The following is a 58,134-nucleotide window of genomic DNA, read 5'->3' as shown; positions in this document are numbered from 1 at the left end:
TATAAAATTTTGAGTTAATCTATTCATCCAACCCTCCAACCCAAATGTAATCTATATCAAGTAAGCAGTACTAGAGCGTTGCTTATTGATGAACTAATATGGATCTAATTAAAGTGGAAGCCCTCCACAGTGATTGCACTGGAGAGGCTGTTTCTGTGATATGGATACTCACTCCTCTCTGTGGAAGGTTGAGGCGGATGTTTACTTCCATCTGGAACTACTTCCGTTAGTCCTTTCCCTATGAGTGAATAAAATTTCATATGGAGTCTTTAGATGTTTTATCTTTATAGAATGGTTTTCTATGTGGTGTTTCTTACTAGGCTCCATTCTTGTTGGAGTGTAATGGCTTGTGCTCCTTTTTTTTGATCGAATGGTTGCCAAATAAGTTTCTCATTCCTCTCCTTTTTTTTAACCAGTGACCTGTACTCGGAGCTGCAAGCAACACAGGACCTGGTTGACAACTTCCTATTACTTTAAAGATCCACTAGTTCCAATATTTTTTTTAAAAAAAAAAATTGTAATTGATCCAAAGGATCACCAAATTTTATATGGACTACTTTTGCCATTATAAGTAGGATTGGATAGGATCCAGAAGTGAGATCCACTATAAATATGACCATATATTTCAGTTTATAATCAATAAAATAAAATTAAAATTCTACTTTCATCATTTTTTTTTATTTTTTTTAAATTTCTTTTGAAAGATTCGAGTTGAACAGATTAAGACAAATCTTTTTCTTTCTCGATCAGATTGATGATATGCTAGACTTAGTTAAGTAGGCCACAGCCACGATATTTCAAGGCCAAGATATTTTAGCTGACAAACTGACGTAGAGGGAGTGCAAAGATAGTGACATTTTAACACGGTCATTAGTTTTAGCTGTTTGTTATATTACACATGTCTAATGTGATCCAAAAGCTTCACGACTGCAGTCATGCACGCTCCCCATGGTTATTGATGTTTTTTTTAAGGATTCCCTTCTATGGTACTTTTCATGCTCATGTTTTAGAGCCACAGATCGGGCTTAGGGTTGGAAACCGAGGTCCAAAGAATTTCCGGGCCGGGCTTGGACAAGGACTCTTATAGAAGATACATAATGGCCCGTTTTGAGCCCAGCCTGGTCCAAAATGCACTTGAGTCAGGTTGGGCTCGGTTTTATATACTTTCCGGAGGAAGTTACTGTCTTATTAGACAAAGTACAACAGATATAATAAACGAACGGATAAACGATAAGGCAGAAAAGCCACCGGATTCATTTCATAGATGAGGTGAATTAAGGCAGCTAGGCAGCTTCCAGTCCTCTATATATCACAACCTAATGGAAGTAATTTTTGACCGCACTGGGCAGTATTATTTTCAACAATCAAAGTATACATATAAAAAGAGCAGTAGGTCTTATATATGTAACATATTAATCCATTCACTAATAAAATGAAATTTTGAACTTCCTCCTAAGAAAAATTTGGTTAAGTTTATAATTTGCAAGGCCACGAAAAAGTTGGAGAAAAGGGCCTAATTGTTTGTATATATGGAATTTCATGCATGTATTCCAAGGAGCACGCAGCCATAGCCATCTCCTGCACCTATATTCAATTTATGCGACACATATTTATAGAAAAGCAAACAATACAATTGATTGGGTTGTAGCTTTTGTAGCCAATTATTCTGAAACTATTTTATGGATCTATTCTTCTACAACACCATTCCAATTTTCGCATATTTTGTATGCTGATTCTCATAAATGTATTTATTTAATATTTCTATAATACATTGGATACTATATATATATATATATATATAAAAGGTATGGGTGGGTTTCCTTTTTTTTTTTTTAAGGTGTGGTTAGGTAGTTTTGGCCTTCTAGTAACACATGATTTTCCTTTTTTACTGCCCTCAAAAAGCGAGGTGAACCAGTTTGGTCGTCTTGCTAAAAGTCTGTGGTAAGCGAGGTGAAATTCCATTACTTCAAAAAAATAAAAAGAAAATCTCCTAGCTGTGAAGAAATGAGATCACTTATTTGGAAAAAATAAGGAAGAAAATCTCCTAGCCATGAAGAAAACGAGATCGCTTGTTGGAATGCTTGTGCTTGAGAGAGGTTCAATTCTGATTCAGATGATGACAATGCTGCTAGATTTGAAAAAATATTGTGCTATATTGTTGCAAGATGTAACTTCATAATTCCACCATTCATACCGGAGCAAAACCGCTAAAAAAGATGTGATTACAGGTATTCTATTTGCAATTGCAGATGCTACTATCGCCGAGGTGTTCTTGATATACCGATGCTAGACATGTTTAAGTTGATTGTCAACCTAAAACCAAAATAATTTCAAAATCTCTATGAAAGAAAACATACTGATAAAGGAATAACATATCAACAAGAAGTTATATAGCTTATGAAACTAATACCCAAACAATGAGAGCATGAAGATCTTGATCAACAATTTGAAGGGAAGGGATGGAGCAGTTCTCCTAAGCAAAAGAGATCAGAATTTAAAAATCCAAGGATAAATCATTTGGAATGAAAAATTTAAATATGGACATCTATGTAGCTTTTGAAGAAGATAGCTATTGGAGTTTAAAAAACAGATGCTATTGCTTGTCGATTGAAAACAAAGGCAAATGCATTCATGCCTCCATCAAATGGTACCTTACAGAGAATAGCCATGCCAGTAAATAAGAATTGAATAAGAACAACTACAATATGAGGCTTCTTCCCTGCCATGTCAGGCAAATTGGCATGGCTATCCATTCTTGTGGGCTTACACAAATATATAGAGGAATTGGGAAAAGTCTAGAGTTAGACAAGAGGATTGTAGGTGAGATAAATTTGTGGTCTCACTGTGGTCTTCTTTATCACTTCATTCTTTTTCTCATAATCATTTTCACCTATCCAGAGAATGGTGTTCTTATATATTCTGAATTAATGTTCTGTGGCACCAATTAAAAGCAGCAGATTTTGAGTGTGGAAAGGTGATGGTTACCCTAGAAGCATGCTCATGAGACATCACATAGTGGGATACTATTTCATGCATGTTACCTGTCTATCAATCATTTGATGCTTCTTTGTTGTACTGGGATGAGCACATGACAATAACCCTTGATGTAGAGAAAATATTCATTGCACCAAGAGTGGCTGCATGAATGAAGTGGGGATGCCTCCAATTTTCTTTTTTGGTGGAGTTTATAGGGACAAGGTAAGTCACCTCATAGGTGGGAGATACCTATGAATCAAAAGTAGGAATTGGAGAATCATGGAGCTCCTCTAACACCTCTATTTTTTTATTTTTCTTGGCTGTGCTAATGAAAGAGAAGGTCGAAAGTGATACCATCCAAACAGGAGGTCACATACTGTGTTTGACAGGGATAGAATACTTGAAGCACTATCAAACTTTGACATAGTTCCAATCCATAGCCCTGATTCCATTCCCATGTTCTTCTTCATCCATAGCCTAATTCTATTTTCCTAGTTGTCCATTTAATTAGCTTTGCTGCAACAGAAGACAAGCATACATCAAGAAATTTAGAAGAAAAAAAAGAAAAAAAGAAGAAGGATTAAGAAAAGAAAGAAGCACATCCATATATATTTAATGCATTTATTATGCAAAATTGATTCCTTCTGTCATCATTTTTATCATTTATTTGGCAAGCAGCTAATGCTAGTAATACCACATGTAGGCCCCTTTGTCAATGGGGACAAGTCAAGTAATCCAGTGTCAGGCCACGCATTTAAGCTAGAAAACCATGGGCATATACCATCGGCAAAGTAAGTGGCCTTGGCCAAAATGTCTACTTTCTTTATGCAAAGAACTTGTTAGCTTTCCTTCAGTTCCCTTTTTTATAGGCAACACCATCATGGCCATCTCTTACCCTGGTCCCTTTTTTATTTTGTGAGATGCCTATGAAGTCACTTCACTTGCATGGAAAGGACCGTTTTCAATCACAACGAGAATAGCTTTTGAGAGGAGAAAGAAGTGATGCAGAAGAAATGATAGCATTTCTAAGAGAATCTAGTTTTAACCTGGAAGATGCTTCTAATCTTGCTACTTACATGCCAGATCTTGTATATGACCAAATTTGTAAAGGATCCTGCCAATAGTTGCTGCTCGAGGGATTTATTTATTAAGTACATACTAATTGTTGAAGGTACATTGCATGTTTAGGAAATCATTGCCTAGCTAAATGTGTCGTGAGCAACGCTTTTTTTTATTCTTCTGCAAGGCCCTTTTTATGGCCATGCTTGAGCAAGACAATGATATGCATATAATTGATAAAATATATAACAGTCTAAAATGAACCATGGACCCTCCAAATTGCAGATCCACACCATTAATTAATCATGATCTATACATAAGCTTAAAAATCAAAGTTTAATGGTTTTTTTGGTCTCTAATAAATATATCATGTGAGTGCAAAAGTGTGTCCCTTCAATGGTATGAGATCATGTTTTGTTATGATATCAAAGTATCAAAATCTTTATTTTTAACTATACATTTTTACCATATATAGATATGATCAATAAAACATTATCAATTTAAATGCCCTATCATATATAAGTGCAATAGATATCTTTTAGTTTGATCATATGAAACACTCTCTAAAAGATGCAATCTTTTTATAACTTCTAGATATTTTTACAAGCATGGATCATAATCAATAAGGTGGATCTTTGGTTTAAATACCCCATCATTGATTATGAAACCATTAAATATTTCACTAGATATTTAATGTAAAGTTTGTAATTTAACTCACACATACATACATACATATATGCATACATGTACATATACATGTATACTATAATACATACATAAATCTAATTTTTTAACAAAAAACATATATTTATATACACTCACCTTTCCCTCCTCACCCATCATAACTTCTCCCCTCTCTCTCCTCGCCCATCATAATTTCCCCCTCCCTCCTCACTTCTAGGTTGTCGATCACTCCGTTGCCATGTCCCCTCTGTCACCTCCCTCATCACCAATGATCTAGGAGGATTAGCAGACTTGACATGGACCACTTTGGTCACTACAAGTAGGATTGGATAGGATTCAGGAGTAAAATCTACCACATCAAAAAGCTAAACTTCTAATAGCCGTAAATTGGTGATACGATCGATATTAAATTGAGAAAAACTTTCTTTTGAAATTTAGTATTTTTTCGAAATCTACGACTTAATGTTAACCCCTTAATTAAAGGGTTAAATCAAACTGAAATTATATTGTTTTAGCCTCGAAACAAGCCGGTCAAATCGAAAGTTTTCTTTTAGGAAAAGAATTTAATTGAGCGTATCTTCCAATTCGTGAGGAATTAGATAAAACAATAGAAAATAAAGTTGATGTAAAAGTCGAGATCTACCCCCTGTAGGGCTTTAGTTTTTTTTTTTTTTGATTGATTATTTCTACTTATCATGTTTATTTTTGGAAACTTAGTCCTATTCGAATTATGAAAAGAATCCGATCCGAATTGTGAAAGGAAGGACCTCGCTATTATTATAAATACGCGTTGTGCACCTTAGTTTAGGAGGCGTGAAACATCAATTAAAGAAAATGAGACATAAACACTACTTTCATAATTTTTTCACCTTTTTTAAATTTTTTTTTGAGAGATTCGAGTTAAATAGGTCAAGAAAATTCTTCCTTCTCTCCGATCGGACCAAGTTAGCATCAGAGCTTTGATCCTTTATATCTGTGGAGGTTTTAGTTTATAATTTAGACGCACGAGCAATACAAGCACATAAAAGAAGGATTGTCCATGCTTCAAATACATCAAAGAACAAAAACAAATATGGTAGCTAGTTCTACTATGACGGGTGATTAGATGAAGAGATGCCTCACACAACTAGAAAAAAAGATTGCATAATTTACCGAGATCATCTTTCGATTGGCAATACTCTCAACACAAGCACTAGCAACTTCTATTGTAAAGCTATCTTCCACCAGCAAACCATGCCCGGGTGGCATTGCAATTGGTTCTTACCCGACCAAAAGTCAGTTATGTTGATGAAGCAGTCCTCGACGGTCATCATGGCGGAGGGCATGCTGGCCGAGACACCGCCACCTTTCCCGGCCAGATGTTAGTGATGCCGTCTTGCTTCAAAGGCTGTCTGTATTGTGCCCATTCAAAGGAATTGCTGATGTCCTAGGGTAGCTTCGGCCCTTTGGGGCCCCTTTCTAACCACCTCTATCTCAGCTACCCCTATGGTCATGTTTCATGACTTTGCTTCAACAAAGCTTCCAGTGTTTCCGTGAACGTCCACGGTGTCGCCATGCATGCATCAACTTTGTAGTAACTTTTGGCCTGTTTCTTTTCATCTTACATGGACCGTTGGTGTGTTATGTATTAGCCTCCCGGCGACTGTGTTTGTTGAACATAATGCCAAGCCCGTATCAAATACTGAGTTGGAAGCTGATGTTGGTGCCCGTACATAAATCATTTTGTACTGAAAATTTTATCATTTTATTTTCTTTGATATAGTTGGATTTTTCTGAACTTGGATTATTATGTTTGTTAGATGGTTATATTATTATTTTTGAATTATTGAGTTTGTTAAATAGTTGCGTTATTATTTGGATGTATTTATTAAATGAGTTGGTATGAATTATATTATTAAAATTTTGAAATAAATAAAAAAATTAAACGGTTTTTGATTTTTTGGTTTTGGTTTTGATCTTTTGCAATTGTTTCGGTGGCGGTTATGAGTTTTTTATTCTAGAAACCATTCAATTTCTGCTTCAATTTTAGAGAGTTGTGGTGGATTTAGGTTTGGTTCCATTTTTTTCGCTAACTACACCGTATCCACACTGTTGATATCCCTAAATAGTTATTCAATAAAAACTAAATGGAACAACAAAAGGTTTCAAATTAATGTTAATGCTAACAAAGAAGGTAGCTTTTTTATGAGAAATGGTCGCTCGACCTATTAGAGTCGTATGCGTTATTTGTATAATCATAAATAAACGTACAAAGGATTCCTTCCTGTCCTCATCATTCTTCATAGTGCATGAATCCAAAAGCCTATGGACTCGGGATCGCACGGTTTACACTTTAGAATATTGTGTGATGTTGTATGGCTGCCATAAGGAGATAGGCAGCTATCAATGATGACACACTGTGTATGGCATGTTATGCCACTTTATTTAATAGTCGTTCATCTCCTGATGGCAGCCATCAAATGCTACATAGCAATCTACTAAGTGAACCACGTGTTGCGGAGGATCCATGCTCAAGCCCATGCAACTCTACCTGACATAATATCTAGATCAACTATAGTAATGGGCCGTATCTATTTTATGGTTAACCATGCAATGCTATATATATAAACCATTTATTTGATAAAGACTATTGATTTGAAAAGTATAGCCACCTACGGAAATCCAATCCTGCTTACATCTTTAGTTTTACTAAATAGTACTGGAATGAGCCTAAGCTTAGAGGCAATAACAAAAAAATTGGGATGGTTCTCCATTAATCTTTCGATTAGTAATAAACTCTGCCGAAGAAAGGTTTCACTAATTGCCAAGAGGTCCCTCACTTTGTAAGGGTCGACTAGAGGACCCTGATAAGTCATGGCTTCCCCAAGTAGGAGGGATTAAAATGTGAGTTTCAATGACAAATTAATGAGCAAAAGAAGCGCAATTATGCTATGAGGGCTGGCCGGAAACTAGGTGCCCCATTTAGCTCTTTCAGTAGTCAAAATTTTAGTTTTGACAAAAAAAAAAAAAAAAAGGTATTCCTTCTCTAACTTATTGCTCCTCATTCTATGTATTTTGAAAGCCGCGTATGAAATGATCTAAACATGAAATTTTTGTTTCGACATAAGAGAAAGGGAGTAGAACAATTTTTTAAAAACTACAACCAATGTTATCATATTGGAAAATATGCATCCTACTTCATCCAAATTTCCCAAGCTAGGGCAGAAGCCAGGCAGCCCAAATCGGGCCATTTGTTTTTACAAACTATAACAACTAATCATTTATATGCATGGAATAAAAGAAAATCCATTGACATCAGACATTGGCCAAATTGTAGAAGCTATATTGTTGTCTCTCACATGCAGCCACAAAGCATATGAATGTTGCTCCAAATTAGCTCCCCCAAGTAAATAGAAAAGAGGGGAGGTCCGGTACGTAGAGGTTCGGTTGTATCTGGTGTTACTTCTATATAGAGATTGTACTTGTGTTTCGAACTCGTGACCTACAAGTCATAATAGAGCAATTTTAATATTCCTCCAAGAATTATTTTTTTTAATTAGCTCCTTTAAGTCCTATGACCAATTGTAGGCTGAAACTTGTATGTGGCCGAGCCCCTTGAATAGGAACTGATAGGCACTCATCACTTAATCCTAGGAATCTTTGCCCTCCTACCTGACTTTTAAGTTTTGACCATCTCTCTCTCTCTCTCTCACACACACACACACACACACGCAAACACAGACAAATGGGCCTCAAATCCATTTCATGGTAAGCAGTCAGCAAAAGCACACGGATTTACAGTGACACAAGTCCTCCAATTCCTTGAAGACATAGATGTTTCAGGGAAGTTTGGAAATAGATTTTGAAAGATTCTTGATTTCTCACCACGAAATTCCCAGAGCCCACAAATTTGATGGGAACTTATTTTTCTTTTTTGGTAAAATATCTTAATTTTGTTAACTTCATGATGAATCATGATGACAAGAAACTAAATGCCACTTATCATATATTCTTTCCCATATTTGGAGTGGGTATTGGTTGGACCAAGACCACCGCACAACTGGTCGACCAGTCCAACCGAGAAACAACACATATAACGACGAATAAAAAGAAAAAGATCGCAATACATGCGCATTTGTGCGCGTTGCTTTCTGGTTGGACCGGTCCGCCAACTTAGCAGCGAAAATTACACCCATATTTGAATCCCACTGGCAGCACTCTCACTAAAACGACTTGATGAACTGGAGCCTAAAACATGGCCCAATTCTCTTGGCTAGGTTATATGTACAAACTTGCATGCATCGCTATCATGCATGCCTTCAATCGCGAGGATAACGTTTGAGAGGTATGGTTAAAGATAAGATCCAAATCCACATCACCAAGTCCTATTTTTTTCAGCTTTCTATCTGGTAACGAGTATCACGTAAGCGCCCCATGGTGATCACCGAAATACTATGGATGAGACTAAATACTATTTGTACGTGGTTCAGGTGACTCAAGCCAAAACACATCATTAATATTGGTCATTCTAATCGAAGATAAGCCTTTGAAAGCAATTGTTCTTTTATTAAACAAGGAAGGTGATGGCATGAAACCAAAATGGGAGCAGTTTTTCTGTCCTTGTACATCACCAAAACTGCCACATTCATGGCCTCTTAAGTCATGGCCTTTGTCTTCTCTCTAGTTGTACATATTGTCACCTTGTCTTCATGATACGTTCTAGTTTACAGCTAATAATGTCGAGTTACAAAATGCCTTGGGGCTTTACATCACTTTGTTTAATATTGTCATGATCTCATGGATGTTAAAGTGTTTATAGTAGTTAAAATTTGCCATGGATGCTTAGCAAAAGCTGGTACCCTTCTCGGTCTATACTAAGATGATAGCGTGCCCTGTGTGATTGGACTTACTTGTTTCTGTTCATGTCCTTTGATTAACCAAATTGGTATCGATGGGCTTAGCTAGCCCTGGTTTCAAAAAGATTAGTGACAAGTTCATGTGAAAAAGCTTAAGCAAATACACAAGTGACAAGTTTCTTGCTATGCTCAATTTTATATGGACGAAGTGGTTGCAAAGATCATGCCTTTTAATTCATTAGATCTCAACTTGTAAAAGAATATTTTTATTAAATATTGTACACACAACAAAATATAATTGATTAATTCCAGTGGTTGGGTGATTCTTGCTTATATAATCTTTGATGGACATTTGCTTTCATCATCGACGGGTTGGTTTTGCTTTCTTTGTTTCTTCCAAGCTAATCATGTAGTTAGGTTGGTTAGGAAACCTGCCTGGATTTATCATCATGCACTTTAATTTGGTTTAATTAAATTAATCTAGGAGCTTGTAGCTAGCTTATTGGTCCCTGGATTACCTAATATGCTACATTGATTTTGGAGTCGCATCCACCATAGGAGCTTTATCACCTGTGGAAACATATATGAGTCATGAGTCATGGGTGTGATCTCCACCTAAAGGTTTTCACTATTATTTATACTAGTGGTGAGATGCATTCCCTCTTTCATTTATTGTTGCACTAATCTTGTTTTCTTATTAAAAAGAGAAAACTGAATCACCAAGGCCCATTTACAATAGGGTTCAGTTTGTATCTTTTGCGCGAAAGGGTAACTTACCCTCTTTCGCAACATCGTGCAATGGCCACTTCGATATCTATGCAAGCGGATGGAAGAAAAAGGTTGGAATGCTTCAAAAGGGCTGTGCGATGCACAATCCAACCAACAGTTGACATTGCAAAACAATATCAATCATTCTTTCACGTAAAAGATATAGCCCAAACCCTTTACGGTAGATAGATAGGAGTATTTACATATAAAGGGTCAGTACTCCAAATCCTTATAAGACTTTGCGTAACAATAGAGATAAAAATACAGTAACACTACATATAACTCAAAAGTTGCATTTACTATATGATACAATGTAATCTACTAGTGAACATTGGCGGGACAAACCATAACGAATAGGACCCAAAGCCTTGATTAAATTAAAAGAATCATATCCTACAACCTCGTGGTTTTGGAGTCCAACAAGCATCTTCCATTAGAATTGTATGGGAGCAATGCATATGCACAAAGGATGGAATAGAAAGAGACCTTCAATTTTAATTAATGACACAACAAAGCTGTATGTCTTCCTTGGCTTTCCTTGTCTATACTGAATGCATAGGGCCACTGTATGTAAACAATGTATTAATGTGGAATTAATCACATTCATAAATCATAGAAGAACCATGCAAAGAACCATGCATAGCCTACTTTCTCTCGTTCCTCTTCTGCTATAAAGGCTTTTTTTTCCCTCTACCTCTCCCTTGTCTTGATATAAAAATGATGGGCTAGCTATCATGGTTGTCTCCGAATGAACACCTAAAATTCTCCTCCTAGTGGAGGGATCATAGCCTCTAATATCATTGCAACACATGGATAGTGAGTTCTTTATGAGTCAAATCAAAGAGTTTCGAGAACTATATTGATCATTGTGCGAAGAGGCACCATGTGTATGTTTTTTTTTATTTTTTGATGAAAGGGAGATCATGAATCATCCAAAATTTATTAAAAGTGAAGAAAGAGCCTTGTGCAAGGAGTATGAAATATTTATAAAAAGTGAAATAGAATTGAAAGGCAGAAGAAGCTCATCTGCTGCGCCTCGACTTGTGATTACAAAACTGGAGCCATTGAAAGAGGAAGAGGAGATTTCTCCTTTTTCTATTTACTAGCAAATTTCGCATGAGAGAAACTCAAGAATTTTCCTAAAGAAAGTATTTTTAGTCAAAATGGTATTATGTAAGACTGCAGATTTTTAATTTATAAGGCAACTTATATTCTTCGAAGATTATTTACAGCCATAAAAAAGTATACTCATTTTTATCCTCTCTTTGGTGTATTCCATCCATTTAAAATTTCAGATGTTGTACTTTTTTTTTCTTCTTTCTTTTTCTCTCCATTATCATCATTGTAAATCCTCATAAATTTTTATATCTTTTTATCTATTTTTTAAATTTGGGGAAGCTGTTTGCTCTCTCTCTCTGTTACTTTTTGAAAAAAAAAATCACACACACACACACACACACACACACACACACACACACACACAAAAGTAATCTTACTTATCTGACAAATAGAAGGAGCACTCCATAGACCACCGTACCACTTGTTTGAGAACTGCGGTACGGCACAAGCAAAGGTACTGTCATCTATCACTTGTTCCCTTGATTGAAATCTTATCACTAAAGTAAGGGTGCATAACTTAATGATACCAAGAGAATTTCCATGGAGTTTTAGCAGTAAGAACAAGAAGGCATCAATTCAAGGATTGGTCCACCCCAAAGACTCGTTTCATGTGCAGGAAGAAGACAAAGAGAAAAACATAGTTAATAAAAAAATAGAGATATATCTCATGCTGGGTTAGAGTTTTTAAAGAATGTATCAACTTCTCCAAAAATATATATATATATATATATAAATAAAAAAATTTTTTTTGTGAACCAAACGAATCCTAAGTTTATATAGTTGTCATCTTTTCTCCTTTATATTATTAAAAATAAATGCTCTACAGGAACTTGTTTTTGGGGAACTAATTTGAGGGAAAGGCAATAGGGACATAATGACTTGTAGAATGTAAGCCATTTGGGAGAGAGCCCATCAAATGGGTTGTTTGGAACTTAGCACGTGTGAGACGGCACCAATATAATTGAGTTAGCAATGGCAAGTCCATGATAATACTTTGCTGAGTAGAAAATACAGAAAGGTGAAAAAAAAATGATACAAAGCCTCCAAATTCTGAAACTTTATCACCTCAAGCATAAGGTACTAACCTGACCTATATTGCACATTGAGATACATAAAATATTTAGAACTTGTTTGGTTTATAGGAAGAGGAGGAGGAAAAATATGGTCAATAAAAAAATAAAAAAATACTTCATATTTCGTTAGAGTTTTCAAAGAAGAGAGATTGGAAGATAGATTTCCCATAGAAATAATATTTCTATATTTCCTGGGAAAAACAACTATGTAGAACATGAGAAAGTCCAATTGCCATCGGTTAGGACTTAGGATAACTTTTTGTCCAATAAGCTTTTAGATAGAATGAGATAAGGTCTTTTTCTTTATTAAAGATATAATAGGTATTTTATATAACTTTTTTTGGAAAAAGATGCTCAACTCAACATAAGTTACTCTAGAATGTGCCAATTTTTCATGGCCAATCAAACATGCAAAAATCACTTTTCTAAGTATCATACACCTAGGCATTGTTGAAAGTACTACTTATCCTAAAGCTTAAGCTGTTAGGATGAGAATAGATTTATTTATATATTTTATATTTTCTTACACTCCTCCTCACATGTGGGCCAGACTTTTCTTTAATAGGTGAGCCCAACATGTAAAATTTTTGATAATGGAATTAAAGAGTGCGAAGATAGAGTTCAAACTCGGAACCTCTGCTTTGATATTATGTTGAAACACCACTTATCCCAAAAGCTTAAGCTGCTAGGATGAGGTAGATTGTTTATATATTTTATATTTTCTTAGGCATCAACATCCATATCCATATGCACATGCGATGGTGCATCCTAATCATCTCTCAATGTATGCACATCCAACATTGCATCCTCTCCTTTTTTAAAAAAAATGTGAAGTTTCAAGCTAGTTGGTATATGGCTATGATTGTCATCTATGTATAACTTATTAATGCGTCAATTCAATTTGAAGTGCAATTAGATTTATCAGTACTCTAATCTAGTCCATTCTTATAGCCTTTGGTTACTTGAACTAGTTTTTCACTCTCATCGTGCAAAACAGATCTTGCACTGCATGTATGTATATCTTATTTTTTAATATAATAGATGAGCATGTTGTTTAAGAAACACTAAAAAATAGAAAACCAATTTATTAAACTAATGACAATACTACATGTTTAAAACTAGTGACAACAATACATGTTTAACTGCAACATTAAATACTAATGATGCTTTGGTCTTTATGCACATATTTTTTGTCTCTATCCTTCAAAGAAATCTATCTAAAAAAATGATGTCCCATAATGCAACAAGTTTCATGAAATAGACTTTCTAATTTGATAGTATTTTACTCTCAAACCTTTTTCTCATGAAAAAATAAATAAGTAAAGCTTATGATACTTTGAGTTAGTAGGTCGAATAAGTGTCTAATATTTTTTCGATTATTACTAAATATTTGCATATTTTATGTTGCAAGTTGTCTACATAAACTAAACCCAACCATCTCTAACTTTTGTGGGGCAAGTCTACTCTTTTCAGCTTCATGCACCTAGTGATTTTTTTAATCAAATGACTACCCTCATGCGACATCATTTTGCGAACTCATTTCCAATTTCAATGATTTTTCTAAAGAAAAAGTGCAACCCTAGCCTACAATTTCATACGAAACAGAAGCAATGTAACATATAAAGCCTTGTCGTCCATCTCTCATCATGTAACATTGTTTGTAGGGGGAAAACCTCCAAAATACCTATGTCCAAGTTAAGAAAACAATATAACCATCCTCTGCATATCTTCTAAGAAAAATATTTAACATCCATCAGTCATTTCATTAGGGTAAATGAAATGGAGCTCAAGATCACTAATCCCAGGCCATCTTCTACATATTATGTCCATTAGTTTGACATTAGATATACCATGGAAAACATGCAAGATGCATCACTAATACTTTGTTTATACTTAATAAAAACTGATCCAACGATCGAACAAAATATAAAACAATCGATCTTCGAATTCATATCCACATAGGATATAAACATATAGTTCGGCCAAAATTGAAGTCATATAAATCCAACTTAACGAACTAGACCCAAACAAAAGTAGCCCATACCATAAATAAACTTTAGATAAGCAACAAGCATAACTCAAAGTTTGGACCCATCATGATTAATTACACCACCCTATGATGTACGTAATTTCATACGGAACAGCAGTCTATATATGGCTGCGTTTCCCGTGTGTCCGTCTTAGATTATTGTGGTACACGTGGCGGGCCCTGATCCGGCAAGTAGATCAGGCCTAACCGACCCCCTAAGAGCATGAAGGAGACAGGATCTTTATATAAACCTCGGACGTCCCCATCCGCCGCGAGTACCACTTGATCGCTGTACCACCATCCGTTCTAAAAGACTAAAATAACTCGTTGGGAACACCGAAGAGAAAAGTTTTAAAGGAGATATTATTGTCTACATTTCTCTAGAAGTTCACCATCCTTGAACACAAGTACTCCTGAACCTATTTTACTCATACAAGATCTTTCATCTATTGCCACTTTGTCATTAATCATTAACGTAAAAGAAAGTATGAAAAATCATTTTTTGCTATCTGATTTGTAATTATTTTAGTATAAATATTTTTTTCAAATACCATACATATCTTATTTCTCTCCCATTCGATGGAGAAACAATTAGAGTATATATACTTAATTATTTACAAAGAAATATACAAAATGAGACACTGATAATCCGCACCCTAATTTTGATTGGTCATAAATTTTGTGTTATAATGTTGACTTATAATAATAGAGATTATGCACAAACCAACTTGCATTGATGTTTGGTGCATTTCCTCTTAATTGTAAAAGATGCCTTCTCTTGGCAGTCCACTCTTCTAAGAACATTTATGTTAGCATCTTATCTTTTGACAATATATTCGTAGCAAATTTTATCATTTCAATATATTATTTATCAGAGAATATGCGTGAAATATTTTTTTATGGAGGAGATTTTTTTAGACTCTAAGATTTGCTACAGCCCTAGATATATATATATATATATAAGTAAAAGTTTTATGCTCAACTTGGTGCTCAAGAATATAGAGTACATAACAAACTAATAATAAAAAAAAGTATGGATCATTTTTATTGATTAACAGTGTGACTCTTTACACATACTTTCATTTTTGGTTGGCATAATATGTAGTAGAGAAAAATGAATCATCAAGATTTAGCTAATATTGAACTTGATAAATATAATCATATTTTAATAAGTTGGCAAATTGCACCACTACTTATCAAGTGATACTAAGACACAAAATGAACAATCCTATCTTCTCTGCACTTGGTGAAGGGTAACTTGAAGTTACAACGTGACAACAATGTAAACAAATAAAAAGATATGTTATGATGACCCAAATGTGGAGATAAACCTGCACTCATTTAATATGGAGTTAAACCTGCACTCATTTAATATGGAGTTAAACCTGCACTCATTTAATGCGAGCATTGCTCATTTAATATAGGTTAAAAAGTGCATGCGGGGGGATGTCAAACTCATCCTTCAGCTTGTGACACGGTCCTGAGATCAAACACAGAGATTGTCTAAGTTACCAAGTGGCAATCTACTTAAGTAGCTGTCAAGAAAATTAAGTGCCATAATGATAGAGATGACCACTGCAATTAGCACAAATTCTTCTAAAAAGTGCACAGACAAATTAAGAGATTATACTTAATTATTTTTAAAAAAATCATCCAAACTGAGACACCAGTAATCCACTCAATATTGGTCATAAATTCCATATTATAATATTGACTTATAATGATGGAGATTACCCACTAAATTCACATGGATGCTTGGTGTCTTTCCTTTTAGCATCTTTTCTTTTGACGATGTGTTCTTGACTCTTATTCTTTCAATCCCTATGAGATGGCTAGAAAATGAAGTAAAAGTTTTATGTTCAACTTTGGTGCTCGAGAATATGCAGTACATATAAAAGAAAGTTGGGATAATTTTTATTCATTAACCATGGAACTTCGTAAATGTGCTTTTATTGAACTCGATAAATATAGTCATATTTTCCTCAGCTGGCAAAATTCTTGTTAGTATCAAGGGATCCTAAGACACGAAATGAATAATCCTATCTTCTCTACATTTATTGAAGGGTAATCTGAAGCTGCCAATCCACAGTAATGTGCCAACATAAACAAATGAAAAGATATGTTATGGTGACCCAAATATGAAGATAAATCTGCATTTATTTAATGTAAGTTGGCTTAGTAAGACACAAACGATCATATGGCCATGTAGATGGAGATGTCAAGCTCATTACCCCAAGATCAAACACAATTATTATCTAAAGTTACTAAGTGGCAATCTATTTAAGCAGCTGCCAAGTAAACCGAAGTGCAGATTGTATTGAGTGAAGGTGAAGATTAGATCTACTAAGTTGTCATCATTTTCCGATTACAACCTCTTAGGAGAGGTTTGATTTGCTATAGAGTGTTACTATCCTCTATCTCATTAGATTATTGTATCTTTTATACACTTTTAATAAAAAAATATATAATTTAAGAAAGTGTCCTTTCTTTTTCTATTTCTCTCTCTCCTTTCAATTAATTTGTCCGAATTGGAAATTAGGAACATGTTTTGGCACTGGGTTATGAAGTGCACAATTCTTCCTATATTGATTTCAACAATAATGTGAGCATTACTTGGTTGGTAAGGATTGATTGGGTACACCATTCGCTTGTAGGCATTAGAAAAGAAATAATATTACTAAAATATATATATATATATAAAAAAAATTAAGATTAGGAATAAATTATATTTACATCCAATAATTTAAAAAATCTAAATTTACTTTACTGAAGATTATTTTTTTCAATACTTTAGCTCATATCTTAACAGAACTTTAGTCAAACCATTAATCTTAAATGAGACGTAAATACTATATATAAAAAAAAGTTGAAAATAACTAGAATAACCTAAAGTGATATAAAGGAGGTAACAGAATGTATGCATCATCCTTTCTATCCAAAGGTAATTTTGAAATTTTATATAAGATAAATAGTTTTACTAACTCCATTAATTTAATCCAATAAAAATGTAGGTTTTACAAATTATTATATATAAATATAATATTTTTGTAATTTACTTGATATATTAAAGTACAAACGAATCATCTATATCTTTGCTTGTTTGCCAAAGTATATTTCTACAAATCTATTTACAATATTATCATAATAACAATATCTTTTATAAGTCTTGCAACTTTAGTGCATAAATAATTTTAATGAGTGTGGATGAAAGGGAAAAGAAGGTTCCTTGGAAATGATCTGCAGGCACCCAAATGCTACATCGGAGCCTTCACTTGCATGGGAAATATAGAAATTTTATATGTTGTACGTGTAAAGAAAGCGGGAGAAAATAAAAATTCCATACAAAAGAAAAGAAAAGAAAAGGAAGAAAGAATGAAAGGGAAACGCAAAGGAAAAGAGTCAGCGAATAAAATCGGCGAAAAGCCAGCGACTTTTTCCCGAACTCCAACGCACAAAAAAGAAAGCCTCCGTTCCATCGTACCTCCAAATCCCCCCACCCCAACCGATACTCCCAATAAGACAAACTATTAAGCAGGGAAAGATTTGTAATTTTGATTGATCATACGTTAACCTAAAACATCCAACAGAAACATCTTAAACGGACCTCTTACGAAGAAAGAAGAGACCATGAAAATAGCCCAACTTGTGCACCTCCTTCATAGTTGCATGAGAGGGTATTATTTATATAGTGATTGAGTGGATTTGGAGTCAAAAATATACGATTAGAAAGAGGCTATTGCTTCACAACATTCATAAACTACTGAAGAAATATGGCTTCCATCATGTCATCATGGACTGCATTATCTTTTTTACTGCTCACTACTTTGAAAGATTTATCGGGGCGTGCCACACGCCGGCCATTGCTTGAGTCATTGTATAATTTTTTTATTTTCTCATTTTACTGGCCGCCACCACCATTATAATAATAATAATAATAATAATAATAATAATAATAATAATAATAATAATAATAATATGCTCTCGTCTCGGGCGTCGGCTCTTTGAAGCTTAGAGGCCGCGTGCAGCGAAAACGGATCCGCTAAGAAGCGCCGTTAGTCATGCAACCCCGTTAACCAAACGGAAGTCAACTTTCCCATTGGACGGAAAACTTTAAAGAAGCGCCCATCTCTTTCCCCAATCGGTCGCCCACCTTTTTATTCTTCTGCTCCCCCGCTCCACCATCAGTGAACTGGATTCAACGAAGCTTTGAGATCCGTAGAGAAGGAGAGAGAGGAGAGAGTACCGGCGAGAAGAAAGGGATCGAGGGAAGCGAGGGGGACTTGGAAAGGCGATACCTTTCGTGCGATCACAGCGGAGGTTGGGGCATAAAGATTCGATTTTTAGGGTATTTTTGGGGTTTTCCCTCTCGATTTGGAATTGTTGAGGTAGATCATTGATTTCGCTCTTTTTTTTTAAGTTGATGAGTACCATGGCTTTGAGTTGTCTGTTTGGGTGCCTTTTAGGGTAAATTTTGTGAATTTTGTGAATAGAATGGCTGTAGATCTTTTGTCGTGTATTATTTTGATGTTAGTGATGGTTCGCTTGGATGTTTTTAGGCTTTGAAGTCTGCAAGGTTTTATCTTGGAGCTATTTTCGGTTGTTTTCCGAACATTTGCTCGTATGTCTTTATAGATCTCTTACCGAGAGCTTATTTTGAGGAGTTGCTATGAATTTTCTTCAATATTTGTAGACAGTTACTAGAATTTCTTGTGAAAGATCAAAATTTTGTCCAATTAAATAGGCCGTAAGTGAAATTTCTATTTTTAATCTTACTTTTCCATTTTTCTTCGAAGTATGTGATCTTAGAGAGAAAAATGCCTAATTTCGCTACTGTTTCCATTTTTTACACTTCTACTGCTCTGGGCGGGAAGATAAAAAAATAAACCTCTCTTGAATTTGATTTTCGACAGCTTCTCTTGATCCCGAGGTCAGTTGTGACATCTTTTGGCTTCCAATTTTGTTATTATTTTGTGGATGGTGCTGAGATTTTGTTCCTTGGTTTCTTTTGCTCAATTACCGAAACATCCAGGGTGCTTTTAGTCATTTTCTCCCTTTTTTCCTGTGAAGTTTGATTTCCCCCCAATTCTTCATCTGGCCCAGATTGGTTTCTTCAACAGAGAGAACTAAGCTCGATGTAACTCTGTCATGACCGATTGTAATTTATTCATATTGATTTATAATGCCTTTGATCTTAGACAAGCGATGTTCAGATCAGCAAATTTAGTTTCAAGGAGTTTTATGTCTTCTTCCTTGGCATCCAGTTTGGCTATCTATTTATGCAGTCATATGCAAACGGGAAAATACTGGAAGACTAATTATTTTGATTGGAGCCATGCTATAACCAATTCCCTCTATGAGCTTTGGGTTGTCTTTGCTTGTTATATCCAATTTTGTTGCTTTTTGATTAAATTGTGAACGACCTTATATGCTAGTATGATCATATCATCTATTTTAACCAGGATTTTGTAATTTTTGCTCAACATTTTTTCCACCTTTTAAGATTATTAAATTTACTGCTGTTCCTTCCTTTTTTTTCATTATTATTTTTCCTTTTGCAGCCATCTATATCTGGTGTGTTTCTGATTTGAAGGTTTTCCAGTTAAAACAGAACATTAAAATTTGAAGCAAGGTATGAAGTTGTCTTCTAGGTCTTCTGTTATCAGAGTTATTTTTTTGTTTCCTTCCTTGTTGAAGAATTTGAGAGACGGTCTTTCCATCTCATGTGTAGGTTGATGTTCTTATAATACCGAAAAAAAAAAAAAACATCTGTGGTCCTGAGACGAGTGAAGCTGCTGTTTGTATGCCTGCTGACAGGCTCTAGTGATACTGGCTTGCTGCTTTGTGGTTTCAGTTTGCCTAGATGTCGTTCCGCAGTATAATTCGTGATGTAAGAGATAGTTTTGGGAGTTTGTCAAGACGTAGTTTTGAGGTGAGGCTTTCAGGCTTTTCAGGTCATCACAGGGGAAAGTCGCAGGGTTCTGTGTATGAGCTAGAAGACCAGCCTCCAGTGATCCAGCAGAGTCGCTGGGCTTGCCTTCCTCCTGAACTACTTTGTGATGTAATTAAAAGGTTGGAAGCAAGTGAAAGTACATGGCCATCACGCAAGCACGTTGTTTCCTGCGCAGCTGTTTGCCGATCATGGAGGGGGATGTGTAAAGAGATCGTCAGGAGTCCAGAGTTTAGTGGAAAGCTCACTTTCCCAGTATCCTTGAAACAGGTAATGTTTCATTTCTGTTGTCATGTGATGCTAATAATCTGATACCCATATAGTTTTTGATGTTGTATTGAAATTATAGGACTGCACTAACAGGAAAATGGTTGTGATATTTGTCATATGTAACTTTTTTTAAGTTATTAACTTCTGTTATATTTGTATAGCCTGGGCCTCGAGATGGAACCATTCAATGCTTCATTAAGAGGGATAAATCAAAATTAACTTATCATCTCTACCTGTGCCTCAGCCCTGGTAAGTATGTGCTTCCTTTTAATTGTTTTTGTGTACCCGATAATGTTTCGATAAACCTCTTTTTTTCTTTTTTAATGTTGATCAAATCTCAACAATCTTTCAGTGATTCCATGTGCTAGAATGATGTTAAATTCTTATTGATGTTGCAAGCTTGTTCAATTTGTGATCGAACAAACAAGAATGCTATCTATATTTGATGATGTTCATGCATTATAATGTCAATATTTGATATAAGAAGTTCATGTAACACCAAGTTCCATCTGTCCTCTATGGGACATTGATGAGGAAAAATAGATACTCTCTTTTTGCATAAAGGAAAAAAAATGATATTCTCATGTTTCTTTACCATGACTTTTCTCAAGTGTTTGACAGTATTAGTGAAAACCTGCTATTTTAACCAAATATTTTGTATATAGAATAGCTTGATTCATAGCAGGAAAGTACATCCTGTCTTGCTTAGGCACCAATAGTGTCATAATTTTTCATTTTTTTATTAGAGGCATGCTTCCGTTGATCAGTTTTTTTCTGTTTGTCTTCCCTGCTTCTATTGGTACCTCCCAAGATATAGCCATCTTCAGTCATATCAACAATTCCTTGCCATCTGTAGAGCTCATTTACCTAAATAACTTTTGATGCTGATCTGCAGAAGCATGTATCTTGTCAGTCATTTGTGTATACATTTAAGCTTTAATGATTCGTTTCTTGAAGGCTTAATATTTGTTTCTAGGCACCAACAATTTATGTCTATTTTAAAGATTAAATGTATTTGTGATTTTATTTCACTATGTAGCTGTGCTTGTTGAGAATGGGAAGTTCCTCCTATCTGCAAAAAGGAACCGCCGAACAACCTGCACAGAGTACATTATATCGATGGATGCTGACAACATATCAAGATCGAGCAACACTTATATCGGAAAGTTGAGGTATTTGAACTTAGTTGGCTGAAAACCTGTTGGCATTCCTATCTTTAAATCACGTCACAAAACCTTGGTTTGAATGCTGCCATTTTACATTACAGGTCAAATTTCCTTGGCACAAAGTTCATAATCTATGACACCCAACCACCATACAATGGGGCTGCCCTCTGTCCACCACCTGGACGAACAAGCCGCAGATTCTACTCCAAGAAAGTCTCTCCGAAGGTCCCATCTGGCAGTTACAACATAGCTCAGGTGACATATGAGCTGAATGTTCTTGGCACCAGAGGCCCAAGGAGGATGCACTGCATCATGTACTCCATTCCTGCTTCTGCCCTCGAGCCGGGTGGCACAGTCCCTGGCCAACCTGATCACCTCCTTCCTCGCTCTCTAGACGACTCATTCCGCAGCATGTCCTTCTCCAAGTCCTCTATCATGGACCGCTCCATGGATTTTAACAGCTCTCGCTTCTCCGACATCACTGGAGGGATCCAGGAGGGAGATGAAGAGGAGGAGAACAAGGAGGTGAGGCCTCTTGTGCTCCGCAACAAGCCTCCTAGATGGCATGAACAGCTGCAGTGCTGGTGCCTCAATTTCCGGGGCCGGGTTACCGTCGCCTCCGTCAAGAACTTCCAGCTCATCGCTGCAACACAGCCTGCTGCAGGAGCTCCCACGTCATCCCAGCCAGCGCCATCGGAGCACGACAAGATCATACTGCAGTTTGGCAAGGTGGCGAAGGATATGTTCACCATGGACTACCGATATCCACTCTCGGCCTTCCAGGCATTCGCCATCTGCTTGAGCAGCTTCGACACCAAGTTAGCTTGTGAATAGAACAGTGAAAGCAGTGGAGAGAAGGAAGTTTTTATCACCAAAAGAAAAAGGAATAGCTTACAAAAGTGGGCATCCACAATGTGTTTGCTGTTTGTTGCTGATTTTTCTTGGTTGTTGGTGTATTAGGCACTAGCCTGCAACTGGGTTTTGAAGCATTTATCTATCATCTGCTCACTGAAGTCCTCTGTTATTGCGACAGCCTCTGGATAAAGTGATCAGGTGGTAGTTCCAATGGATGCAGTGGTGCTTTGTGTGTTTCTTCTTTCATGTTTTCCTTCAGCCTATTTATATGAAGATTTTATCTAGTAGTCAAAGTAAATAAAGAAAAAAATCTCAAACTTATGAGCAGAGGAATATCTTGAGAAGGTTTAATATTTTGATTTTTAATCAAAATTTTATATGGTAAATTATTCAATTATAATGATATAGAATTTGTACTTTAACAGTTGATATTAAGAATATTGATAAATGTCTATATATGTTTATCAATTTTTATTATTTTTTTGAGTTTTTTTTTTGCATGCATATTTTTTTAAATATATGAAACTGTATGAATATTTTTGTAAAATTACTATTTGCATGTAATTTTTTTATATATACTTGTATCATAGCGTCTTTAAAAAATAAATGGCTTAAAACTAAAATGACTGAAATATTTTTATTAATAAATATGTCAAAAAAAAGTTATAAGGTATACACACATATAGCAACTTTAGAAGGGTGTTTATGCAATTTTTCATATTTAAAAGAGTATATATTCAAAAAAATTTATTTAAAAAAATCAAAATTTGTTTAGAACTTGCTAAGTTTTTTATAATTCAGTTGGATCGACAAGCCAAAAAAAGATTGAGCTAGTCAATTTTTTTTTTTTAAGGTTATGACTCAGTCAAATTGGAATATTAAGTGTTCGATATAATTATCATTATTGAATCTATGGCATCTATATATTCTTTATCATTTTTAAAATATTAAATCATATTAAATTTAAATTAATTGTAGATATTTAGATTAGTAAAATATTTTTTAGTGATTTATAAATGTTGAGTTGTTTGTTTTTAAGGCGAGAATTTCGTAAAAGCAACATGATTCATTCTATAAGAGTTGATATTAACATGATACAATGTGTCATGATAATGTTAATTTTTTCTGCCTCTTTTTTTTAAATTAAGAACAATTGAATTATTTTTACTGAATTTTATTTTTTTAATAATTTTTTTTAAATATATATCCTCTTAAATAAAAGTAATTACATGAATATTCTTGCAAAGTTGTTATTTGCATGTGTATCCTTATAAAGTTTTCTTTTTGCACATCTACCTATAAGGATATTTCGGTCAATTTAAATTTAAATTATTTATTTTTTAAAGGTATTGGGTGATATTGGTACATATATAAAAAAGAAAGAAAAGAAAGATATGCACGCAAAATAAGTATTTTATGAATGTATACATGCAAATAGTAATTTTATAAAAATATTCATAAAATTTTATATATTTTGGAAGATATACATGCTCTCCTTTTTTTTTTTTTTTTTTTACAATGGAATGTTTGCAACAAAGATATCTATTATGATAAAATATGTTCTTAGTTGGGTTTTCATCCTCCTTTCAAAACTTCAAAAACTTTTTTGGGGGGAAAAATGGAGAGATCTGTTCTTCTGTTCTTCTTTGTTGTCTGCCAAATAGATGGAGCCATAAAATTTGGCTGGAGAAAGTGCTGTTTCTGGTTGTTCATTCAGATCTCGCTGGCACGATTTGGATGTATCCTGGCCAAGAAGTACAAAGGAGGACAGACTGTTGTTCAATGGGTTTCCTCAGTGGAAGAGGACAAGGGAATTACAAATACAGCTAAGAGAACTGCAAATACAGCTGGGAGAATAAAGCAAAAGGAAAACCCTGGTTCCATGATCAGAAAGAAGACAAAGGTTTACCTCAACAGCTGGTATTCCCCCACCCCACAGTGGCAGCCCTTCAGCCGTTTAACAAGCGTCATAGAGATTCTCCGATATTCGAAGTGAGCACGCGATTAATCAAAAAAGTATGGACCTGCGCTTGGAATAGTAGGTTTCTTGTAGTAAATGAATCAGAATATATAGGTGGCAACCATCTCAAAATAGATAATTTGTCAAACTAATAGGCAAGGATGGCTTTGGAATATAATTAATCTTTTGATACCCTCGATAATATAATTGATTTTAAATTTCTGCAAATACCCATTAATTTGAAAAATATAAAATGTAGACTATTATTATTGAAATCGATCATATATAAGATGATTTACTTATATAATATCAATATGATGGCTAATATTTTTGATCTCTTTTTTACCCTTTTATTGCAAACTTTTCGATGAGTAAATAAATGTGAGTTGTATTTCAGAAGAAAAAAATGTGTGTGAATATTGTTGATCTCAAACCTGCAATATAATTGATCTTTTGATACCCTGGATGTTAAAAATATTGATTTATTTGTTTGAATTTCGCAGACATCTTAAAAGACTGTGTAATTGTAACATATGCTTGCATAGCCTTTCACATACTCTTCTTGTTTAAACTCTGCTATGCTTGTTATGATAAAGGTCCAAATCTAATCAATTGAATATGATCGACTTATAGTTAGATACAAGAAGATTAGTACTGAAGTGCTCCTAATTAATATAAGCTATGGGTCAAGTCTACTCTGATATTATATATGGTAATTCAAAACCTCGCCCAAAAAGGTTAGCTAAAGAGAAATGTTGTATGGGTTCCTTGATCATACGTAACTACTCCAGATCTTTCTAATGCATAATCAATGTAGGACTAAAACACCTCTGCGTAGGCTCTCATAATAATCCTTCATCTTGGTTGAGATATATATAATAATCTTTCATCTTGGTTGAGATATGTATAGTTTTTTAGTGTTTTTTTTTTTTGTTATAAGGTTAGGAGAGATTAATCTTTCACCTGCCACTCTTATCTATCTTATCCTGCGTAGATTAGAACCTAGGCTCTTAGCAAACCGAGTCCAAGCTTGTAGAATTGTGGCTTTATTAATCAAAGAGGTACGAGAGTCCATACCATTTTGAATCAGACCCTACCTCTATGAACTCCAAGAATAAACTTGCTAATTTTACTTTTCAACACATACCTCATGATAAATAATTTAAAATCCATAATCACATGAAATATTGAAAATAGATCTACCCATGATTTAATATGTAATTAGCATAATCAAGTAGGATATATGATCCAAAAGAATGCATAGTCCATTATATGGATCTAAATCTCGAGATCCGGATCATTTAGGATCATTTTGATCTGCACCGTAAGTTCCAAACCGCAAACCTTAAGATATTAATAATAACAATGAATATTACAAATAATTTATACATATAACATGCTTTTTTATTTTAAATATATAACTAAACTAGAATTAATTATCATACTGTCTAAAGGGCGGCCCTTCATACAATGCTAAGGTTGCTCCTCTGTAACTTAGGTGCTATAGGTTCGAAATATAAAAACAATCTCTCAATATATGAGGATAAGGCTGCACGTATCTATCCGGTTGTTCATTGCCAGTATAGTTGCTCGTTCAAATCTCTCAAACATGTTACCTGGTGTTTGAAAAGTTTGTAAACGGTGGCCCCTGTTATGTTCAATGTCGCCATGGTTTGTTGGCTGCCCATCACTTCACTCCAAGTGGCAGTGGTCATTTAGGCATTCCAATGAGTTAAAAGACGACGTGGAGCCCTCTTTTGGTGCTACCTGTGTCCTTGTGAAATTGTTGTTTCAAGGGGCATAACTGGTTATCCGACATCTGTCCATGGAGTGGCAATCAGACAGCAAATCCATGAGGGATAAGTAACAATTCGTAAGGTAATATTGTCTCCAAATTGTTAGGGTTAATGATGGGTTTTTCTGAACTGATTCTCCATATTATTTTCGGGTAATGGGAATGCTAGTGAAGTATCATTGTTTGATGAAATTTCGTTATGTATCCTTAATTTGTTATAAATTTTGAAATGATAGAGAGGTCTCGTTCTTTCAGAAAGTAAGATATCTCGAAACTAAGCTGGAACGATTAAAATGTTCTCCCAAACTCTACCCCTAGAGTGGTTAACTGCATAAGCTATTGGCTTCTCGATATACATGATCAAAGTAGAGGCTATAAGAGGGCGTAGCTTCCTCACCCATCTAACCACTTTAGTGGGGTCACCCTCAAAAATAATGTGATCATCTCGTAAGATGATCAATTCAGCTATTGGAATGGTCGTGTCGTGTAAATGGCAATCACCCGCAGCCATGAAATTTGAATTAGGATTTTTAATTGTGACTCTCGCTCTAACACACTACCATCAAAATTGATCTTGAGGTAAATGGGGGACAGAGGCTCCTAAATGATGTAGATTGTCTGAGAAAGCGCAGAGTCTACCCTAGAGGAGTCCCAAATATCTCTAGGTTTCAAGTTCACTATTACCCCACGTCAATCTATCATGTGGGTCATATTTTGGGACAACTATTGAGAGTACTCTTCTAACCAAACATTCACCAGAAGTCCAATATACCAAGGGTTTGTTCCACCTCCCTCCATTGGTAGGTTGCTGACTCTCAGATTCACCACCATCTCATAATTAATTATAAATAGCAAATCAGTGAGATGGAGGAATAAAGGAGATCTAAGTGTCATCCATCACATCTATGGATCGTGACATCTATAGATTTACCACCACCAACTAGACAACTACCATTCTTTGAAACCATCGAAGCATGGGCACACATCACTTTCCACGTATACACATTTCGAGAAATGGCCGACAACTTATCCAAGCTCATGAATTACAAACTAATTTGCGATCCGTTGTTATTGGTGGTCGTATTACTAATAACTATTGTTTTAGCTTCTTTTTCATTTGTTTTCGCATGTACAGATACATAAAATACAAATAACTTGAAATCTTTAATGTTAATTTATTTTTTTTAATGTTGATTGTGTGACTTCTCAAGTTTAAATAAAATGTCTGCATTTCTCATCGTAATGCAATTCTTTGATCCCTACCAAATTGTCCCCCAAAACTGAAATGACTATGACGACAAGAACGCAGTGACAACTATGGCAAATCCAGGAAGACTAGCTTCAAAATCTATTTTAAGCAAATCCAAGAGTTAATAGATGTAGTCAAGCTACAATAAGTATAGAGGTTGGTATCTGTTCGTCAAACAGAACTCTTAATTACCTTTCTTTCCTCAGAGTGAAGATGGGTTAATTGCAAAATAGTGACTAAGTATCAGAATTTATTCTTATAACTTCTCTCTCTCTCTCTCTCTCTCTCTCTCTCTCTCTCTCTCTCAAAATAGTGACTAAGTATCAGAATTTATTCTTATAACTTCTCTCTCTCTCTCTCTCTCTCTCTCTCTCTCTCTCTCTCTCTCTCTCTCTCTCTCTCCTCCCACATAATAATATGACAAATAAGCATGGTGAAGATAGGATTGAAGAAATAGAATTAGCATCTAAATGATCATGGTCATAGATGAAGAACTCTGTAAATGGTCTGCAAGCTCCATTCAAAAATTTATTTTGGTGGGTGTACTTATACTAGAGCAGTGTGAGCAGCCGTTGTATCAAAAAATAAAAGTCGGTGGGCTAGCTCCATTTATGTAGGATTATTTGGGTTATTCGTTCGTTTTAACTCAGAAAATTAATTATGAAAAAGATGCTGATGACCATTTATTTTTTGTTAAAAATAACTTTATTTTTATAATGATTCTTCTTAAGAACTCTATTTATTTAAAAGGTACTTTTATTAATGACAATTCCGCTTCCTTTCGCTCGACCCTTCCCTACTGCCGTCGTCGAACGCAGTGACCTTCCTTCCATCCCAGCAGACCATCCATCTTACGTGGAGGCTGCGAGGGATAACGGTGAGGTTGGTGTCAAAACTTTTTATTCTTCAGGCGAAGCATGACTTTTTGGACATTTTTAATTCATCCATAGAACATTGAGTTACTGATACTCGTCAAGGCTGTGTTTGGCTGCGGAATAACTTTGAAGGGAGGGAGAAAAAGTTATGTAGATAGTGAAGAATGATTGAGCTTATTGAACCAATAAACAAGAGAGAATGCAGTGGCCACTTTTAGATTGGGGCAATCAGGAGTCAAGCCTTAGAAGAATCCGATGAGTGCCATGCCATAGGAAGGTAGTGGAATAACAGAGGCAATTTAGGTTCCATGGAAGAGTCAGCATGGTGTAGATGATGGATTCTTGGTGGTGGAGAAAGGATCAAGGAAACCAAAGGCTATGGGGCTCTGGCTTGAGGAACCATGGTTGCAGTGATTGTAGTGGATATTGGTCAGAAATTGGTCATGGTGACCAATATGCAGAGCAGTAGTTTGGGCGTCAACGAAGAAGTGGGCAATTTGAATTGAGGACAATTGTAATGGACTTAGCCGTAGGCTCATCGTATAGAGGATGCTGGCATGAGTGTCGCGTGGTGTTGCAGTGGGTTTGGCATGGGCCACAATTTATAGTGCTCTTTGATACTTTGAAACCCTCGAGGTGGAGTTTGAGTGGATGCCCGATTGGGGTATTGAAGGAAGCAATGGTTAGCTAAGGTGCGGCATAGCCATGGCATAATATCGGAGGGCTCAAGAAGTATGATATTTGACATTGAAGCGGATTGCCAGGATATATGGATACTTGAGGATTCCTCTTAATTGAGGAGGGGCAGAAGCTTTAGTCATGTTTCCGACTCCCCTAGTATTTTAGGGCTCGAATGGTCTTGTGTGGAGGTGTTCAAGGCAATGTTGATCGGACCAGCTGGCCATATTGCATAAAGAGGAATTTTTTCGGCTACCCTATGCGTTCTTGATCCCTATGATGGAGACAAGAGACAATAGGGGACTAGTCGGACAAAGAATTGGCCTACCCTAATAAGCAAGTCTAGTGAGCATTGCAGGGTGATATCTTGTGGGGATCCATAGGAGCTGGTCGCCCGTGGAGTATAAGTGTGGCTTACAGAATATTGGTCGGACCATATGCTTTGGAGCTAGGTCAAGGATCAAGGACGACTAAGAGGGTCATGAAAAGAAAAGGACAACTGATTTTAAGGATCAATCGGTCGAATATATTTACTTAATGGGTAGACTTAGATGCCAATGACATGACAGTGCATGATGTTTGAGCAAGTTGTGGATATAGAATATTGAGCCATATGATCATGGATTTTTGGGATCGCAGTAGTATGCAATGATGTGCGAAAAGGCCATGAACAATGTCGGACAGATGTGGCCACGGATGAAAAGGTACGTCGAGGATGCAAGACACAGATCGTGGCGCAAGAACTTGCGGAGAAGATTGGATAGCGAGTTCCGGTAGGGCTCGGACGTGCACGTTCAACTATAGCTCTTAGGGGCTACGAGGCATATCGGTTTGGTGGCTTTGCCGAGCGAGACTAGAAATGGATTTGTCTGAGCCCCATGCATAGCAATGGAGGTGTATGGTTGTGCCGTGATTTGATCTGTGTATTTTTGAAAGGTAATACGGTAGCTTGCGGATTCATGTTCACTTTTTTTCCAAGTCGAAGACCAACGATTTATTTATAAAATTAATTGAGCCATCTTATGCGGTGGTAGAAATCCATCCCACTCGAATGCCTCCGAAACGGGGGGTTCTATATACACCCCCCCTATTGCTAAGGACACCCCCCAAAAACCAAAAAAAAAATACCCAAACTAACCTTTAGTGTAATTACCATATTGCCCTTGAAATTTTCTCAGTACACCCCCCTTCCTCCTCCTCCGTTTCGTTTTGAAAAGAAAAAAAAAACACCCCTCAAACCCCCCTTAAACCCCTCGATCCATTTACATCGTTTAGGCGATCTTTGAAGGAGATTTAAGCCCCATTCGAAGCATGGACAAGCAACTAGTGATTTGGGACGAAGAATCGGCCGCAAAGGTACGTGTTCCACCTTGTTTCGAAATTTTTTTTTTTCACGGTTCGTGCTCCGTTCGGCACTGGATCGCCGAACAAAAGGCTTCTGTTCGGCTGAACAGTGCCGAACAGAAGCCTTCTGTTCGGCAACCCTCAACCGAACAGAAGCCTTCTGTTCGGCTGCACAGTGCCGAACAGAAGGGTTCTGTCCGGCACTGTGCAGCCGAACAGAAGGGTTCTGTCCGGCTCTGTGCAGCCGAACAGAAGCCTTCTGTTCGGCACTGTGCAGCCGAACAGAAGGCTTCTGGTGCCAAATCGCGTGCCGTGCTGAATTTTGTGCCGAACAGATCCTCTGATTCATTAATTCTTGGTGATAAATTATTTTATATGTAGGGCTATGCTACAACCGAATCGAGTATAATTAGATCAGAATTTGTACTGGATTACACAAGCAAATTTACAACTTACGAGGTATTATAATGTATTGTGCAATTTTGTATTAGTTTAGCGAGCTATTTTTACAACTGTGTACTTACATAAATTGTTTAATGTATAGATCTTCAAGAGTAGAGAGGACTTGTGTAATTGGTGTCGTGAAGCTGGGAGGCGAAATGATTTTGTTGTTGTAATCAAATCATCCGATGCAGGTACCATTTCTAAGAAACCCAGAATTACGTTAGGTTGTGAGAGGGGTGGGACGTACCGAACCAAAAAAGAAAAGCGAATAAAGACTGCCTGTGGGACAAAGAAGTGTGGATGCCCTTTTGCATTAAGAGGAAAGAAATTGGATACTGCGGATGATTGGATATTACTGGTCGTATGTGGAGTGCACAATCATCCCGCTGCAGAGAATCTGGAGGGGCACTCATATGCAGGGAGATTATCTGAGCAGGAGACGGAATTGTTAGTGGATATGTCGAAGAGTTTGGTTCGTCCAAAGGACATATTATCCACATTGAAGGAAAGAGATGCCCTCAATGTTACGACTATCAAGACTATCTACAATGTACGTCAACGGTTTAAGGTTGTAGAGAAAGCCGGGAGGTCTGAAATGCAACATCTATTAGGTAAATTATCAGAGGCTAAATATATTGAGTGGCATAGGAATTGTACTAATACGGATGTTGTGCATGACTTATTTTGGGCACACCCTGGCAGCATTGATTTGTTCCGTGCATTTTCCCGTGTGTTGATAATGGATTGCACGTACAAGACGAATAGGTATCGTCTTCCGCTCTTAGAGATTGTGGGGGTGACATCTACTGACATGACATTTTCAATTGCTTTTGTATACTTAAATCCTGAGCGGGAAGAAAGCTATACTTGGGCATTAGAGAGATTGCGCAGTGTCATAGCTGATGATGTTTTGTCTGAGTTGATTGTTACAGATAGAGACTTGGCTTTGATGAATGCAATTCATAGAGTATTTCCTACTGCTAGACATTTATTATGTAGATGGCATATTAGTAGGAATGTTTTGGCCAAGTGCAAAAAATTTTTCGAATTGAAGGAGAAATGGGATAAATTTATTATGAGTTGGAATGTACTAGTGCTGTCCTCCACGGAAGACGAGTATAATGATCGCTGGAGTGCACTGTAGAGAGAGTTCGGTACCTATCCAGATGCACTACAGTATGTGTCGGATACTTGGCTGAGCAAATACAAGGAAAGATTTGTTGCGGCGTGGACGGATACATGCAGGCACTACGGAAATGTGACGACAAATAGGTATCACAAATAAAGACTCATTTAATTTTAATTTGCCTCAATTGTTATATCTAACTTTCATTTGTTTACTAGGGTCGAGAGTGCACATGCAAAGCTCAAAAAGCAGCTTGGATCAAGCCAAGGAAGTTTCGAGTCATCTTGGACTAGAATACATGGATTGATTGAGTTGCAGCACAGCTCCGTTAAAGCCTCATTGGAGAAGAGTTTATTGGTAGTGCAGCACAACTTCAAGCCAGCTGAATTCAAAGAGTTGCGAGGTTTCATATCTATAAGTGCGTTAAATCATGTCCTCGCCCAATCGAAACGAGCCAATTCAGTTGGGTTTGATGATTCAAATTGTGGGTGCGCTATTCGACGCACACATGGTATACCATGTGCTCACCAGATTGCGCGGTACAGGGTGGAAGGTCGGCCCATTCCTCTCGACTGCATAGATCCTCATTGGAGGAAACTTGATATTGTGCCTACCCCCCCCGTGCAGCCAATTTAGTTGAGTTGTGATGCAGAGTTAGATTTGATTGCGCTACGATTCAAGAAGTTAGATGGGGCTTCTCAATTGCAGATGATCAAGAAGTTACGAGAGATTGCAAGTCCAGATAGTACACCTCTTTTAGAGCCTGCAAAACGGAAGACCGGTTCACGTGGGCGCGCTTCAATGAAGGTTGATACGTCTACTCGACGTGACCCGTCTGTGTTTGAGTTGGTTCTATCTGGACAGGATAGTTATTCACCTGGTGTTGAGAAAGTTACCATCCGCAATCCATCTACTCAGATTCAAAAGAGGCGGCCCAAGCAAAAGGTAAGTACCAAATATTTATTTCCTTACAATAGGTATCACAACGTCTACGGGACGGTCCGTGCCGTGCCGGTATGTGATGTGCCGATACGGGACATGTCGGGACGTGCCGTGCCGAGATGTGCCGATACGGGACATGTCGGGACGTGCCGTGCCGAGATGTGCCGATACGGGACATGTCGGGACGTGCCGTGCCGAGATGTGCCGATACGAGATGTGCCGTGCCGAGATGTGCCGATACGGGATGTGCCGTGCCGAGATGTGCCGATACGGGATGTGCCGTGCCGAGATGTGCCGATACGGGACATGTCGGTACGTGCCGTGCCGAGATGTACCGATACGGAACATGTCGGGACGTGCCGTGCCGTGCCGGTACGGGATGTGCTGAGACGGATAACTATTTGGATATTTCTGCCATTGTTACATATTTTCTATCATTTGATATTATTTGCAGGTTTTTCGTACTAGAGCCCAGTCACATACGCCCATTATCTATATTGATGCTATTCCTTCTGCCTTGAGACCATACATCCAGCATATCAAGGATGTAAAAGCTGATGGGAATTGCGGATTTAGGGCAATAGCTGACTTACTGGGATTTGGAGAAGATGACTGGGTGCGTGTTAGGAAGGATTTATTGCAAGAGTTGCAATGTCATTCGGACCACTATCGCACATTATATGGTGTGGAAGGGACGATTGCTGAGATCACTCATGCATTATCATATTATGATGATTGTCCACCATATGACAGATGGATGACTATGCCGGACATGGGTCATCTTATAGCATCCTGCTATAATGTTGTCCTATACCATCTCTCGTTGCAACAATGTCTGACCTTCCTACCTCTCCGTTCTGTGCCAGTACCTCTTCTATCCCGCAAAGATATCGCTATCGGATTCGTAAATGGAAATCATTTTGTTGAGGTACTACGTTCACAACACTTGCGAATATTTAATTTTGCTTATTTAATTTTGCTTATTTATAATTTTGTAGCTATTAATATTTTCTTATTTCTAATTTTGAAGGTGTTCTTGTTGCCGGGACATCCCGTTCCGCCAGTAGCGACCAACTGGCGAAAATATCATCTTCCTTGTGCTACCGGATGGGAAAATTCATATGAAGCCCGGATTCAACAGTTCAAAGAGAGCATCTCACCTAATGTTATAATTAGCGAGACAGTAGAGTTAGATTGATTGTTTATATATGTACAATTTTTGAAAGTTGTAAATTTTTTTGGGCTCTTAGAGTCATGTACTGTGAAACTCCATCATCAATATAAATCAAAAAATATCTGTCTTCGCATTGTTAGATTGATTGTTATGTGCACTGTTATATTTGTGTAAAATAGAACGGGCCAGGCTTTACAAAGATTACACGTAAATGTACCAAAAATATATATTTTTCATTAATATCAACAGTTTCAAATTACACAAAAAAAAAAGTCAAAGCTACATAATCAAAATAAAGGCTCCATCATCAATCCCTATGACGCCGTCGTCGACGCGTGTACTGCTGTACGTCCGAATGAGAGGGTGCTGGATCCGAATGAGAGGGTGCTGTACTCGGGCCAGGCTCATCACCCAGAAGTAACTGATGCATCTGACAAATAGCATGAAATAGGTGCCCGGCACCTAGTGACGTAGCCTCTGAGGGACCCATCCGTACAATGTCGGTACTGATATCGAGTGCATCTGCAATACGCCGCCGGTGCATGTCAGCATCATCATGACCTTCCCTAGCTCCAGAATGAGTACTCGAGCGCAGATGAGGAGGCTGAACTGCAACGTGCGTGATACGGAGATACCACTCCATGTATCCCGGTACGCTGTCTGATGGCCGAGTAACTGGGTGGCTCCTGCTCGCCTGGCTCAGCACGTGGTCCTCCCACCGCTCCCAAAGCTAATCCATATAGGAGTAATGTATCCGGTACGAGCCTGCTGTGGAACCTCTGTTGGCTCGCGTAGGGGCTAGTGGCGCTCGAGGGATGGTCTGAATACGACCAAACTGTCTAAGAACCCTTTCTAGATGATAGGGTTCTACGATATCAAGGCACTTGATGGAGCCACTAAAAAATGCGATATCAACATATGGGCGATCTCCCCGAAGCCGATGATGGGGATCCCAAATAACCTGCAAAACAAAAGGTCCATTTCAGTTTTATACTATATCGCATATTAAAAGTACTGACAAACACAAGCAAATGGTAATATGATACGTACCTCATCGATGCTCAAAAGGTCCAATGACTCACGTAGAACCACTAAATGGTCCATCGTGGTATGGGATGGAGTACCGGGCATCCAGCGGTGCACGCGGGGACTGGCATCAGTATACTCAAGCGACGGGTGAGGACTGAGTGCTGGAAAATACTCATAAATCCATGCCTGCAGAAGCGTCATATAACCACTAATCTGTCTCACTGATGACCTCGACGCAATCCCCAACTGCCGATACAAATATGCTAAGGCAGCTGTACCCCAGGCATATGTGCTCACCCTATCCAGATCCCGCAGTAAACACAGATACGCTATAGGCACCCTGGTCCCACTCTTATCAGCAAAGAGTGTGCAGCCTAACAAAAATAACAAATAGGCTCGTGCTGCACACTCTATCCTCTGCTGGCTGTCTCTATCAGATACAGAGTGAAACTGAGTCCTCAGCCACTCCATCCTCACAGACTGACCGCGCGATGACAGTACCTCCTGACGCGCGTCTCCAGCTGACACCCCCAACAACTCCACAAGTAGCTCCTCAGCATCCCGATCACTCATCCTCTCAGGAGAAACTGCTACTGAGGCACCTGCGACAGGAATCCCTAAAATGGCGGATACATCATCCAACGTGATAGTGATCTCGCCAAATGGTATATGGAAGGTGTTCGTCTCGGGCTGCCATCTCTCTACGAAGCCCGAAATCAGAATCTTATCGGTGAATCGATAAGAGCACTGTACTAACTCTATGAGGCCCGACTGCCTCAATAGTGCTTTGAACCTGGTATTTGGTTGGTTTGAAGACCACCACTTCCATTCACCAACCTTGGCAGTATGGTTCATGCACTTTAGTGGAGCCCGTTCCTGTAATATAAATGTATAATTACTACTACTTTATAAAACATCAATAAACAAAATATAATGCTATAACAAATAAACAATACTTGTTGCCTCCAGATGGAAGCTGCTATATGCGTCCTGAAACTGATCAGGACGGACTCATCCTCTGGACCTCCTGGACATGGTCCAACGGACTCATCGTCTTCGCCCCTAGCGGGCATATCATCATGCTCTGACTCAGGAGAGGGCGATGGCATATGAGCAGGCTCGGGAGAAGCAATCCTAGCACGACGTCTCCTAGCTGACGCCGTAGGTCTAACTCTGGAGGGACCGGGATCCATGTCTGAAAATATAGAAATTCAATGTTAGGCTATATCAAAGAAAATAATTCAATTGCATACATAAATGATAAATGATAAAACAAGCCAAAAAAGAAACAAGTTACTTCTTGGAATCTACATGATTGGGTTTTGTGATAAATAATTCAATGTTACTTCAATTGCATACATAAATGATAATTCAAAAGTATACGACTCGTAAACTCAAGACATAACTCAATAATAGACTTTACCTAAAACTATGCCGCAGTTCTTAGTTTTTGTTTTTAGTTTTTGTTCGTTAACTAATGTTGTGGTTTTATTATTTGATAGAGCATTTGATATGAGATAATCATTCCAAGATCAAGAATGACATCGATGAAGGTAACAAGATCATCATATTTGGATGCACCATGTTAATGCTATATGATAATGATTCTAAATTATCCCTACTTCTCAAATTACTATCTAATCTAGTAATGAAAAACTTGTCCTTGATGTTGGGTATCCAATTCACCCTAAGGACGTGATCTAGGCTAAAATTTGGGAATAAAAATAATCCTTAGTCTAGCAACAGAAAAAAAAAAAAAATTTGGATTCGGCCCCATGGGGACCAAGATACATTGGGTCGGCCCCATGGGGCCGAACCAATGTATTTTGGTCGGCCCCATGGGGCCGACCCAATTGCAGCGGGTCGGCCCCATGGGGCCGAACCGAAGGCACTGGTTCAAAGAACCAGTGCCGAACGATTTGGGGAGGCGGGGGGGGGGGGGGGGGAGCTACCTCGAGGTGGTCGTGGAGGCGCCGGCGAGGTGCTCGTTGCTCGGGAGATGGCCGGGGAGGTGGTTCCGGGAGAAGCCGGCGAGGTGGTCGGAGATCGGGAGAATGCCGGCGACGAGAGGAAGAAGGGGGAACGGGGAGGGTTTTGGGCGTTGGCGAGGTGCTTTGGGCGGAACAGTTCAAAGGGAGACGGAGGGGGTTTGGCCGCCGGCGAGGTGCTTGAGGCGAGGTTTTTTGGGCGGAAGGGAGAAGCCGGCGGGTGTTTTGGAGGGGAAGAGCGGGGTGGGGGGGGTTTGGGGGGTGTAGAGAGCAATTTAGGTGAGGGGGTGGGGAGGGTGGGCGGTAATTTAGGAATTTTTAATTTTTTAGGGGTGTCCTTAGCAAATGGGGGGGTGTAGAGAGTATTTAATTTTTTTTTAATTTTTGGGGGGTGTCCTGAGCAATAGGGGGGGTGTATATAGAACCACCCCTCCGAAACCCATCTTTATGCTCTCGCGAGTCTTCCAGTTCTTAGAGGGCAGGAGTTGTATCTTTTGCACGAAAGAAGGATTCACCTTCCTTCGCGGGCATCCACCGTTGGATCACGAAACATGCAAATGACTAGAAGACTTCGGGTGCTTTGAGAGTTGTGCGTGACGAGATCCAACCGTGGATGTTGTGGAAGAACATTAATCATTCTTTGGGCGAAAGACACAACCCGAACCCGTCGAGTTGCTTCCCTAAAGTAGTAGAAGATCGTAATGGAGGAGTAATTAGGGGGAAAAAAAAGCCCGACCTCCCCTTTCCTTCTCTCGTTCGGTGGCGGTCGTGATGGTTGGACTGCGGTCATCGAGCTCGGAGATGGATCTGGACCGGCCGAACATTGAGGAGTACCTCACCACCGACTCCATCGAAGAATCCCCCAAGAAGCTCCACTTGTATCCTCCTCCTATTGCTATCCTCTTCTCTCTAAAATCCCTCCCCTCTTTTGTTTTCTTAATCTTTATTTCCTCCTTTTCCGTGAATTCTTTGGTTTTTCGTCGCAAAAAGGAATCCTGACCTACTAATTCTTTTTTATCAGGAGGGACTTGCTCGACATTTCTCCCACGCTGACGGAGGCCGCTGGTGCCATCGTTGATGTAAGCTGCGCTCTCCCTCTCGTTCTCATCTTTGTTTCTTTTGATGCTGACCAGTGGATTTGGACTCCAGAATCGGATTATATGTATATAAAGGGTTATGCAATGAGATGATGCTACTGAGTTTTATGAAAATTAGGGTTAGTAAAGGTTCGAATTATGCGTCAAAGTGTCTGTTTTTTTTATATGGATAATTCATTTTGGTTTTGTTCGATAGGCATGGTGTGTCAAGTGTTGAAGGCTTGAAGCTATTTGATTTAATGGAAAGATGCTGCATGTATTTTAGAGTTCTTTGTGGCATTCGTTTAGGTTCTTGAGTCTGGATGGTTTGTTTTAACATCGAATTTTTGATGTCTGCAATTTAGTTTGGGAGAGGTCTGTTCTTGACTATTTGTTGGGGGAAAATATTTTTCTTGATTGACCAGACTTGAATTTTCTGTTCTCCATATTTTCATGGGTAGAATTGTGGATGTGGATTGCAGTGTAAATATCAATTTTTGGCTCATCATTGTTGCTTCGATGCTATCCTTTTTTGAGTTGGTGTCAGCATTAAGTTGCTCAGAGCTTTACAAGGGTTGGAATTGTTTTTTACACATCAATTATTGTTGGGGAGGTCTTCCCCTTTCTAAACAGAATTTAAGTACCTCTCCTTATTGGAGACCTCTCATATCTTTTTTGTATATGCCTGTACCATCTCAATCAATTCTCCATTGTCCTTAATTTGTGCAACTCCAACAGCTCCTCTAATATGCAGACTGATAATTGAAGGTAACTATCATTTCTACACAACTATAGGGGAACTGGTATCTGATTTTTCATGGAGATTTTATGAACATAACTCTCTGGAAGGTGTTGTTTCTCAGGTCTGATTGTCATGCTTCATACAAAATTGGATTAGGAATTGGAAATTCTAGTTTAATAGTGGGTCTCATTGCCTAAGAATTCCTAGTTGTTGCCTTTACTTCTCCATGTAGCTGTATAGACTACTAGGTGAAGCGGTGAACTTATGCAAAGTTAGGTGAAACAAATGTTCATCTCACTGTAGTTCCATAAATGTTGACTTGATAATGGGAAACAATGCACATAAATCATCACTTTAAAATGTTCAACATTACTATGATTTTCTTGTATTAATGATGGAAAATTAGGACATGTATATATTGTTTATGTAGTCTTTTATAATGTGATTTTTATATTTCTTATTCAAGTCAACTTATCTGATTTTTATTTTGATATGTTAGTCATAATAAGTAGAGCATGTCTTTCCTGCCACATTTCTAATACTTGTAGATCCATTTTAAGTTTTTTTATTTAAAAAAATATATATTTTATTTTAGATAGATTGCCTTTGACATTTGTACTATTTCATCCAGGATTCTTTCACTCGGTGCTTTAAATCGAATCCTCCAGAACCCTGGAATTGGAATGTCTATTTATTTCCCTTATGGTGCTTGGGAGTGATTATTAGATACGGAATTCTTTTTCCCCTAAGGTATGAAATAATTTCTTATTGTGAACAACTAAACATGAATAGCCATTAGATTTTAATGGAAACAATACAAGGTGCATTTATAACTATAGTTCGCATCTTAGCTGCATAGTTTTCTCTTTATGTGCTAGTATATTTTCTATATTGCAATCTAGGTTGTTTGCGATGGCTACTAGGTGTTAACTACTAAGATGATGGATGATATGATGGATTGATTAGATGTTAACTACTAAGATGCTGGGAATCAGCAAACTGAGTTAGAGCCTTGTGGTTGCCATCCCTCTTAATGAATTATTCGTATAGGGTGACTTTAACAGATAGTTAAATGATTGTTAGGCAAAAAGAATAAACAGGGTCTATAAGCTTTGTAGACCTTTGTATTACCAGTCTTTGGTCTTAAGTGACAGCACTGTTAAATTAACCAACAATGTTATAGGCTAACCGTGTGGAGGAACTTTGCCTAAAAATACACTCATGTTCTGCATGTGTCCTTAAGCCAGGATGTGTTGAATGCTTTTGAAAAGTGGACCTTGTAAATTTCATGGTTAAGTTGAGAAGGAGAAGAGTTTGGTTTTTCGTGTTATAATAACTGGTTGCTCGACCACTTTCAATTCATATTGGAAATACAAAAATAACAATCAGGGAAAGACTGGAGCCTTCATGGCTAAAATCTGGGTATTAGTCTACTTGGCCAAGCTACAAGTGTTGAGCCCTTATAATCATATCTATCTCGTCAGAAACAAAAGGTTGTCTTCTTATGCATCTGATTTTTTTTTTTGGCCAATCTTCTGCAACTGGATACTAAATGTCTGCAAGAGAGAACAGATTATCATGAAGCATTTTGAGTTGTTCTGCAGTGGGGAGTTAGTTTACCAACACCATTTTAAATTATATCAATGTATTCCACTCATCACATGAGGTTGTCGCCGAGCACTTTCCATGATTGGTGAAAAACTTGAGGAGCAAAGTCAGATGGGTTGCAGTTATATAATAGAACACACTAATAAAGGCAAACCCCTAACAAAATTTAAAAGTGGGGAAAGGATCAAAGTTGCACATGTTGCAGGTACATAGTACAACACACTAATGAAGGCAAAACCCCTATGGATGAAATTAAAATGGTCTATGACCTTTTATTCAGTCTAGGATTACAATATAATGAATTGTTTTTACATAGTATAATCCAACTGACCATCATATATGCTTATCTAACTCAATATGTATCAACATGTTTGCTTGGTTGATACTGAAAGCATGCATTAAGATGAGCCTTCATGAGGGTCACAATTTTGATCAAAACATTGGATTTAATGAAGCGTTAGTAGTAGGATGAACATTTTGAAGGAAGTGCTTTTGTCTGCTCATAAAAACGATAAATTGCTTGAAACCTGGATAGAACTCTGGTTGGCACAATAATAGCAAACTTAATTTGGTCAGAAATTTGGTAGTGAAGCTTGACTATCACTCTGGATTGGAACAAGCCATAGCATGATATATTGCTTCAGTTTTGGAGTGTCTTCTTATTTCTTGCTCTTGAAGGAGATGGGAGCCTCCCATGAAGTTATGAAAGTTGACAAGTGAGGATTGATTAATAGGATCACCGACATAATCAACAAGGTAAGGTTCTAAGCTTTAGAATGTAAATGACAGAACAAAAACGAGTGACAATAGGGAGACTTGTACATGAAGACACTTTGACATGGGACAACAGCTATGAAACCCAAAAGATGACAGAGGGCCACTGCCTCTTATCTTAAACTGACGCTATAAATATTGGTTTAGGTGGTAAACTTCATTTCCTTATACAGTGCTTAACACTTAAACAGCCTATATCTTTTCCTATATATTGAACCTAAGGCCTGGAAGATGGTTTGGATTTGTGGTTGTCTTCTTATCAGCTATACAAAGGGATGAGGCTTTTTGTTTATGTTCTTTGCTCCAGCAACCTTATCATTTATAGGGAGGGTATTTCCATTTAATATATACAAGATTGATGCATTTAATATTAATAAGTGAGCGGTATAGGGCTGTTAATGGGCCAGTCTGGCTTGAGCATCCTGAAGACCCAGCCAGAAAACTTTGGCCCTAAAGCGTGGTTAGGTTTGAAAGTTAAAAGTGCAAATGAATTCAGTTGGGCGAGGCTAAACTATGTGGTGAAAAATAAATTAGGCTTGATTTTGGCACAGCATGCCCTAAAAATGTTGCCGAGGCTGTTGTTCAGCCCAGGCGTGGTATCCTCAGGCTAGGTTTAGTTTGGGCCAGCCTTGGGCTTGTGGTTTGGAACCCTTGCTTAAATCATGCTTGGGCTTAACCCAGCTTTTTGACACCCCTATAAAGGTAAGTCATCAGAGTGGTACATGTTAGTATCATGTATATGGTTGTCTTTTCTTGCATTTTTTTATGAAGATAATTAATCTTTTGCAGTTGAACTTTCAATTGTATACACAATCTTTTTAACTCCCATTTTTTCCCATTTGGTGCCATGCGCATACTGGTGTAGAGTTGCAGTCTTGACAGCAGGGTGGCTAGTATTCTTTGCAGCCTTTATTCCTGCACATTTCCTGTTGACAGCTCATAATAAGTGGAGGCGTAAAATAGAGGTGGGCCGTAAAACTCTTGTAATTAAAATACTGCAGCTGGACTTTAATGCTTGTATCAAATATTACTTTATTCCAAAAAAAATTGTTTCTGTATTTGTTGCTTTATTTTTGTTTTGTTTTATCTGTGCATATGTGTAGTTTAGATTTGTAATTCTTAAATTGGTAATCAAATTTTAGTTTCATTTTCTAGTTTGTACTCTTCCTTCATCTTCCTGTTAACCTGTTCCTTTGTCACCTTGTTAACTAGAAGTGGACTTTCATCTTCTATCCCCTTTTTTCAGTTGATTTATATATTAACTCTTAGTTGTTTTCTAATAAGAGGTAAGAACAGAAAAAGAGAAGGGAAAATACCATTTCATGCTTAGTATAAAGCTAGCCATAACAACATTAATATGACTTTGCAAGCAAAACAAATAAGCTTTGTAAAGGTCAAATAATCAATGTAGAATTGTTAAGCATGACAAGTTGGTTTAGGAAGAGATTGCAAATAAATTGTGTCATTAAAAATGAAGTCTTTATGCCTATATAAAAAGAAACCCTTAATAAATGCTGCAACAATAAGTTCGTGTCCAAAATCAGTTTGGTCATTAGCTAGGTGTATATTTGTAGTCACCTTATGATATAGCCATACACATGAACACATGATATTATTGTTTTCTTGGTTTCATAGTACAGAAAGATTGAAAGATGGATTGAAATATCTATGATTTTTCATGTAGAAGTGTAAATGCATGCAAAAAGTAGGTGCTAATTATCTTGGTTATATTGTCAATTCTACTATTCTACCATATGGCACGAACTCCCGCGATGTGGCCATGTGAGAGGCTTGTCTAACCATATGCATTTTCGTGCCTGCTTTTCCCATTTTCACCCCTCGCCTCTCCCTATTCCATGTTTTAATGTCAAGGTCAGAGGTTCGAGTCCTTCTAGCATTTATGATTTATTTATATAAATTTTATTTTTTTAAAAATAAAATAACATTTGCAACCCATGCACCACATTCTAGTATTATTGTATAACAAGAAGTAGATATTTGTTAGTTGATCAGCTTTGAGGTCAATATAAGTTGTGAACAATATGAGTTTAACATAGAACGGATTATAGAGGTAGAATTGAGCACTACAAGAAAAATTTTGAAATAGCATTGGTTGCATAAGAAGCACGTGAAAACTAACTGAGAAGGCTTAGTTACCTGGAGGAATGTGTGTGGAAGTTGGCTTTGATAAATCAAAAAGAAGCAAGGATGGAAGGAGCTCTATTTCTTTGGTTTATTCTGCCTTAGAGATGATTGCGGTACCCGATGTCAGATAGTTTCTTCTTTCCTCTCTATCGAGATTTCTCTAGTGTTTGGTGAACTATGGAGGTTTGCTTTGAGTCCCATATTGGCCTATTAAGACCTGCTTTGTATGTCTAGATTATCTGCTTGTTAAGTGATAACTTCAGCATGCTTTTATATCGTTTAGGTTTTTGCATCATTGCAGTGGGCTTCTTGAAATTTTTTTGTTTGCTTAACCTGAATCTAGAATGTTGACATATGTCGAAAGATTCATGAGGCAAATGGGATTAGCATCCACTAGCTTGTTGGCACCGCGCTCCTAAGCCAATACTGGCAGAGTTATGCAGCCTGAGTTTGATCATCAAGAATTACACTTAGAGATCACACAAAAATTGAAGCCAAACTGGCTTGAAAAACCATTCCGATCCATGAGGCAAATGGGATTTGCATCCACTAGCTGGTTGGCACCTCGCTTCTCAGCCAATGCACTGGCCGAGTGATACAGCCCTAGTTCATTCGATCATCAAGAATTATGCTTCGTATATCACCCAAAAATTGAAGGGAAAGTGGCTTGAAGATGCATCAATTCGATAAAGGAAGTTCGCTCGGAGAACTGTCTTATTAAAATGTCAAAAGCCACCCCTTTTTACAATGTAATAGAAACATATATAGGGCATGATCCATAACCCTAATTCAAGTATTAAATCCTAGGGCTAAAAACGGATCAAATACGGGCCGGATATTGGTATATCCATATTTATTCTAAACGGATAAATATATGAATCGGATATTAAGCATATTAATATTCATTTTAAATAGAAACAGATATAAGTTAGATATTAGTTATATCCATATTTTCTCTATCCGAATACGGTGATGAATCAGATACTATTTAGATATTAATCCATGTTAAGTGGAATTCAGTAATGAAAACTAAATAAATGACATATAATCGTAAAGGATGGAAATGAAATCCACTATCAAGATCACAAGCAATACACCATAAGTAAGTAATGGTCTAAAACATAGTTATTAAACTTGCACAAAGATTGATTTGACCAAGGTTTGGATCACTATCCAACCTGAGTTGTAATAAAAATGTATTAAAAATTAAAACTGTTTAAATAAAATATATAATATAAAGTATTAAAAGTTTTCTATATTAAATACTTTTTCATTGCAGCATGGATAAAAGAATCATGAATTATTTATTTTTAAAGAACCTTTAAGAAAACATTATATATGAATATAGGAATATGTTGAAATTTTTAATATTTTGAGTATTTAAAAAAAAGGTTTTCAAAATACTATAAAGATAAATGAAGTTATTCATTTTTTTATTTTTTGTCAAAAGGAAAAGGATTGAATTTTTATGAACATAATTAATTATTAAAATATAAAATACCACAAGATGTTTGAAATTATCACATTTTATAATGTGAACAAGCTTTGAGTAAGTATAATAAGTCATAACCATACAATAGAAATCAATCTTGTCACGATGGCTGAGTAGTATGCAAAAACTCAAGCTGTGTTGGGTTTGATCCCTTGTATGGGTGTGTATGAAAGAATTTTTCCCCCAATTATTAGGTGCTTGTGGACATTCTAATATACATACATCTGGATCCATATCTGGATCTAACTAGATACAAGAATTTCTATCCAAATCCAATCTGAACCGGATATGGAAACAGATTTGGTTGGATAATATCTAACCCATTTTCAGCTCTATTAAACTCCGTACAGAAGCATAATAGAAATAGGGCTCAGTGGTAAAGAAATATACTGAAATTGTTCTACAGCAAATATAGAAACCTAGGTAAAATTTGATATTGTCTCCAATAGAAAAATGTAGGAAAATTCAGTGATACTCGTTTACCGGATGGAAATAGAATCAAATATTTACTTGTCAAAGTTGTCATCTGCTAATCTGCTAGCTCCTGCGAAGCTTGCCATGGCCCAGCTGATCAGAGTACCCACTGGCTCTACCATGTGCTACATCAGAGAGATTCCAGTATAGATAGGTTGATAGATAGATGAGAGAGAGAGAGAGATCTTTGGTAAAATAAATTCTAATAACCTGCTCTGCTCTTTGATGTATAATGAAATGTCATCACTTTTCATAATGGTGCACAAATCTGACTTGTAACAGGACTGATTTTAAATGTTATAAATGTCTTTAACACCTTAAACCCACTCTTCAGCTCCTTTATGTAAATAGTAAATGACTTATTATTGAAGGAACAGAGTTATCATTTGATGTTCTAAATAATGATGCTCAGATAATCCAAGTCAAATATGACCTTTACATATTCTTAACAGTGCCAGTCATGCAAAATGCATAATTGAAACTTATGTGGCCATTTTGGCTATTGAAAAAGCAAACAGGTTGTCTGTTAACTGCAATTTGCAGTTTGAAGGTATGAATTAGTGAAGTGGCCTTACTTTGTTAAAATAGCAGTTCCATTTTATGTTTTGGATCCATCAACTCTTTTATTGTTCCTTATTGTCCTTTCTTCTATCACCAGTAATTTCAGATAATAAGTTCACGGTAAGAAACTCGGGGTGGAGGGGAAGTACCTTACCTCTCAGAGTCTCTAAATAGATATTTCTTTAAAATTTAATTTGGTTGTGCATTAGGTTGCCAATTCAGTTTGGGACCAATTTAGTTTGCTCCTTCTTAATAATTTATTGATATATGGTAGGATATCCTGGCTGAGTTAACTGTTTTCCCTTTTTCTCGAACATATTGTCCAGAGGAAGTTGGTTGAGATGATATGCAGTGTCTTTGTTGCTTCATGGACAGGGGTGGTCAAGTATCATGGGCCTCGTCCTAGCATGCGCCCCCAGCAGGTTCTTTCTATACATATTCTGCTAGTTGTCCATCATATGTTACTTTTATGTGAATACAACTTTATTTGCACAGGTATTTGTTGCCAACCACACTTCAATGATTGATTTCATCATACTAGAGCAGATGACAGCATTTGCTGTTATCATGCAAAAGCATCCTGGATGGGTCGGTAAGGGTCTAGAATGTTATTTTTTAAAAAATTTGATATCCTTAATTTTGTATTAGTTTCTTTTATGTATGGTTTTCAGATTCTCTTTTCAATATCTAGTGACTCTACTTCATTTTCTTTTTTGATTTTATGAAAGGATTTATTCAGAAGACTATTTTGGAAGGTGTTGGTTGTATTTGGTTCAACCGTACAGAATCAAAGGATCGTGAAGTTGTGGCACGAAAGTAAAAAAAAAAAAAAGGCTTCTTTTGATTTACATCGTGATTGTCTCTGTGCATGTTTATGGTCTTGATAAGTCGAGCTTTCGTTTGTAGGTTAAGAGAACATATTCAAGGAGCTGACAACAACCCTCTTCTGATATTTCCAGAAGGAACCTGCGTTAACAACCATTACACTGTCATGTTCAAGAAGGTCATATTCAATCTCCTTCATATCATTATAGCTTAGATCAATATAATAAAACTTTGTCTGCTGAGGTTGAGTCACATCCTGTATTGCACTTTTTGAAAATTTTTGTATCATGCATTTAGACCAAAACAAGAAACGTTTGTTCTCTTTTTCCCCTATATATTACCAATGAAAAGAATGGTTTGCGCAGAAAGAAATTTTGTATCTTTGAAATTTGCTGATCTGCTCTATTAGTTATTAAATTTATGCTATTTATTCCGGAACTGAAAGACATTGGTAAAATTATCGTTCAATATAGCATTTACAGTCCTGAATGTTGCTTTTTCACTCAGGGTTCACCAAACTGAGGTAAATGAGGGCTTAGGCAATGAACATTAAGTGGTTAGGCTATCTATAGTTTAGCCCAAGGTTTGCCATACCGGTTGGCACCGGTGTATACTGACTTTACTAATACCGAACCAGTATGCCGTACGGAGGGCGTACCGAATGTCGGTACGTCGAACTGAGTACCGTACTAGGCATACCAATACTGTAATAGAATGGTACCGGTGTGGGATCTAGTATTGGCAAGTCTGCATTCTCAGCACATATTAACAAAGCAGGAAGGGCACTTTCATGTTGGCTCACAGGTAGACCTTGTTAAAATAGAGGCAGTGTCCTGAAAATTGCATGTCCTTGCCTATGTGTAGTAGATATGTATTGCACATCACATGTTCAACCTTGAGCCAGATATGTAACAGGCATTATCTCTTGCCTTGAGCAAATGTAGTTGGCTAGGAACATTGGCCCCATATCAGCCTGCAAACAGGCGTTCTATTGAGAAGTTATAGGGAGAACAGTGTATTTGTACAGTGGTAAGTTTAATAATTGTCTACTGCAAGATAATTCATGTTAATTATCATTATTCCATAATTATTAGCTGTTGAAATGTTTTTGTTGACCTTTTATTTGAGCTGAAAAATTATTGGTATTTTTCTGCCTTGTGTCTAACTCAATTATTTTGTCAAGGAGGTTTCTAAGGTTTTTTTAAATTTTTATTTAATATTGTCAGCATTTCCAGTAAGTCAATTAATTGTTTGGAATAGTATACTGTTCTCTTATTTTCCAACATATTTGTTACTTAATAGATGATACTGTTTGTTTCTGTTAATTGACTGATCTGATGTGCTTTACACAGGGGGCTTTTGAACTTGGTTGTGCTGTTTGCCCAGTTGCAATAAAGTACAACAAAATTTTTGTGGATGCTTTCTGGAACAGTAAGAAGTAAGAAGCAATACGAGAAACAGTTTAGATAAATAAGCATCCTATGTTTTTTCGTTGGTTCTTTTTTTCCCTTAGTATATTGTATCAAAGCAAGAGGTACTTTGAACCAAGCTTTGCCGTAGAGATCTATACTGCCCTATACGAGGAGGTTACTGAGATTTGGTTTGGTATATGAGCAGAACCGGTCTAAATTGGTTCAAACCAAGGAGTCATATCTGCTTTCTATTACTACTTTTGTGATGGTATACCTTATATAGGAGATAAATTATATATTAGCAATATCCACATTATGCAAAACTAGCAATCCATTTTACTGTATCAATGAAAATTAATATCTTATGATCAAGGTAAGCTTGTTTGGGATTTCCAAGGTTAACTATTAGCATCGAAGTTTATCAAAGTGCAATTGGATGATCAATCTGAATTTGAATCATAGACTAGTTCCCAATTACTGATCAGCCACTGCATTCTAGCGTATATGGAAAATTGAAAATAGTAATGACTTCTGGCTTATCTGTTCGGCACCTTTCACACAAAATGACACAGGTTAACCTGTAACATCAAGGATTGTGCATTGATGCTTCTGTATTTGTACGCTATGTTTTACTGGTCTTACATAAGCAGGTGACAAATATCTTATATTAAGGATCATGACAATGTGTCACCCGTGGAGCTGACCATATGCTCTCCACATAAAATTGACCTATGATAATCACATGACTGTGTAAGTTATCAACAATAATTTGAAAGGAAAATGTTTATTAAAGTATGCTAGGATATTGTTACTGTGGGATAAGAGCCATAATCTTATCAGTATAAAAAAAAAACAAATGGACTAAATAGGGTGCACATGAAATGGATGGTACCAATAGGATTAGCATGCCAATTTGTGGTTGACCAGACAAATTGGGAATTGGCACTATTGATCCTTTTCTACACATTCAAAGTTACATACTAACTCATCATTGTTTGCCCACCTCCCCTCCCACCCACGGCCAGCTTGATGCATGACCTTGTCATGGACTACTGGCTTGTTTAAGCTATATGATGTTATTATGGACTTAAATTGCTTTGCTGTATCTGACAAATAGTTATTTGTTTGTCAGGCAATCTTTTACGATGCATTTGTTTCACCTTATGACATCATGGGCTGTTGTTTGTGATGTTTGGTATCTGGAGCCTCAGTACATAAGACCTGGAGAGACGCCCATTGAATTTGCTGAAAGGTAACATATTTTGCATCTTCAAGTATGATGCATCATCGTAAAAATGAGAAATTTGATCTGCTAACGTTTGGTCTGCTGCATTGCTTATGTCGTGTAGGGTTAGAGACATGATTTCTGTTCGAGCTGGTCTCAGAAAGGTCCCATGGGATGGATATTTGAAATACTTCCGCCCGAGTCCTAAGCTAACAGAGCGGAAGTATGCAAGATGTCTCCTTTTATTTGTCCACATTCCTCTCACAGCATTAACCAAAAAAAAAAAAAGAGAATTTTTTTTAATCTGCACAGTTGGATGTCATATTCTGAGTTTCCATTTGCTTCTCTCTCTCTCTCCCCCTCCCTCCCTCACCCCTCCCCATATTATCTGAATCAAAAAATTTGCCTCTTTTTCAGGCAGCAGATCTTTGCAGAGTCAGTCTTGCAGCGTTTGGAGGAAAAATAAAGAGCCATTGTGCGTTCAGCCTGAATGTGCCCCACTCTGGAGATCTACCATTACAGTATTGATATTCCTTCCTTCTAATTTTGAAATTCTATCTTTTACCGTGGCTATCATATTTTGATTTGGGAGCTCTTGGAAATGCCCAGCTTGCACTATGATGGGAATCGATAAGCTTTTGTAAATTAGCAGTGGTTATTATCCCAATGGAAGTAGTGTTTATATAAAGTGCATTTGGAGGCGTTAGGCATATTCAAGTCAGAAATATGAATTTGGAGCTCAATTAAGAACACATGCTGAGTGTAATCCAATACATTGGTTTCCTCCCTCTCTCTCTCTCTCTCTCTCTCTCTCTCTCTCTCTCTCTCTCTCTGTGGTAAAATCAATTGCCAACTTGTTTATATCTGTGATTTCTCATCTTAGATTACGACTTGTATCCATGCATGGTATTGCAGTGAACCATGAAGTTTATATAAGAGATCAATGGCTAGCTGTAGTAGCTTCAATTACTCAAAGAAACTCTAATCGTGCCTTTATCGGGTAGCCGGTGAAGTGTCAACAGCACGCCACCAAGGAGAGGGCCCCGCAGGAAAGTTAATGCCTGTGTGACTTTATTGGGAGATTTCTGCATTGAGCTAGTACTGCTCTTTCGGCGCTGCTTTATAGGTTGCCTTGTGATGGTTTCTGTTACCTTTTTTCTGGGAGCATCATTGGAGTTCTCTTTTTCATTTGAGACGCTTTACTCTTTTGTATCGTGACATCTTAGTTTCGCATCCGTGCCTACCGTCATTAAACATTTTCAACTATTCCTCACCGGATGGAAACATTTGAGCAATGTTCCTCATTGCAGTGCTTGGACACCCTTCTTCTAATCGTGTGCTCTTTCACTGTGAATTCCTCCAAACATAAGGATGGATCTTGTCACTGCCATGTTTGTTAATGCTAAGAGCCGGTTGGTGCCGACACGCCACAAAAATCCACGCCATACTGTATTTCTGACGGCACCACCCGGTTCTTTTGGAGATGATGATATGCCTTGTAGAGCTGAGGGAATGACTCCCTCTTGGACCTCATGTACTTCCATAGCTCTCCTAAGCTCAATGTGGCTCCTCCTGTAGTTTTCTGTAATTGTTAGGTAATGAAGGGCACCAATTATGTGCCGCAGCCTGCAGATGGTGTTTTTCATCTAAGAGTTTCTACCTCTGAGCTTCTTAAGGTCAATTTTGATGGATGCGTGCTAGACGGTGGCAGGAGGGGTGGTGTAGAGTTCATCATTAGAGGCTCGGACTCTAAGGTGGTTTTGCTGGTGGGTGCTAGATCTTCGATATTTCTGTTCCAAATGTGGAGTTGACGACGGCTTGGGCTGATTTGTGTTAAGCCAGGCTTATTCTACAAGCCAACACAGTTGTGCTTGAGGATGACTCGGCCATGGTGATCGGTTGGATCTAGGAGGCATCGGTGGCGTGGGTAAGTGCCATCCTCTGCTTCGAGATATTTGGACTATATTAAGTAGAGATGTTACCTTTCAGGCTAAGCATGTATATAGAGAGGCCAATGGGGCTGCATATTAAGTGCCCTCGTTTGTGGCCGACCATTCTGAGGGGCTCAGTGGGTTGGAGAGAGGGAATTGCCTAGAGTACTCCAAAATTTGTTATATTTTGACTTTGTTGGATGTATTCACACTAAATCTGTATGAGTCATCCATTCTAGTAGCAAAAAAAAAAAAAAGCACGAGCCATGTAAAGGGCTTCCTCCAAACCTAGCTGAAACCACTGCTCACCCATGTCGCAAGTGTTGCTCTGCCAGCCAAAGCAAGAACCGTTCAGCTAATCAAGCCAGCTATAGCTCAGCTTCATGGAGAGAATTGCATGTAATTCTAATTTAGTCAGAGAGGACTGAAGTTGTGTAACTATTCTTGGCATGGGATTGGCTTCGGCAACATCTGCTACTCCTTTTCCCTTCCATGGCCGCTTCATGACTTCCGTTGGCAAGTGTTATGGAGCAAAATGGAATTTTGCTGGAGAGTTCATGTGGAAGAATTAGAATTAATCAGCTGCAGAAGAAACTGGTATAGACTTATTGGACGTGGTTGGTTGAGGACCTATGGTGGATCGAATAAAGCGCAGAAGAAGAAAATAGTAGCTACTTCCAAGGAGCTAAGCCTCCTTAGATTGCAAAATGCAAGGGAAAACACTTCTGTAATATTTATTCATCATGCAGAGAGGTTATATAATCTCTTACAATGCTCTAATAAAGAAAACTACAATTCAGCTGGACCATTATTGTCTCAACTTCTAATTTCAAAAAATCATAACTAATTGAGAACAATTCCCTTATTTAAGATACTGCAAATATAGATAGAATATAATCAGCTAATTATTGGCAATCCTACCTAACCAGTCAATTCTTGCCTCTCAATTTGATCTTCTAAAATAGTCAAGGCCAGCACGTAACAGAAACACAAAAAGTTTTCCAATGTATTGGATGGCGTTTGATGCATGATGCAAAAAAGCTTGTACTTGCCACTACTTGCCACCAAGGTAGTAGCCTGGTGGTAAGGGGGCGATAATTCCACCCAAGTTGCTCAGGTTCGAAACGCGCGGGCGTCGATTAAATTAGGGGACTGGATGCCCCACGCCCGGCTGGCTTGTTGGCGGTTATGCTTTCCTTCCACTTGTACCAAGGTGGCGCTGAGGTGACGTAACCATACGTGAGGCGGTGAACCCAGTGGGGTGAGCCCACAGGTCAGGAAAGGCACGCGAAACCTGCGACCTATATCGAACATTTCCTAGTGGAAGGGGGGCCCAGTAATGGGGCTGCTACGCGGGTGGGCTGGTCCCTCCCCCTCCCCTCCTATTTCTTACCAAAAATAAAAAAAATAAAAAAAATAAAAAAAAAAAAGCTTGTACATAATTACTTTGGAGATGTTTCATATCAAGGTGGCCTGCCAAAACTGGTTTGAGCATTTTGAGAAACAATCGAAACCATCCTACAATTGGAGTAATTGCAGATGACTTAATAGTTGCATAACAAGTTCATCAAATATATTTCACCAAACAAAAATGCTTTAGTAACTCAGAACGGTCATCAACTCTCATGCATCTTAAATTTGTTTCAAGTTCCCGAGTCGGTAGACTCACTATTTTCAAGCTGACAAGAATTATGTGAAAAATCCATAACTGAGGTCTTGCGGCGTCATCGAGGTTTGCAGATTATTAATGGTTTCAGCACCTCCAATTACATTTATAAGAAGCAGGGAAAAAGATAACAGCCAGCATAACACATTATTCAGCACCATAGCAAGTCGTTAAACATAAATAATAGCCGTTATTTTCTCTCGTACCTTTCTCTAAATACAGTATAATTTTTCAAAATTCAAATATTTTGTATAAACTTTCAATGGGATCACAGTTTTTGTAAAGAAATCACAACTCTGTAATCATGTACCCCATCGATCATACCGTTCCTAGTGTATCTATCTGTATGTGGTATTGAGGTTATTAAATCCAGGCCAGGAAACAAAAGACAGATGGAATCGATACACAGAAAAGGGCAAGAAGGACTTGAGGAATTGGTGGACAATGATTTCTTCAGCTTTTGCTTTGATGTTGCTCTCAGAGGCAGTATCACATGACATAAATAAGTTGGTTGGCAATCCAAACAGGCTCTTAAATAAGACAGCTATCAGCATCAAAATTTTACATCACCTTTCTGCTACCATGATCACCTGACTTCACTGTTCATTGCAGCGTCCAAAAGCAGACGTTCTTACAGCATGATGTCATTCTGGCAGTATGTTTGTGGCTGAAGTCCTAGGGGTGCAAGAGGAGGAAAGCATGTGAAGCTACATAGTTTACCCTGATTTTTAACAGTAAGTAATTATAATTCTATATGGACTGCAGAATATAATTCTATCTCCTGTTTGATGCAATAACTCTATTCTGATTATTATAAAAACTCATTTGTTCCTGAGGCAGTAGCTTACCTTTTTCCTTTTGATTGTAGGAGTCTTCGGTCTCTCTTTTTTGTTTACTTTCAAATGGTCAATTATTCTAGATGGAAACAATGAGAGGTAGAAACTAATTCTATGTCGCGTAATCCGGTGCAAATAAGCATTGGGTCTTTCATGCAAGCATGGATCTGCTTCATGGTCTTGGTTAGACTAGTTTGAAATATGATATCCTGCCAAAATGCCTCACCATGGTCCCCTACCCAAGATTAGATGGATGGCAGCTATTGACATGAGAAATGGTGGATGGATGGATCATTGCTTTCTGCTTGCACCGAATTGGAGAACATCATTGACCATATGCTCTCTGTTGTGGTCCAATATAATGTTGTAGCACAAACATCAGTCCCTATCACAAAGCTAAATGGTCGGCAAAGCTTCGTGGCTCTGCGACCGCACGGAATGGGGCGGGGTGATCTTTCAAACCTTGCTAGTCCACAGCTGCACAGCCACAGGTGTTGAGGTGATGGATGTTCCTTGAATGCATGACAGGTTAGTTTCTTGTGCTTCCACCCAACACCATATTTTAGGGCTAATGACTTGTATGGTCTTCGCTGGACTTGATCAATGAGTCAGATATTGAATCACTAATTCAGTCTTCTAAGACATTTTGCATACGTTACCAAAGAAGTCAGAGGCATGCAAATCCTCCCCTGGCTTTGATTGACTAGTAGACACCTAGATTCCTCTAACGGTCGTTTGCATTCTTTTTCATTGAAGTCAATCGAATAATTCGGTGTTACGTATGTGTTTGTTAGTAATCATATAGTGGACTCCACCTCCATGATTTCATAAAATATATGCCAAATTAGCTGTCATCTTGATATGTTTCTAGCTCTGTTTCTCATAGCATTGGTAACCTGAAATTTTTTTTAAGCATGATAAATATATCATTCAGCATGCAGCCAGAGCATCGGCAGTTAAAGACCTATCAAGCAATCAAGGAAACATTCTGGTGTAGAGGTTAGACTCTCCTTTTCACTGTTGTCTCTTGATTAAAGAGGAGCATGAATTACAGGGTTGGTTCATTTACTGCATGCCGAATTGGAGGGGTGATAGACTTTTAAGTTTTAACAATGCATGTATTTCGAGGTTTTTCTTTTGTAACCTTCGGACTAATCTTATTGAACATGCATAGATTTTGATACCTTGGCATCCATCCATTCATATCTGGCAATACTTTTTCAGCTTGTTGCGTATACTGTTTCTTTGTTTTTTGTGAAATAGTTTTAAGGTGATCTTCCATCACATGTGTTTGAAAGGTCTCTCTGTTTACTGTGATTCCTGAAATCAGGATTGCGACAAACTGAAGCAGATTTCCAGCAAAGAGTTCATGACCCGAGGATGATGCCGGAGGCTATGGTGGCACAGGCTGGGGACTGCAATGCTTCGATCCACGTAATGCTGATACCAGTAGGAACCAACAAAACAAAGAACTTAAAAAATCTAGGATTCATATCACGTTCTATGTTTTAAATGTTTTGTTTTTTTAACATATTCAATGACAATGCAGCATTTCTACCTTAGTACAGTTGGAGCTGAAGCTGTCTAAAGGCTTGTCTCTGCCTCTGTAATCGAAACCATGTATAAATTAAGTAGAAATCCTTGTCTCGGAGTACTCCTGAGTCTCAAGAAAAAACAAAACATTGAGGGATTACTATAATGGCCGGCCATGGCTCATAGGTCTCAACGCTTATCAAGCCACTTGGTGCAACACAGCTTCAAGACTTGTTTTCTGAACAATTTGGTGATCTCCAACTGTTCTATTAGTTGATGTTCCATTTCTATCAATGTTCTTCAATATCACAACTGTGATATTATTGAGTGTTAACAAATAGAGAGGCTTCTATATTCCTTACAACTACCACATCAATATTATATACTGACCACCAGACCTCATCACCGTTACAAAAACTATAGTTCTATTTTCATATGCTTTTGTTTATGGTTCATGGCATTTTAGTAATCCTTTATTGTGAGGAACCATGCATGCGTGTGTTTAGCCCCACGTCGGTTATTCGCTGGGTAGATCTTGGGTACTTATATAAGATCAAGGAACCCAAAAAAAAATCTTCCGACTAGCTTTTTTGGATGAGGTTCTGAATTGTTGCAAATGGTATTAGAGCAGACCCGGCCCATAACTTATGTAAACTAGGGGATACTTGACCACGGGCCGATCGTGATACCTGTGATTAGATTTAAATGGATTTCAACTCCTAGTCTGATAAGAACGTCAGGGCGTAAATGAGAGGAGCATGTGAGGAACATCGGTTATTCACTAGATAGATCTTGGATACTTATATAAAATCAAAAAATCTAAAAAAATATCTTTCAGCTATCACAGTTGATATCAAATTTTTAATAGATCAATTGCAGCTTTATACTTTTATGTTCATGACCATGTCACCCAAAACATATGATGCTTCTATGCATGAAATGCAGCTACTTGATCATTTATTTTTTAGGGATAGAGAAGAGGACTATCTAGATCTGTGCAAGACTTTCACTTGTAAATCTAAAATTTTTGCTCAAATATCTCCCAGGTTCAAAATTTTAAAGATAATACCACTCAAAACTCAAATTTTGATCTATGCTTGGTGACAAGAGAGTGTGACCACTAAACTAATGCCCAAGTCACCTATAAACATAGTTTTTGGTACATGACATGAATAATAAAAAAAAAGAGCATACTTTTTGTTTTTTTGAAAAAAAAGAGCATAAACCTAATGCACTAACTACCATTCACGTTATGCAAAACGGACAAGGCGACAGGTAGTGGGAGTTAGTTGCTGTCCGTCCCGGCCGCAGCTTTGTTCCTTTCATGGACTATGTGGTGCTCCTTTTGCTCCCATGTGAACTGGAATTCCCTGTATCAGTCTTCACGTGTCTTGTTATCATCTTAAACTTTAAATCATGTGAACTCAGATTCCTGCTTTGTAGCATATTTTATTCCAAGTCGGCCATAATATTCTATCTTCCGAACCACAAGATCTTCCGCCAAGGGGGGAGCGGATACTAAATAATAAGGCTCTGTTTGGAGGAGCTGTTGGCAGTGGAAGTAGAGCTGTTGGCAGTGGAAGTAGAGCTGTTGAAAGTAGAACTGTCTGAAGTAGAATTTTTATAAAAATCTGTTTACTGTTTGGTGACTAAATTTCTAAAATGCTGTGGCACTTTAACATGTATTTGATAAACAAACTGAGAAAGAAAGGAAAAAAAATATTAAGATCCTAACCATTGGATTGCAGAAAGAAAGAAAAAAAAAATTAAGATCTTTTTTCTCTTTCTCATAGAATTTGGATTGGATGAAGCTTGGTTGATATAAGGCTATCTTTAAATAGACAACCCTAACTTTGTTTCATAGGTCAAACATTCTTATTTTTTATTAAATTAGGTCATAATTGTGGGTTTTCTTAAGGGCGGTGATAACTATGAGCGAAGCTCAAATATTATCAATATCAACTTTCTATGTATCTAGTAGGCTCGGATTGCAAAGGAGCCCTATTCTTCAATATTATTATGAGTGAAAAAAAATTGTATGGAATTACTGAGAAGAAAATTATAGTTTACCTTTCGTACATAAAATTTGTGATTGGTCGATCGACATCTAAAGTCTTCACCATCATTAGCTATTTTAATGTATTGTATCAATCTCAACTGCCATATATAATTAATTAACTGATTGGTTAAGATTCGTAGACAAATTTGAACTATAAAATGAAAGCAAAACTCTCTAATACACCCTAAGCTCTCCCAACAATGATGATAGGAAGATATCTATCCTTTAAATAAAAAAAAGAGACCCATCTTAATAAGTTTGTCAACTTCTCTCCTTGGACAGTTTATTAAGCACGATCAAGGTGTTACCGTCCTTCCCTTCTATCCACTCGCCACGTGTCCACTTGGGCACCGCTCATTCTTATCATTTAAACCATATTTTCCGCTATAT

The 58,134-nt window shown here is 37.4% G+C and overlaps 2 protein-coding genes and 2 long non-coding RNA genes across 7 annotated transcripts; all 4 read left to right on the top strand.

The window, feature by feature from the left end:
- Positions 1-18,683: 18,683 nt before the first annotated feature.
- On the top strand, positions 18,684-23,108 carry LOC103704358 (tubby-like F-box protein 8). Of its 4 annotated transcripts, none has more exons than XM_008787613.6 (6): positions 18,684-18,860; positions 20,102-20,172; positions 20,272-20,760; positions 20,922-21,009; positions 21,800-21,932; positions 22,028-23,108. In XM_008787613.6, exons 3-6 carry the CDS (start codon positions 20,404-20,406, stop codon positions 22,758-22,760), a joined length of 1,311 nt encoding a protein of 436 aa, XP_008785835.3. In that variant the 5' UTR covers positions 18,684-18,860; positions 20,102-20,172; positions 20,272-20,403; the 3' UTR covers positions 22,761-23,108. The 4 variants fall into 4 exon arrangements, with proteins under 4 accessions (XP_008785835.3, XP_088571224.2, XP_008785830.3 ...); XM_088715098.2 differs by having other exon boundaries at positions 18,684-18,888; XM_008787608.6 differs by having other exon boundaries at positions 18,684-18,928.
- Positions 23,109-33,522: 10,414 nt separating this feature from the next.
- On the top strand, positions 33,523-34,507 carry LOC148714520 (uncharacterized). The gene is made up of 2 exons (XR_015975017.2): positions 33,523-34,122; positions 34,225-34,507. It is a non-coding gene; the product is annotated as an uncharacterized LOC148714520 (long non-coding RNA).
- A 3,549-nt stretch (positions 34,508-38,056) lies between these two features.
- On the top strand, positions 38,057-50,507 carry GPAT9 (glycerol-3-phosphate acyltransferase 9). Its single transcript, XM_008787614.5, has 12 exons — positions 38,057-38,263; positions 38,407-38,464; positions 39,835-39,953; positions 42,451-42,550; positions 46,584-46,679; positions 46,753-46,849; positions 46,986-47,073; positions 47,164-47,260; positions 48,435-48,520; positions 49,627-49,746; positions 49,844-49,942; positions 50,137-50,507. Exons 1-12 carry the CDS (start codon positions 38,157-38,159, stop codon positions 50,183-50,185), a joined length of 1,116 nt encoding a protein of 371 aa, XP_008785836.1. The 5' UTR covers positions 38,057-38,156; the 3' UTR covers positions 50,186-50,507.
- LOC148714519 (uncharacterized) lies at positions 38,491-38,851 on the top strand. The gene is made up of 2 exons (XR_015975016.1): positions 38,491-38,601; positions 38,679-38,851. It is a non-coding gene; the product is annotated as an uncharacterized LOC148714519 (long non-coding RNA).
- Positions 50,508-58,134: the final 7,627 nt, after the last annotated feature.

Source organism: Phoenix dactylifera, chromosome 2 (genome assembly GCF_051530095.1).
Source record: "Phoenix dactylifera cultivar Ajwa chromosome 2, Ajwa_hap1_PhDact_Kaust_v1.1, whole genome shotgun sequence".
Taxonomy (NCBI): domain Eukaryota; kingdom Viridiplantae; phylum Streptophyta; class Magnoliopsida; order Arecales; family Arecaceae; genus Phoenix; species Phoenix dactylifera.
This window is presented reverse-complemented; position numbering and strand designations above follow the sequence as displayed.

Bases quoted from the DNA above. Each gene is read 5' to 3' on its own strand.
- LOC103704358 (XM_008787613.6), top strand. From the start codon at position 20,404: ATGTCGTTCCGCAGTATAATTCGTGATGTAAGAGATAGTTTTGGGAGT. The intron at 21,010-21,799 runs GTAAGTATGTGC...TTCACTATGTAG, and splicing joins CTACCTGTGCCTCAGCCCTG to CTGTGCTTGTTGAGAATGGG. The intron at 21,933-22,027 runs GTATTTGAACTT...TTTACATTACAG, and splicing joins ACTTATATCGGAAAGTTGAG to GTCAAATTTCCTTGGCACAA.
- GPAT9 (XM_008787614.5), top strand. From the start codon at position 38,157: ATGGTTGGACTGCGGTCATCGAGCTCGGAGATGGATCTGGACCGGCCG. The intron at 46,680-46,752 runs GTTCTTTCTATA...TTATTTGCACAG, and splicing joins CTAGCATGCGCCCCCAGCAG to GTATTTGTTGCCAACCACAC. The intron at 48,521-49,626 runs GTAAGAAGCAAT...TTTGTTTGTCAG, and splicing joins GCTTTCTGGAACAGTAAGAA to GCAATCTTTTACGATGCATT.